Here is a 72,089-nt window from a genome sequence, read left to right as displayed (position 1 = left end):
GTCTGGTAGTGTGTGATTGAAGAAGGTGAAAGGTTAGACTTCAGATGATATCAGATCTGTCTACAGCATAAATATGTCACAGAGGCTGAGATCTGTACTTGATCTGCTTTTTTCCTGATTTGAAAGCAAAAATCCAAAGAAATCAATGGGTTAGAAACAGGCATTTGATAAAAAAGAGTGAGTGGGATGGTTGCACCTGGAGATGGACCCTTTATGATGAGCAAGAGTTATGATCATCTATGGATCTCAGACATAAATGACAGCTGCTCAGCATCTGTCTCTAATGTTCCTATGACTGGTTATATTTTTCATGTATTTATTTATTTATTAACCAGCTAATTAAACTGTCCCTTCTTGACTATTTTCAGTAATGACCTGGCCAGAGGGGCAAGGATAAATATAACACACACACACACACACACACACACACACACACACACACACACACACACACACACACACACAGACAAACACACACGCACACACACGCACACACACACACACACACACACACACACACACACACACACACACACACACACACACACACACACACACAATTTAATGCAGTTAGTCAGTCATCATATACTGGAGGAAAATGGAATACCTGGGAAAATCCATGCAGACACATCAGAACATATTATTTCCACATAGGCAGTGACTGTAGGTTAGGAATGAATCTCAGACTCTGGAACTGTGAGGCATGGATCCTATCAATGAGTCATCATGCTGTCCCTTTTTTATGCATCTGTTTGTCTGTGGATATTGATCAAGACTGTAGAGGTTCTCATATGTCAGACAGGAACCTGATAGACCTACGAAGTTGCAGTTGAGAAATCATACTGATGCCCGAGCTTTGTAAGACCAGATATCTTTCTGAATCTTTAGGTTTGCCTGCTGCTACCCCCACCGCCACCCCCAGATGGTCATTTCATGAAAAGCATTCTCCTACTGGTATGAAAAACTGTCTTTATTAGAGGTGTAACCTTTCCTGATAAAGTATAAAATATGCTTTGGCTTTATGAATCCCTGGTACTCTACCCAGACTTTATTATTGAGAAAATGACAATGAATCATTGAAATGGCAAATTCAAGTCTTGTTGTATGAAAGCTTGTAATGAAACATGGATGAAAATCCAAATGTTTAAATTGTATATTGCTGAAATAAGTATGCTTTACTAACCAGGAAGTTGGCATAATGGTTAAGGTATTTACCTTGCAGACCCAAGGTGCAGGGTTTGATTCTTACATAGGGTAATTGGTTAGATTTAAAATGGCCTCAGGACAGTTAATCTAGTGTGATGGCCTCCCTACTTGAGACCAGTAATCAAGGAGCCTCAATCCTCACTGGTGAGAGATAGTCACTAAATACAGGAATGGATTTATACAGTGTTTTTAAATACAGCTCTCTGCATCAAACACAAGTTCTCCCAAGAGCACACAGGGAACACACTCCAGAGCAGGGACTGGACTCTCTGAAAACAAGAATGGATTTACACAGTATTTTCAAATACAGTTCTCTGCATCAAGCACAGTTTTCTCCAAGAGCACGCAGAGAAGGCACTCCAGACCTTGGACTGGATTTTCTGTCTCTCCAGATCCCAAACAAGACTCACTTTGGAGCACTGTGTCTCAGATCTAAGTAGCTGACACACCCACACCTTGTTATTTGATTTTCACACACACACACTCCTGGGAAAGGTTGGCACAAATTTATACTCTAAGACTCTTACAAGGGTATCTAATTGTGCTGAGTAAAATCAATACTATTATAAATGGTAGAGTGTAACCAAAAAAGTAAGGCTTTTTGGAGTGTCCAAGGCGTCACTAAAATAAGCATAAGCACTCTCAAGATATTAAAATTATTTTCTAAAAGACCAGCCACAAAGAAAGGTATAAAATATTTATTAATAAATAATAAAGTAGAAAACATGAGAGTACTAAATATCTAAGTACAATAAACACCAGAGTTTCAGTCACAGGAGAAATAAAAATAACACAGTTGGGCAGATTCAAACAGATACAGAAAAACAATACTTAACTAATCTCACTGTATTTCCTGACTGTCTAAAGAAGAACTGGTCCCTAGCTAACATAATTAATACAGCAAGACAAGATTAGATGCTGAGATGCTTACTTCCACAAGGCAAGGTGATGAGTTTCTAATTTGCACTGAACTAAACTCAACTGGCGGTGATAACTGTCATAGATTTTTATATCAGGTTCCAAAGAAAATAAAATACAATAAACTGCTGTGAGAATTCCATCCTCTCAGTACTGGTTATGGAATGACATCACATTTGATCACTTTACAATACACACTCAGAGCTTTACTAAGATCTGATGCAGTATCTGAAAGCCATAGAACAATTTCAAAAACCTGCACTCTTCCCTTACAGAACTCCACATTTAAACATAAACATCCAATTAGTTAAAATAACACTGTTGATACATTTTTAACACAAACATTTGTACAAGTCAGCGTGGTACTCAAATGCATAAAATTATTTACAAAACTCCAGCTAATTATGCTGGCATAAGTTACACATGCACTGCCTTATTCTCCCAGGCACAGATGGCAATACCTCACATCGGTGAACCCCTTCTGAAGAACAAAAACAATCCAAAGAACAAGAAAAAATTCCAGAGCTGGAAACACTGGCAGATTTCAACAGTTTATTCATAGAACACAGTGTATAAGTAAGTAACTATTCAAGCATAGTGCAATTAATACCATTCAAACTAAAACCCATGTGACAGCCCCAATCCACATACAGAATCAATTAATTATTCAAATGCAGTAATAAAACCTTAAAGCTCTAAAACAAACATATACACATCATGTTTATCAAATAATGCTCATAAAATATATACTTCATTAAAATCTATTATTTCTGCAGATACATTTGTCTGTTTCTTAATATTGGTTTAAGACTAACAGCTGCATTTATCCCAGGATTTTCATCTGCTTGAAATCTTAAACATCTACTCATATTCATGAAGCTCTAATGTATTCTTTAAGTCACCACCCTTTTGTTCCTATACACAACATCAGCACCCAAAGCAGAATTCATGGTTTACCCCATTCTCATCCATGTGTTTGGCAAGCACATTAGTGTTAACATTTCTAAGTATCTCAGATTTATGTTCCACAATGCGATCCTTCAACTTCCGTGTACATTTCCCAATATAGAACACATTACATTTCTTACATGTAGCCAAGTAAACATTTGAAGTGTTACACATGGCATAATATCCAAATATGTACTTTATCTTAGCTATTGGATGTGTAAATTCATTTTTTTTTCTATATCCTTGCAACACAACTAGTTGTAGCAAGGAAAAGTACATAACTTTAAACTCTATTTAGATGTAACAGTCATCATGTCTTTATAACAAAGATGCTTCTTAAGTCTTACAGTCGAGTGCACCTCCAAGCATTTCTGTAGTTTCCTCCAACTGCATCTCTAGGCATCAGATATTGCTTGTTCATATTTGTGTTAATAAAACATGCTACATACAAGGTATTAGAATATTTTATCTTGAAGCATACATGATGACAAATGCAATTGTATTGATATTTGACATCTGTCAAGGTGAATTTTTTAGAACTATAAGGTGTTAACTTCATTTTTTAAAGGCTCAAGCCACACCCACAGGGAGTTAAAGGTGCACGTTCAAAAGAGCTGTACTGGAGGGAATGAGTTATTAAATTAGAGCATGTCTTCTAAGCAAAGCTAGGTATAACCCCTATAAGTCATTTAATCTCTGGCATCATTTCTAATATACCCTAGGTCTTTGTTATAATTTACTTTACTCCATTAGTCTTCCTATTATACTTAGCTACATATTGTAACTGTCCAAGTCCACTATCTCCAGCAGGATTTTGTATATTAATACTTTTTTCTGTATAATATGGTCTAGCCCTATCCTTCCTTTCATTAATAACCTCAAATTTCAGCTGAACAAGTAGAGCATCCTCATATCCCCGCTACTTAAATTCAACTATCATATGGTCCATCTGTTCAACATACCTTATCTCCTCTGTATTAAGTTGACTGGCTGTCATCATTCAACTTTGGCTATTCCTTTAAAAGTATGAGCAGCATTCATGCTATTTCTATACGTATATTTGTTAGCATGTATCTCTTTTTTATAAATTGAGGCTGTGATATCATTATCATTTATGTCCAATCTGATGTCCAAATAATTAATCCCATTAGGTAAATATGCTGATGCAAACTTTAAAAAAATAGTTGTATTATTCATATAGTCAACAAATTGTAGTAAATGTTGATATCTACCTTTCCATATCATTAATGCATCATCCACGAAACGTTTGTAGAATAGTACTCGATGTGTAAATTCTAACAGACACACACACACACACACACACATATATATATATATATATATATATATATATATACATGTATATATATATATATATATATATATATATATATATATATATATATATTTATATATATATATATATATATATATATATATATATATATATATATATATATATATGTTTATATATATATATATATATATATATATATATATATATATATATATATATATATATATATACATATATATTTCTTTCCAGCAACCTGCAACTATATTAGCATATGTATTGGCTATGGACATACTCAGAGCTACTCCTGCCTTTTGATGGAATACCCAGTCTTCGAACATAAATATTTTATTAGTAAACATGACATCTAACAATTCTCAGATTGTTTAAACTTCTCTAGCATGCACTTCAGTACATTTACAAAGGAACCCATGAATGGTTTATATTCCATATTAATTGGGAATCAACATGAATAACGATTTAACATCTAATGTTACAAGTCAATATTCAATTTCTTTGTTGTTCATATGCCACTCATATAATTGTGATAAATAATCACCAGTGTCCTTAATATAACTCTTCACATTTGGTAAGTATTTACTAAGAACAGATTGCAAATATAAGGAAATGGGTTCAGTTACCCAACCACCCCCTGAGAATATTGGTCTCATGGAAGGATGTTGTTGATTTTTATGTACTTTTGGTAACCCGTATATAACTGGTGTTTTCTGGCATGGGACATTAAAATAATTAAACATGTCAATAGAGATATATTCTGTTAATTGTAACTCATAAATACTCATATTAACTTTTTGACAAATTCCTTAACCAGACTAAAGAGGAAATGATTCCAGCATTAATCACAGCTAAGATGATAACAAAACAGTTCACTTTTCCTTCAGAGGACTTAAAAATCCATCTGGAGTTAAAGAGGCTTGACCTGGGAGCCAAACGTTTGGAGACCAAAGAGAAACTGCAGCTTTTGGAGGCTGCAGAACAGGAGAAGCAGTGTCAGCATAAACTGTCGACTGAGGAGAGACTATTATGTTTGGTGGCTGAAGAAAACAAGAAGCAACATCAGCATGAACTGGAGGCCAAACATTTGGACATTAAAGAAAATGTGAAACTGCAGCATTTGGAGATCCAAGAAAATGAGAGACTGGAGTGATTAGAGGCCGAAGAAAAAGAGAAGCAGTGACTACATGGAGGGAGATGTTGACTCTTCATCATGGTCATGGTGGTAATGGGCAAGGGAATAACTGGACCCCAGAAGCAATAAATGTCAGTAAATTTCTTCCACAATTTGCAGAGGGGGATGAATTTGATAGTTTTATTCATATATCAAAAGAGTATGTAAACAGTTTAATGCTGACCAAGTGCTCTGGGTATGGTTCCTGGCCCCCTTACTCCATAGTAAAGCTGTAACTTTTGTTTCTAAATTGTCTGATACTGATTGTTTAAACTATGATAGATTAAACCAATGTTTATTGAACTGTTATAAGTTCACACCTGAAGCTTACAGAAAAAAAAGTTTTGTAAGCATAGACGCAAGGTAGATGAAAGTGTGTGTGATTATATTGCTGAGTTAAACACTTATTTTCATAGGTGGGTGAGTGGGTGTCAGGTCACCACTTTTGAAAGACTGGCAAACCTTTTGGTGAGGGAACAAGCCCTTAGTACTTTGTCTGAGGACATGAGAATCTGGTTGGCAAACTGATAGTGTAACTCTGCAGATGAGCTGGAGGGAAAAGTGATCTCTACTTAGCAAACAGAGCATCACTGCACAAGAAGGGGATACCCATTGCTGCACATGGATTTAAGGGAATCCATGGTGGGCAGCCTAAATCACCCCAACAGAGTCTACCAGTAGCAGGGGAAGCCATTAGCTCAGGTACATGGCCAGGATCAGGGGTTAGATGTTTTAAATGTAACCAGAGGGGCCATGTAGCATACAAATGTCCACTAAAGAGAGATGGGGAACAAAAGGTGAGGGTGCCAGCAAGTGGAAATAACAGCGTGCCAGTAGCAAGTTGTCTGGAGACAACAGGGCTACCAAACTATCATCAGAGTTTGTATCCTATCTTAGTGGATGGAAGACGGGCCACTGCTAAGAGAGACACAGCCTCGGAGATAACCATTGTGAAGCTTGCAGTGGTTAAAGAGGAGCAGTACTTGCTTGGGCAGTCCACTCCAGTCAGAGCTTTAGGAGGGATTCCATTCCAAATACCTTTGGGCAGAGTCCACCTTGACTGGGAGAGTGGAAAAGGAAGCAAGCAGGTAGCTGTGTTTCAGGATATTCCTGCAGATGTCTTGATAGGAAATGATTGTGATAATGTAGTACCTTGTGTGCATGCAGTTACATGCAGTCGGGCTTGGAGACAGGCATATAGATCTGGTAGGCTTTGAAAGACCCAGACAGACCCCACACCTGAAGCTGGGGCTGGTGATGTGGCTATTTCAGGGAAGGTGCTACCTTGTAGCAATGACCCTGAAAGTGAGCCACAGCTCCTGATAGCTACTGATGTTCTACTAAACAAGATGACTGCAAGGACAGAGATGAGTGGTAGTACTGAGGCTGACAGTGAGACACTGCTGTCAGAAAATACTAGGCTTCCTGTGAAAAGGGAGTTGGGAATGGTCACAGAGGTGGAGTTGAGACAAGCTCAGCTTTTGGACCCTACCTTACAAGGCTTGATGGGGAGGTAGCTAAGGCGGTACCTGATGCTCAGGGAAAAGGGGAACAAAGGGTTACTGTATAAAGAGAGGACCCCTGAGGGAGGACTAGAGGGTGAGGTAATACAGCAGGTGGTAGTGCCCAGACCCTATCATTTTGCACTTCTAGCCATAGCCCATGACATTAATTTTGCAGGTCATATGGGCATAAAGTGTATCAAGATACATATTACTCAGAATTTTTATTGGCCTCGGATTGCAAGAAATGTAACGGTGCTGCAGGACCTGCAAACAGTGCCAAAAGATAGGCAAGACAGGGGCAAGGTCAAAGCTCCTTTCATGCCTTTGCCTGTGATTGAAGAGCCATTTCTGAGGGTAGCTATGGATATTGAGGGGCCTCTGAGTACCCCATGTTCCACAGGGAAAAATTATATTCTGGTGGTAATAAATTATGCTAGTAGATACCCTGAGGTGGTGGCTCTGTCCTGCATCGAGGCAAAGAAGGCGGCAAATGCTTTGTTAGAGATTTTCAGCAGGGTGGGTTTCTCGAGAGAAATAGTGACTGACAGGGTTCCTATCAGAAGTGCGAACGCTTAAAATAGCGAACACTCTTCTATTGAACCTTAAACTGTGAAACCTGAAAATGTCGAAGGCATAGAACAGTGATTATTTTCACAGGGAAAAAATCACTGGGCCATCCTCCAAACTTTGCTGTTTTCTCCACTGTGGTGCGATCTCGGAATTGATATATTTAAGTTGGGGGGAGTGAGGGGCAAACCCCCCACTTTATTTTGCCTGTACACTCTTTTTTTTTTTTTTTTTTGGCTCAGTGAATTTTTTCCCTGGGAAAAAAATTGCTGATCCGTTCCTTCAATGTTTTCAGGTTTCGCAATTGCAAGTTCAATAGAAGAGCGTTCGCTCTTCTAATATAGACCCGACTGACAGAGGTGCCAATTTCATGTCAGACCCGCTGGCTTGTCTGTGAAAGTGTTGTGGGGATAAGCATCTAAAGACCACCCCCTACCATCCCCAGACTAATATTTGTTTGCTGACAAAGACAATGGTGTGGTAGTGCTTGACTCTGATTACTATTTGTTTACTATGAATGAAATGTTGAACAGCACTGATTATAAGAAAATTACTAGACTTGAGTGTAATAATATAATTAAAAAAGTGATAATGCTTTGTTGGAGATGCTCAATGTAGGTTGATAAGATTTTGAACTACTTAACTATCTTACGATAACATCACCAATTACACCTATTATAAATGGTGTTCAAAAACTACATAAATCGTTGAGTTGTCCATCATTGAGAGCGATAATGTTGGCAAGGGGATGGGTTACTGAACCTATCTCTAAGTATCTTGATTTAGAATGAAAGAAATGTTTACAATCAGCTCATACTATTATTATGGATTCTACACATTTTCTTAGAGAATTATATGCACGGACAACAGGTAGAGACATTAGTAATTGTTTTTTTAATTACAATGGACGTAGATTCCCTGTTTGCATACATTCCTAATAATATTGGCATTGATATTGTGAAATGTTTTTTGAATAAATATTCATCGATGACTAAAGCCAAGATTCAAGATTTCTGTCACCTATTAGACATTATTTTAGAAAATAATATATTCCTCTTCCAAACAAAATTGTACTGTCAGACCACAGGTGCTGCCATGGACACACCTGTGGCTAATACATATGCGAGGATTGTGATGTTTATGTGGGAAACAGAATACATTCTGTCCAGTTCTAATAATTCATATTTTGAAGGCATTGTTTTTTTATTGTAGATTTGTAGATGACCTGTTTCTTATTTGGATGGGCACATTAGAAGATTTTAATATGTTTTAATAGTATGAACACCTATACTGATTTTTTAAGTTTTAAAAAAGAAATATCTTTATGTATAATATACTTTTTAGATATTACATTAACTAAGACAGATTTACGTACTTTACAAACTAGGCTATTTAGAAAGCCTGTGAAAAGAAATACATATGTGCATTGGACAAGCATGCACCCTCCTTTTATGTTTACTTGTTATTGTTGTTTTTGTTGTATCTTTCGGCTTTTCCTTTTATGTTTACTAATGTTAAATAATCAAATGAAATGCATTGCTAAATTACATACCACTGATGGAGAAATGTTATGTCAGAATGAGAATATTGCCAATGATTTTCTCCACAGGGGTCATAATGTAAATGAAGTCACTAACACAAAGAACATAATTATCCAAAGGCGGACTTCTGATACCAAGTCGATTTGTTTTCTAATTACATTACAGAAAGCAGTATTAAATGAATGAGAAACAAAATTTTAAAAGGTGCATACTTACTTTTAACCAAAATACCAATGCAGTCAAAAACATTATCAGTAACTATTGGCCAATTATGTCTTCTGAACCTGAGATAAAGAAGTTTATAGGTGACAAACTGGTTTTTGGCTATAAAAAATGTAATAATCTCAAAAATCAATTATATTATAAGGAACAGCCTAGAAATTAACAAAATTAACAAAACAAGGGCCTCTAAATGTAATAGATGTGCCCATTGTGTTGATATTAATATTGAAAAGACTTTCATTCATCCTGTGTCTCGCAAGACTTTCTATGTACATACATTAGGGAATTATGATACAAGGAATGTTATATATTTAGCCACATGTCAATCTTGCAACCATATTATGTTGGGAAAACTAATAGGAGACTTAAGGATCATATAAGTAGCCATCTCTTAGATATCAATAGGAAATTATGTACTAATGCACTTTATAAAAATATTCATGATCATGATTCAACACACTATTTTAAATGTTTTGATTTTATCAAAATTAAATGAATCTATACGTGGGGGGGGGCTTAGTACATCATATTGAGCTGGAAGAATTTAAATGGATTTTGAAGCTCAGAACACGTTTCACCAGGCCTAAATGAAGCTATTTCTTTAAAACCTTGGTTAAAACAGTTACAGCATTAGGTTTGATTTTATCATGTGGTTTTATCATGTGATCTTATCATGTGACTTATTTTATCATATAACATTGATCTTGGATTATTTAAACTGATTTAGTTCTGTTTCTGTTATTTCCTGATGAAGTTTTTTAAGTGAAACTGCTAAGGTTGCGTAATAAACTTTGGAATTTATCTTTGGATTTTTGGACTTTGTTTTAGCTAGCGTGGTTTCACTGAATTTGTTTTCTTTGCCTTTGTCCATTTATTTTTGCTGCATTTATCACCAGATTACTTGTTTTTTTTTTACTCTTTAATTAATAGCCATGGTGGTGCAGTAGTAGCATTGTCACCTCACAGCAAGAGGTTCTCCCGTTCAATTCTTGGCTGGATCACCTTCTGTGTGGAGTCTGCATGTCCTCCCCACAGTCGAGTGGTATTTGAAAGACATGCGTGAATGGGCATGCCTTCGTTGAAGGTTGGGTGTTGGGCTGGCACCTTGGCACCATAAAAATTGACTGCCAATCATTAGCGGACCGGAGTTCCACTATGGCTATCCCTTACCAGGAAAAGCCGAAAGAAAATTACTCTTTAGACTGGTTACCATACACCAGTCCTTTGGCTTCACATACCTTGGCCAACTGGCTCTTTGTCAGCTTACCATAATCCCCTGCTGACATCTTTGCCTGCTTTCTCTGACTAAACTAAAGTAACAAAATGAATAAAACTCCTGTGAAAATGAAATTCTGAATGTTTGCTTTGTGGCTGTTGAGAGTACACACCTTCAGTGACAACTGCTCAAAGGCTATTGAACTTCAATTAATATCCCACTGCTCTGCCATCAATGTGTGATGGCCTCTCTACCCCGAACCTATAATCAAGGAACCTCAATCCTCATCACTGACACTGGTGAGAGATGGTCACTAAAAATGGGAATGGATTTACACAGTATTTTCAAATGCAGCTCTCTGCATCAAGCACAATTTCCCCCAGGGACCACACAGGGAATGCTCCAGAATGCTCCAGACCTAGGACTGGACTCTCTATGTCTCCAGATCCCAAACAAAACTCACTTTGGAGCACTGTGTCCCTGTTCCAAGTAATTGACACACCCACACCTAGGTATTTGATTTGCACATACACACACTCCTGGGAATGGTTGGCACAGATTTATTAGCTGTACCCCTTCTGCCCAGACTATAAGGTAACCACGTTGTCACCAATCAACCACTTTAAGGGTTTTACAAGGGTATCCAATTATACTGAGCAAAATCAATACTATTATAAATGGTAGAGTGTACCCAAAGCAGCAAGGCTATTCAGAGGGCCAAGGTGTCACGAAAATAAGCATAAGCACTCTCAAGATATTAAAACTATTCTCTAAAAGATTAGCCACAATAAAAGGTATAAAAATATTTAATAATAAATAATAAAGTAGAAAACATGAGACTAGTAAATATCTAAGTACAATAAACATCAGAGTTTTTATCATAGGAGAAATAAAAATAACACAGTTGGACAGATTCAAACAGATTCAGAAAAAGAATACTTAACTAATCTCACTGTATTTCCTAACTGTCTAAAGAATAACTGTTTCCTAGCTAACTTAATTAATACAGCAAGGCAAGATTAGATGCTGAGATGCTTACTTTCACAAAGCAAGGTGATGAGCGTTTAACTTATACTGAACTGAAAGCAGCTGACTGTGATAACTGTCATAGATCTTTATATCAGGTTCCAAAACAAAACAAACTGCTTTGAGAGTTGCATCCTCTCAGTGCTGGTTATGGAATGGCTTCAAATGTAATCATCTAACTTTGGTACAATACACACTCAGAACTTTGCTGAGATCTGATGCAGTATCCGAAAGCTGCCATGGAAAATTTTCCAAAACCTCCACTTTTCCCTTCAAAAGCTGCCATCCAATCAGTTATAATAACATTGTTGATACATTTTTAACAGAACCTTCTGTACAAGTCAGTGTGATAGTCAAATGACACAAAATTATTTACAAAACTCCAGCTAACTATGCTGGCATATGTTACACATGCACCACCCTATTCTCCCTGGCACAGATGGCAATACCTGACATTGTCACATCTAGTACTAATCTATCAACCTGTTACAGTTTATGCTTATTCTTAGCATAAGAAAGGGGTATAATATAAACTTCTGAGCATCACAATTGATGACACACTCTCCTTTGATAATCACATTCATAATGTAATCAAGAAAACAAATTTCAAATGTGGTAAACTATATAGGCATAAATATTTTATGAACATACCCACCAAGTTAAAACTGGCCAGCCTTCTTCTCCTCCCCACCTTTTTTATGGTAGCCCTATTTTTACCAATGTACATACAACTCTGAAAAATAAATTACAGTCCTACTACTATAAAATAGCAAAATCTGCCTGTAACATGTCAACTCGAACCCATCATTCTCTTGCCTTAAAAAGTATAAACTGACTCGGATTCTCTCACTATCTACAATACACCCAACTAACACTTACCCACAAACTACTATATAACCACTACTTTTGCCCCTCTTTTCAGACCATTCTACATTCAGACACCCCTGCACATAATCTTAGGTCCTCAAGAAAACAGCTCCTAAGCATATCCAAGCCCAACAAACTCGCTGGACAAAGCCTCTAGTCTTTCATCGTCACTAAAGCTTGAAATTCACTACCATCTTCCATTGCTCATATATACTCCTTAAAAACATTCAAAACTGCACTAAAATCCCATTACCTCAATAATCCAACATGTTCCTATAACAACTCACCTAAACCTCCTTAAATAGGTCACTGTCTCTTTCACTAGTCTCCATCAAATAATGTCCTTTAATGCATACACCTTTGTTTTTGGTCCCTAAATTTTTATTTTACTATACCAATAGAGACTATTATTCTACATGCTACTTTACTCTGCTCTTGCAGCAGCTTTATGGACCGAGAAAAAAAAAGAAAAAAAAAAAGAGAGAAAGAGATGTGAATGTTGTTTATACATGCATGTACAAAACTGCTTATAGTTTCCATACTGTAACTACCTTAAATTTCTATAAATACTTGTTTATATGTATGATGTTTACTTGAACTGGAAACTGATGACTGATGTAAAATTGTAACTGCAAGTGACATTCCTTATACTCTGTAAATAACTGCTCATATGATATGATGTCTTGTAACCTTTCTTTGAGCTTTTCTCCCCAGGCCTCCACTAAAAATGTGTTTCTGACCCAGTGTACTTTCCCGGTTACCAAATGTCAATAAATAAATAAATAATTAATATATAAATGTAGAGTCCATTTTGTTTTCAATAAAGATGCATCTTGAAGAACACACAGTTAGTATCCAGTCCAAGCTGGTTTTGACTTTCTTGCTGAGTTGTGTTCCTAAATGCTTCTTAGCCACTGAGGGCTGTGAAGCAGTTTATCATGGTCCATGTGGTTGACAATCTCCTGGCTAGAAAAAAAATTCAACAATATGGACCCATGGAGGGTGTGATTTGCCAAAGTCTGGCTCCCCTCACTTTTTGAGGCAGAAATGTGTCAGGAAGAGATAACTTCTTGCACTAAATAGTGAAAATAAAAGAAAATTATAAAACATACAGAGAACCGGTGACAATACAAGTGCCTCCCCTGAAGCTTGAGACACACAACCCTGACCACACAAGCTTTTAAGTTGTTCAATTATGTGGGGATGGTCTATCTAGAATTGCCACCTTTCTACTGTGCCATTTCCTGACAAACAAGCCCCGCCCCATGCACAATCAAACCACACCCATTCCCTTTGATAGCCACACCCCTTTACTCTAGCACCTTTCAGCACAAGTCTTTAATATCACATACAGTTACCAATAAGTAGAAAAATGTGCAATGAGTCAAAAGTAAATTAAAAAAAAAACTTTATTTAGCAATACTTCATTCAAAGGTTCACTACATACAACAGTACATCACACACAAGCATGGGAAAACTAATCCCAAGTCTAATATCACAGGTAGTACTAAAATGGAAATACAATTACTTAGATATTAAAAACACCAGTTCATTCAAAGCAGTACATTAAGGGTTCACCACACACAATAGTAAAAGAAAAGCAACTGTTTAAAGTATCTTCACAGTTTTGCTAGAAATCATTGCTTATACTTGAAGCTATATTTGGCATTTGATCTAGCAGCCTCAAGTAATGGCTGGTTATTTCTCACAAATGAATAAAATTGCGAACAACTCATGTTAAAGTTTAGCTTGACCTGCAACTCTGCCTTCACAAGTGACACAAGCATTCTATTTCTTATATCAGTCCACGCATTCCCCATAAGTGAAAAACCCTTTCCACAAAGCTATTGCTGGGGGGATTGAAAGAGCAAACTGCACCAGTCTGTAAAGTGGCTTGCAGTCTGGAGCTTTACTAAAAAAAGTCACCCAGCGATCACTTACAGATGCCTCTGTCATCTGTAACAGTGCTGGCAATGCAGCAGTTAAAGTACAGTAGTCTGAGTAAAGTGCTTCAATGTCCACATCCAATTTGAAGAGGTCTGCAACTGTACGCAGTTCTGGCCAAGTTACAGGATGTTGGAGGCTGAGGACCTGCATAGCTTTAAAGGGACTATCATCATAGTCAAACCACTTCTGTAGGTAACAAAGTGCTTTACTGTAAAAATCACAGAAGGTCCTACAGACCTGCTGTGCGACAGCTGGAGTAAAGTGCTGTAAGGCAGATGAAACTTTAGTACCAAAGAACTGGTCATCTAGCCTTCTCTGCAACTCATCTTTTAGACTTTTCATCATGGTGTACAACTCTGGAGCAGAGAGAGTGTTACTTTCAAGTTTTGCTATAGACTTATGGAATACCTGCAGGATGTAGTGCATGAAATGTATGTAGCACTCTGCCTCTGAGACATCCCCCCTGATGCCATCGACATCGGCCTCCACAAATTTCCAGATAAGGGGGTGACAGTCCTCAGGTCCTTGACTAATAAAATAACTTTTAATAGCAGGCCAACATTCTACCAGCCTTGCCACAGCTGGGAACAAAGATAGCCACCTTGTTACAACATCCTGCATTATTTCCTTAAAGTCCTGGTCTAGGAAAGAATAGAAGCCTTTCAACAGTGCCATTTTTTTAGCAGATGCTGAAAACTCACTATGTACTTTCAAAACCAGAGTCTCCACATCAAACTTTGCAAGGGACTTGCTTGCATGTTTGGCAAAGTTATGTATTACATGGCATAAACAGTTTGCTGCAATGATGTGAGGCACCTCAGATTTCAAACTTTTAAAAACAGACCTGTGCTTTCCATAATTGACTGAGGCATTGTCTGCAGCATAGCTAGCAATGTTTTGTACTTTGAGTCCTTTATGCACAAGGATGTCCTTTATTCTAGTAAAGATACATTCAGAACTTTCGTTATGATCCTCGTAGAAATCAAGGAGTTTCTGTTGTGTGCCATGGGTGTGAGTAAAGTGCTGAATAACTAAAGGGAACATTTTTCTGTTCCCTTTATTGGATGCATCTGATCCCACTGAGAAATAGGAATTGCCAAGTTCCTGCAGAAGGAGCTCCTCAGAATGAGGTGCAAGTACATTCATGACAATACTCTCAGATTTTGTCTTCCCACAGGTGAATTTCAAAGCCAAAGTAGAATCAGGGAAGACTGTCGGTGCCAGCTTACCTCCACAATCTATGGATACATATGAGCGACCATGTTTCACTCCATGATAGACTGCTGTCACTTCAGCTGCAGTGACTTTGGAAGCTTCACTGGTTACACTACGTGGCTGAATAAACTTGGTCATTACGAGGTTCTGTCTCTGGAACTGAAGGCTTTGCTGATGTTTGTCTGACTTCTGATGGCTTTTCAATGCCTTTTCCCCATCCCATTTTACAGTGCAAATTGTTCCACAGGATGTGCACTTTGCCATGGCATCTGCATTTGGAACAGGTCGCACCCATGAGTAGCTTTGCTCCCACACCTTATTATAACTGCAGAAAAACCTCTTAGGAGACACGCTTTCAGCCTCTTCTTGATGATCCATTGACCTTTTCCTGAACATGATTTGTGCAGGATCCTTGCTCAACACTACAATAAACCAAAACAGCTATTAATAGAAAATCAAAACACTTGTGACCAACACCAGTGCCTGGTGGGGCCTGTGTCAGTCAGTAGCCACTAGCCAGAGTTCACATTCACATGTGAATCTCCAGACTTTCACACCCTAGTAATACCAAGTTGGTATAGGGAAAAAAAATGAGACTCCTCATGAAAAATTACAGTGAAGGTAAAGCAATGAAAGGCAGAAGCAACTCCTGTCTGAGGGACTTTCTGCAGCTGTTACACATGAACCTGGTGTGACAGCAGAATATGCACAGAAGGCATTCAACTGTGTGTAAAACACATGGGTCAGACACTACAGCAATGCACCAAATTAAGACCCTCTACTTTTATGTAGAACCCAGTGCAAAAGTTATCCATCTGAGTCTGAACACAGCAAGAAAATTCAGGCATACTGTGCACTGACAAGATAAAGATGAAATACATGGCAGATCAGCAATCATACCCTCTGGCAACAACTGTAATAACTTGCATAAAGACAAACAGGACATAGTGTGGGCCGACACAATGATAAACATGAAATATGTAACTCAGCAATCATAATACCCTCTGGCTGCAACAGTAATAACTTGCATAACGATAAGAGACCGTATGGGCAGACATGATAAAGACGAATTCCGTAGCCCCACAGTATTCCAGATGCAACACCCCATATTAAGTGCAATTTCTCTTAAAAGCACAGAGACCAGTCAACTTGGGGCTGGTTTCTCCCCTTTTCCACTCCAGATCCCCACCACCACCTCCCACTGGCACAGTTAGAGTTGAGCATAGTGGCCAAGTGAAGACCTCCAGCACCCTATTTATCAAACAGTGCTTTGGGCCCCTGCTCAAGCAGTTGAGACACACTTGAGGTCTGATATATATACACACGGGAAAGGCTGGCACAAGTTTACTAACTATGCCCCCCTTTTCCCCAGACTACAACTTAATCATTGCCAGATACTCCTTATAAGCAACTTTAAGGCCCTAACAAAGTGTGTTCAGTCTTACTGTGCAATAGTAATAAACATTGCTAGTTTGACCAATGCCAAGGTAGAGTGGCCCAGTGTCACTAAATAAATATTTAAGTAGTCTCAAAACTTAAATATCTACACAACAAAACGTTAGAAAATATCCAGTGTATATTCACTGTAACAAGCTCAAAACCACATGAAATATTTCACATTGACAGTCCCAAAGAAAAGCAACTACATTAAGCCTTGCTATATACCCAAGACACCTAGAAAGAAAAACAGGTCAAGGTAAACATCACGGTGATGATAGACTAGAAAAGACAGTTCTACAGTCCAAGCATCCTATACAAATCATGTAGTTATATATTCACTGTAATATCAAACGAACTAAGCCTTGGTATAGACGGTATACCCTAGAAAACACAGATAAAGGTAAACAGTGCTGATGACAAGCTAGACAAAAAGCTACATTTAAGCCTCACTATAATACGAAGACTGTACACCCTAGAAAGACACCCTAGGAAGAAAAAACACAGGTCAAGGTAAACATCACGGTGATGACAGACTAGAAAAGATAGTTCTACAGTCCAGGCATCCTATACAAATCATGTAGTCATTATATATTCACTGTAACATCAAACGAACTAAGCCTTGGTATAGATGGTATACCCTAGAAAACACAGATAAAGGTAAACAGTGCTGATGACAAGCTAGACAAAAAGCTACATTTAAGCCTCACTATAATACGAAGACTGTACACCCTAGAAAGACACCCTAGGAAGAAACACAGGTCAAGGTAAACATCACGGTGATGACAGACTAGAAAAGACAGATCTACAGTCCAAGCATCTTATACAAATCATGTAGTCATTATATATTCACTGTAACCAAGTCCAAAACCAGATGAAATATTTAAAACATTGCAGTAAAAACAGCCTTGGTATACCCTAGAAAATGCAGATCAAGGTAAACATAGCAGTGATGACTAGAGAAATGATAGTTCTACAATCATAGCTCTACAATCATAGCAAGAACCCTATATAACTCCGTCAGTATACATTCACTATCAAAGTGCACCCACATGAAAAATAATAAATCAAAGTGCACCCACATGAAAAATAATAAATCAAAGTGCACCCACATGAAAAATAATAAATCAAAGTGCACCCACATGAAAAATAGTTACACTAACCGCAGTTAAAAACAGCCAAACAAACCCTTCCTATATATATCTGCAGACAGTATCCTAGAAACTACAGATAAAGAATAAGGTAGATGTGGTGATTACAAACTAGAAATTGTTCTAGTTAATAATCACATGTTGAACATCTAGATACAGTTACACACATCTTGTCACCATCAATGAATGAGATAGTGCCAGCACAGCTAGTGAATTAATATAAATGTAATATTTAAAAAATTCACTAGTAGCTGTGCTGGCAGTATTTCATTCCCCTTGTCACACTAATCTTTGAAAATCTACCTTAATTCCAAATAATTCATCCATTAAAAAAATTCCACTTACCTCCAGAAAAAGCAGCAGCAGGGCTCCTTAAACAAGCTCTCAGCCAGAACAGAACAGGCAGCTAACAAAGGGCCAGCAAGCAGCAGGCAGGGGAACACAACACCACCCAGTCAGCCAGTCCACAGCACTTCTCCAGGGCAAGACTCCAGCAAGCAAGGCAAGCAGCAGGGCTAGGGCAATCCTTCCAGGCTCCAGGCAGCAGCAGCAAATGAAACCAGCACACCACACCAGGCAATCCACAACGTCCCGAACAACTAGTAAACAGCCGAACCAGCAAGAAATTTCAGACCTGAAGTACCGACCTTTTAGAGTAGAGACAGTAAAAGGTAAAAGTATAGCTGGAGCACCGCTTTTTATCCCCTAATTTTCGCGGGCTTTGTGGGGATTTGACTTGCAAATCTAAGTGTTGATTGGCTGCTTGCTGCATGAGCCTCTTCTGCAGCAAGCAGCCAATCAACCGAGAGTCCAAGACGGCAATGTCATTTTTTTTTTGTTGTGGTACAGACACGCTGACGTCGTACAACTCGTTATTATTATTTCCGGACTCCCAGAGCGAGAACCGGAGTGCCCTATTGATTTCCGGGCACTCCAGAAAAAAAACGGAGGGGTGGCAACGCTAGGTCTATCCAAAATAGGGTCCAGTACAATATTAATGTCCACATCAGTGTCAACAGATGAGGTGCCTCTTTCAAAGAGGTAAATCATGCCATTTTTCTGGGTTTCCACAGATGCCAATAGTCATCTCTGTATAATTATTCATCTTGATGCACTGCAGGTGTTTATGTAGCCCTCCTGTTACTGATACCATGGATATTGTGGCTGAACAAGTAGTTGCATGCACCCTGACATTAGTTTTGTACCACTCAGTCAGCTAGCCTCATTCTGTAAAGTAAGGTCAGGTCTCCAACTAACCGTTTTGTGTGTATCAAGTACCTTGGTCGTTTAACAATGTGCCCAAACCCTGACTTTTCAGGTTTCCATATCAAGGTTGGAGGTTTGAAAGTAATATAGAGAGGGAGCTATAAAAGATTCCTTTAAGAACACAGAAAAAAATGTATGACATACTGCTGTGTTACACACAACATTTCTCGTCACACTTTCATAACTTTTTTAACAGCAACCTTTTGACAGTCTGCATCAATCACTTTTTTTTTTTCATTTCAGTTTTGGCCTTTATATAGACTCTTAGATTATAATGGTTACATCACAAAAAATGTATAAATGACATAAAGATATTTCCAACTGTGAAAAGGTAGGCTCTGATGATCTTAAGTTCTTCAAGGTTTTTGACACTTTCATTGTCACTCCTTCAAGACACATTACTAGTACTTCACTATCCACAGGTGTTTTTCTTGACCCTTTAAACATTGCTAATATTTTTCTTATAGATTAACATGCTCTCAGCCTCAACACATTCTCCTTTAGACTGAACACACTCCTGTCTCCTCTTGGAAAAATTCTAGAGAAAATTGCAACTTCTTAGATATTGTCAGATACTGAAGACTATGGCCTACTAGTGCATTATTAGCATGGGTTTAGACAAGGATGCAGTATTACTACAGCTCTTTTCCTCTGTTTGATGCTTTTTGTCAGGAAATGGACAATGGAAACCTTACTGAGCCTTATTCTTTGACATCTTTAAAGCTTTTGACCTTGTTAAACATTTCCTTCTTATTAAAGAACTCTCTGTGGCCTGAATTCCATCTCAGTAAAATGATTTTCAGATTATCTGTTTAATAGAGTCTTCAAAATGTCTTTCTTCTACAGTCATTTTTCTCTCAATCCAGTTTCATTGGAGCTCTATGAGGCTCAGTCCTTAGACCATTGCTGTTTTCCATTTACATCAAGTCCCTTATAATCTCCCTAATCAACCTTTATGTTGATTATGCTGTAATCTGGAATTAGGGTAATTGTTCTGCAGCAATTTGTGACTTGTAATTTATTAAAATCTACCCTATTCCAATTCTATAATGCCTGAGTAAAAATAAAAATGAAACCCCATAAAACAAGTGCAGTTTTTTGCCATCCATGTGTAGCATTTCTTATACAAAACCAAATGGAATTTTGTTAGCTCATATGGTGACACATTAAAAGTGGTTCAGTGCTTAAAATACCTGGGGATTTGGGCTGATCTACCACTTAACTTCTCTATGTACACATCTATAAGGGGTGAATATAATAACAGCTTTGCTTTGTACATGCAATGGCATAAATAACTTTCTAATTAAACAAGGTATGCTCAAAACTGGAAAAAAAGCTACATAATCTCTGAGTGACACAGAACTGTATTATCCACATTATTGTTGATACAGGAAAGTAACCATGTCAGTAACGCAAACAGACAAAAAATAGTGCGGTTAATGTCTGGTATGCAGTATTGTCTTTTATCTTGGCAAATCAATATTCATGAATTTTGTGAAATGTATATAAACTGGTTTCCTTAAGAATTCTTTAAACAATATAACTTGGAATGCGGTTAACATTTTTATCTATATTTGTCTTCAAATCTTTCTAAGTATGTAATTAGTTTAAACAGGCAGATTGGCTTTCAGTTAATTTAATAATTATTATCATTACAGCTAATATAAAATTAGATAACAATGACAAATACATCAGTAATAGTTTATTTAAAAAAAAGTCTTCAGAGGGGTATGGCACTCACAAAAATCATAGTTTTAAAAAGTTGTCTGCCACAATCTTAAATCATGCATAATTATAATGTAGTGCATGCAGCATGGTGATTTTGTTCTGATATCCAGAAAAAGACAAACCAGTTAAGCTTTTCTATAATGTGAGACTCAAACTTCACATTAAGTACCTTGCTTCACTTGTTAAGATTTGATATCATACTGTGTATTTAAATCGGGCAGTAGTGACCAGCAACCGACAGTAGCAGAATTAAAAACAGATTTGTTTCTGCCTGCTATCTGTGCTGGTAATGAATCCTTGACTTTCGGTAATATAAGGGAGTATGTTGTTGCCTTCCAGACAGTGTTCAGTAAGTGCTTTATGTCTTTCAAAGTTGGCAAAATACTTAGCACTTTTTTTTCTGCAACTAGTCATACATGGAGCAGATAAAGCTCCATACACTATAAAGAATTATTATTATTATTACTATTATTATTATGTGTTCTTGATTTTGATGCCGAGACTCACCTCTCAAGCTTTGCTGTCAAGGTGTATTTCTTGGCATCCATGTGTCGAACACATAGTAAGCCAGTTATGATCAGCAACCCAATCATAATACTCTATATTAATGACTTAACTCATGACTTCCAGGTTATTTCTGTATTCAACAGGTAAGCTTATGCAAAGGGTCGATATCAGAACATCAGAGTATTAAAACTTTGAATGTTCTGATATCGAACACTATTCAGCAAATGCTAAGAATAGCGAAGCTGCAGAACAGCAAATTTTTTCCGCGGGAAATAATACGGCTGGCCGTTTCTATAGCTTCGCTATTCTTAGTCCTGTGGTGGAAAGTTACGGGTTGGGTTCAGGTAAGTGTGTGATTGTTTGTACGTTAGGGTTAGGGGTGAGTTAAGTGACTTAGAGTTAGGGCGTGGGTTAGGCGTGTCTGCGATAGTGACAGACTTTAGGGTTAAGGGTGGTTTAAGTGAGTTAGGGTTAGGGCGTGGGTTAGGTGAGTGTGCGATATTGACGGACCTTAGGGTTAGGGTTTGGGTTAAGGTAAGTGGGTAGATAGTAGTGTATGTTTAGTTTAGTGTACCGTTAGATGTAAGAATTTAAGTGTATGTGCGTGGTTGTTGTTTGTTTGATGTGTTTGTGTTGTGTGTATGCATTTCAGAGCAGCGAATTTATTCCATGGGAAAAAATTCGCTGTTCTGAATGTTCGATATTTTCATGTTTAGATGTTTTGGGGCCGATGAAATAGCGTTCGCTATTTTCATCTTTTGATAATGTGATATAAACGCTATGCAAATGCTTTCCTTAAATTGCAACATTTGTCGAACAGCTACACTCTCTATTAAAATTCAGGAAGACTTATACCATACTTATCAAGTATAGCTTATTACAAGGAACGTTCCTCATCTTGAATCTTAAAAAGTCTGTGTTCCTCAATGTTCCACATTGAAAAGGGTTTGTCACAAATTTATTGTTAAGAACATTTTAGTTAATATCCATGGTAAATAATTCTTTATTCAAGGAAGTTTTTGGTGCCAAAGAAAGAAAATGCTTGGAGACCAGTTCTGGATCTTCCTTTCCTAAACCTGTTTGTGATGCTGCCCAAATTCAAAATGATGTCACTTTACAACCTGTTACCTCTTCTTCCTCTTTCAGGTTTCCTGGTAATGCCAGCTATAAAAGATGATTATCATCACATTTCTATTCATCCATTTTTCAGATGTTTCTTCAGGTTTTGTGTGTCTGTTATCAGTTCTCTGCCTCACTCTTTGGACTATCCACTGCACCAAGAATGCTCACAAAATGCCTAGCTCCAGTTATAGCTCATTGCAGACTACAGGGTATCCACATTTTCCATATTTAGGTCACTTGCTTATCTTTGCAGAGTCTCTTTTAAAGTGTCAGGAATATCTCTCTTGGTTGAGAGATCTCTTACATAAGCTGGGATTCTAAGAAAATGCTCAAAAGGTTTTCCTGACTCCTCACAGGATTGTGTTTCTGTGATATCAACTAGACACGACATTTCAAACTTTTTTCTATGGGAAAAATAATCTATATCTAAATCTTTTTATTGGGTACTTCACTCAGTTTTGGGTCACTGTGAGGGAGTACCTTAGGATTTTGGGACTCATTGCTTATACGATTCTCACAATACCCATGGGAAAACTCCACATGAGAAAGATACAGTGGTATTTGATGTCTCTTTGGTCCCAGCACCAACAACCCTTGTCTTTTCAGATCCTACTGCTTGCATTTGTTAGAAGAGAAATCACTTGTTAGAGACAACAAATATCCCTAAATTCAGATGTCACCTTCTCTCTTCCTGTTCCAAAGCAGCCAGTCACCATAAATGCATCAGACTTTTCTTGGAAAGCAGTTTCAAGAGGGATATAAGTGCAAGGTATTTGGGATACTAAGGACAGACACAAGCACATAAATATAAGAGAGATACTTGCCCTTATCAAGGTGGGTCTACTTCACAATATCGAAACCCCATATAAGTGAATCATTTCATTGAGATAACAATATCGAAACTTCAGTTAAGCAAAACCTTAAACCAGCAAAAACCAATTAACCTTAAACCAGTTCACCGGGAAACTATCCACTTGGCCACCAGGACAACAAACACACAACAAAGCGATTAAAGCCCACCAAAGTGGGAGCTTCGCCCTCACACCTTCCATGTGGGGGGCTGTGCCACTCACACCCCTCAACTATATATATATATATATATATATATATATATATATATATATATATATATATATACCAACTCAAATATCACACTATAGTGGGGAAAAGGGCAAATACCTCCACTCTGGTCATGTGGTTAGTTTTCCAATGAATGTTTTCACTGGTTTAAGTTTTCACTTAGCTGAAGTTTCGATATTGTCATCTTAATGAAACATGATTCGCTTCTATGGAGTTTCGATATTCTCAGGTAGACCCATCCAGGCACTCAACTCTCTGAATAATCTCTTGTCCCTAGGACCTCTTCAAGTTGTTACAGACAATACCATAGTCATGTGATACATTAACAAGCAAGGGGAAAACAGGTCATAACTCCTCTGCAGACTGTCCATGTTAGCTTGGCATATAGCTTTACAACACAGTCTCAGTCTACAGGCATCCTACATTCCACCAGAGGAAACTGTGTGGCAGACAAGCTGAGCAGGACAAGGGCAGACTCTCAAGATGGAAACTAGTTCAAGGGATCTTTCAAAATTTGATCCTTCCATGGTGAGTTCCTCAAGTAGACCTCTTTACATCATCAATGAACAATCAGCTGGCAAGATTCTGCTCTAGGACTCCATGCAAGAAGGCCTGGAAGACAGATTCCTTCATGTTTCTTTGGACAGGAATGTTCCTGCATACTTTTCCACCTTTCCCAATAATATCCAGGGTACTTCAGGAATCCCCCTAGATCATTGTGGTGAATCCCTTCTATTCCAGGCAACCATGATTTTCCCTTCTTTTATAAGTGGCCATGGGTAATTGCCACAGACTTCATCACAAACTGAATCCACTCACACAAGATCAGGGTTTTTGACAAACTCTGACACCAATCAACTTCAATTGACTGCCTGGATGATAGGGTCTTAATTCCTTTTAGGTACCTGTTTAGTGGGGATGTGCATCAAGTACTAATAGAGGCAGGAAAGCCTGGCACTAGAAAATTATATATTAGAACATTTTAAAGGTTCTCTTATTGGTGCCAACAACATAACCAGCAACCATTCAGGACTAGTTGTTCTCTGGTTTTACAATGTTTGCGTGAGCTACTATCCTATGGCCTTCCTTACTCCTCTATCAAATTCATATATGGCCATTTCAGCATGTCTGCACATGGATCCTCCTTGTTCAATGCATTCTCATGTAAAAATGCTTTCAGTAGGGGGTTTGCATAACAGACCTCCAAGAAAACTTGAGGACCCCTTTAGGATCTTAACTTTGTGTTAGAGAAGCTAACACCTGAAACATTTAAACCAGCTAACCTGGCTGGCATGAGGTTCTTAATATATTGAAAACAGTTTTACTGATTGCTCTGACCTCTGCAAGAGGGGTATCTGAGTTGCAAGTTGTTGTGGTCAGTCAGCCTTATCTCATTTTTCACAGGGACAGGGTTTCTTGGAGAACTAATCGTACTTATGCCTAAAGCTGTATCCAAGTTTACTTTAAGCCAGACTATCCATTTCCCTGTTTTCTTTCCTGAACACAAAAATGAGGTTGAAAGGATACTTTATACTTTGGATGTCCACAGACAACTCAGGTTGTATCTTGAGAGCACTAAATCTTTTAGCTCTGTGGATCTATTGTTCGTTTCTTGTGAATGTAAGAAGAAGGGACAATCTGTGTAAAAACAGACTATTTTCAAATGGTTGTCTAAGGCTATTACCTTTGGTTATACTGACCACAACATAACTATTCCAGACAGGGTCAAGGCCAACTCTACAGGTCATTGACTTTGTCTATGTTTTTTTTGGAAAGGGTTGAATTCTAGAAGTATTCTGGAAGCTGCAACTTGGTCCTGTGTTCATATATTTACAAAGCAGTGTAAGCATGATTCCGTCTCTGGGTCTAGATCATGCTTTGCTAGAACTATTCTTCAAGTGCTCCTGGAGTCTTCTCCTTCCACCTCCCAAATGTTGTATGCTAGGGTACTCTACCCATATAGCTAAGGGTACTGCAGCAGTGAACAATATGATGAACATAGTACAGTTGTGCAAGCAAACTTAACATAATAGTAGATGTTCAAATGATCACTGCTGCAGTACTCACTCTATTACTCTACCCCCTTGTTTTTTGGTGTGTTGTTTATGCCACAGTGTGGTTATTTATTTTTTGTTCTTCCTATCATTATTTTTTTAGGGATCAGCCTCCCTCTCTCTGTTGGCAGGAAAACTCGGAAAAGCTTTGTGCTCAAACTTGTCTTTTAGTCAGCTCAGCTCAAGCTGCTTGACAGTTTGGGCATGTGGAAGGTGCTCTGAAGCTTTGAAATCTAGCTGGTTGTTATATTCTTGGCAGGATATAACCCATATAGCTAAGGCTACTGCAGTAGTGATCATTCAAACATTTATTGTTATGTTAAGTTTGGTAACCATTTGAAATGTCAAGAACCACTACAGTGAGTCCTGAAGTATGGAGACTGAATGGCCAAAAGAATGGCCTTACATACACTAAGTCTGAGATGTCATTTGTCAGAATATTTCCTATTCTCTAAGTTATGGCAATCTTGGAGTTCATAGGTTCATAGGTTCATAGGTAGGTACTAGACTATCGGCCCTAGGGCCCATACAAGCCTAGCTAAAAAATGTACCCTGGCTTTCCCACCCAAGAAAATTATTTTCCTATGCCCCTGTCAAGCAGAGCCACAGGAGTGATCCCCGGGGTGAATTTCCCATTTCCCATCCAATCATCAAGATTTTTCTTGAAGAGTGCTAATGAGGAGCTCTGTTTGACATAGATAGGTAGTCTGTTCCAGAGTATGGGAAGTCTCTGGGACAGGAATCTATCCCTCCAGCATGTTCTGTTTATTGTGGTGACAAGGTTAAGGTCCCTAAAGCGTGTAGCTCGGAGGGATTGGGATTTCTTTAAGTGGAGCATGTCCAACAGCTCTGGGTTTGACATAGCTTTATATGTTAGGCAGAGATCACCCCTGAGTAGGCGATATGTGATGGAATAAAGCTGTAGTTTTTTGAGACGGTCTGCATAGGGCATCTGTTTGAGGCCAGTAATCCTCTTTGTGAGGTATTTCTGTGGTCTTTCCAGTTGTTGTAGATGTCTTGTGAGGTACATACCAAAAGGGGCGTTGTACTCTATAATGGGTCTAATGAGTGATGAGTAGAGGGGAACAATTACCTCTTTTTTTTCTGGATGAGAATTCTTTTGTGATGAGATGAGCCACGTAGAAGGATTTCCTGACCACTGTGGCAATGTGATTATCAAAGGAGAGACTACTGTCCACCTGTGTCCCAAGGTCTCTTATCACATTTTCAGCATTAAGTAGACTACCAGCTATGTGGTAGTTTATGGGTACAGAGTTTTTACCAAAGGGGATGACAATACACTTTTTGGCATTGAGCTTCAGGCCATGGCTTTGACACCAGGTATCTGTCTCAGTGAGGCCCTTTTGTAGCTTGTCCACATCCTTAGGAGTTTCGATTATGGCTCCTAGTTTGCAGTCATCTGCAAACTTTGTTAGCCAAAGACCTTCTGTGTTGGCCTGCACTTCAGAGAAGTAGATACCAAACAGGAGAGGACCCAGGCAGCAGCGGCCTTAGGTCAACTGGTGCCCTAGGCAAAAGGGCTCCAAGGCGCCCCCCACCACACTACCTGGTGCCCCCATCCTGGTCTAACTACATCAATTAAATGCTAGAAAAGTGCCCCTGCTAGACTGGCGCCCTAGGCGGCCGCCTAGTTGGCCTATGCCTAAGGCCGGCTATGGACCCAGGACTGAACCCTGTGGTACTCCACTTGTCACTGGTCTGATGTCGGATTTGGAATCCGCTACTTTCACAGTGTGGGTTCTGTCCATGAGACAATTGGCAACCCATCTTGTGACATAGGGATTTATACCTAGTTTAGTGAGTTTATCTATAATTCCAGAGTGGGGGATGGTGTCGAAAGCCTTGGCGAGATCAAGATAAGCTGTGTGAACCATTTTACCTCATCTATGGCTTTGGTGACTGCTTCAAAGAAGTCAATCAGGTTTAGGAGATATGATCTGCCTTTTACAAATCTAAACTGAGTAGGGTCCAGAGTTTGGAGAGTACCAATGTCTTTGTTTATGAGTTCCACGATGATACGTTCCATGGCCTTGCAGACCAGGCTCATCAGGCTAATGGGGCGGTAGTTCCCAGGGTCCGTTGTGGCTCCCCCTTTGTGGAGTGGGATAACTGTCATGGTGCACCATTCAGTGGGTACAAAGCCTGAGGTGAGGCTATGAATGAACATGGTACTTAGGTAGGGTGCCAGTTCATTCTGTAGTTCGTGTAGAATGCAACCTGGGATATTGTCAGGTCCCATGGATGCTGTGTTCTTGGCTTTGGAGAGTGTGTTTTTTACCTGTGCAGCCGTGATTATAGTAACTTTGCATTCTTCCGGTATAGAGATGGGCCCTCTAGGGGGTGAGAGGGGGGTACAGTTAGCACTGAACCTATCTGCTAGAATGTTGGAAATATCAGTTGGTTCTGTATATTTAGTGCCATTATGCTGTAACTCAGAGTAGATTTGAGTGTTCCCATTTAGATTCTTGACATAGCTATAGAATGCTTTGTGGTTGTCTTTAGAGTCAGTGGCAATTTTGTTTTCGTAACTAGCTTTGGAGGATTTTATGAGGGATCTCAGCTTCTTACTGAGGCTGACCAGGAAGTTCCTCCAGTCATGGGATTTTACTCTTTTTTGCAACAGTTTCTTTCTTCTGTTGTAGAGTTTGCTTATGGCAGAGGACCACCAGATTGGCTTCATTTTTTTGTAGGATAACATCTTGGTTCTATTAGGGATAGCATGATCCATGCACTCGTGCAAGTGCTTATAAAGTGCATTTGTGTAGGATTCGGCAGCCATACCTCTATTGTCTGTCTGCATGGGTGTCATGAAGTTTGCCACTTCTGTCTTAAGAAGTGTGAAGTTGGCTTTTGAGAAGTTTTTTATGATGGTTTCCCTAATTGGGGCTGGGGGTGGGATGTGGATGTCTAGGCTGATTAGCTTGTGGTCGGATCTGACCAACGAGGAATTGACCTCTGGTGTGGAACACCGGTTTCCCATGTTGGTAATGACCAGGTCTAGGATATTGCTGCCCCTGGTGGGGGTGTGAATAAGTTGATCCAAGGCATTGGAATTTATGAATTCTATAAAACGTTGAGCAAAAGAGTTGGTACATGAGTAGTTTTTCCAGTTAATGGTGGGATAGTTGAAATCGCCCATTATTAGGGTGTTGGGTTGTACCCTAATAATTTCCAGTGTATCAAGAAATGAGGAGTGTGAATTCTGGGGCATGGTGGGGGGTCTGTAGCAAGCTACAATTTGGATTGCGGTCTTGCCCAGAGTTAGTTGCACTTGGATAATCTCAAATGCATTATGCTGTGCAACTAGCCTGGAGGTGTGGATATCCTTAATGAATATGGACACGCCTCCACCTTTAGTGCTTCTTTCTGGGTTAGGTGGCCGAAAGGTGTGGTATGAATTGAAGCCTGGTAATGCAGGGGTGCTCTCTGGAGCTTTGAACCAGGTCTCTGTCACTGCACAGATGTCAATGTTCTCCATTTTAAGGATTGCCTTGAGTGAGTGCATTTTGAGGTTTAGACTTCTAGCATTGAGTAGCATTACCCTCAGATTTTGCTTGCTTGTACCTGTTACGGTGGTGAATTTGTCATTTGAACCTTGCCTAAAAAAGGCACTATAGGGGTGGCAAGAGCCTTAGCCAGTATCCGGAATCCTAAGGGCGACAGGTGCAGGCCATCTCTGGCAAAGCATCATGGACTGTCGATCATGTCATCCCAGGCAGACAAATACTGGATCCCCTTAGAATGACACCAGAAGCTTAGCCAATTGTTGAAGTCAATCATTTTGTCCTTGTACTGTGGTATCATTCTGGGTGATGGCAGGATGCTACTCAGGGTTAGGGTCATACCTGCCTGGGATACAAGATCAGAGAGCTCCTCCATGTCTCTTTTCATGTAGTCCAGGGAGGTACGTCTCAGATCATTCACACCAACATGGATAAAGACAGTGTCATATTTGTACTCATTGTGGAGTGACCCGAGTGCATGCGTTATGTGGCAGATCCTGGCACCTGACAGGCAGCTGACAGTAACTTTCTCCTTGTTTAGTCTAGTGAGTGGAACATCAGTGTGCCTGACTATAGAGTCATCTATGACTAGAGTGTTGGGTACGTTGTTATGCCTTATGGGCTGTGGTTGAGTGGCACACTGAGTTTGTGGGCTATGTGTCATTTGGGTTGTGTTGGGGGTGGAGTTTGCTTGCGTTTATGCTTTGGATGTCTCTGATGCTTGGGCAGGTTTTTATTGAGAGCCTCTGCGAATGTAGGTGTGTGTTTTGTGTTTCTATGTGTGTGTTTTGGTGGTGTAGGTTTTGAGGGACTATGTGATGAGTGTGGTGTGGTGCAAGTGCATCTCTCACAGGTTGTAGTGTTGGGTGGTAGGAGGAGAGGGTTGTCTGTCTACATGAGGCAATTGCTGCATTGCCCAAAGGGCAACCAGATTCATCAGGTAGACAGGAGAAATCACTGGGAGCTGACCCTTAGACATAGGTTCATAGGTTCATAGGTTCATACTAGGCTATCTGCCCGAGGGCATTTACAAGCCTAGCCCATCGTTTTGTGGCTTACGCCACCCCTTTAGTATGGGGAACTATACCCATTATTTTGCTGTGCCTCTGTCGAGCAGTGACACTGAGGTAATCCCTGGGGTATATCTGCGATCTCCCATCCATTGGTCAAGATTTATCTTGAACAAGGCCAGCGAGGTGCTCTGCCTCACATGTACCGGGATTTTGTTCCACAGCATAGGGAGTCTTTGGGTGATGAATCTATCCCTCCAGCACGTCCTATTAATAGCCGTGTCGAGGTTTAAGTCTCCCGCCCTTGTGGCTCTGATGGATCTGGATTTTTTCAGGTGAAGCATATACATCAAATCTGGGATTGACATGGCCTTGTATGTTAGGCAAAGGTCACCTCTGAGCAAGCGGTGCGACTGAATAGAGCTGGAGTTCTTTCAGTCGGGCAGCATAGGATAGATTTTTGAGACCCTTTATCCTTTTGGTGAGGAACTTTTGTGGCCTCTCCAGCTGCTGCAAGTGTCGGGTCAGATACATTCCGAATGGGGCATTGTACTCAATCATTGGTCTGATGAGTGATGAGTAAAGGGAGACTATAACCTCCCTTGATCTAGATGAGAATCCCTTCATGATAAGGTGGGCAATGTAGAAGGTCTTCCTAACTACTTTAGCTACATGGGTGTCGAATAACAGACTACTATCAACCTGGGTCCCCAGGTCCCTGATAACTTCTTCTGTGCTCAGTGGATTGCCACCTATTCGGTAACTAGGGGTAACCTTGTTTTTCCCGAAAGGTATGACTATGCATTTTTTGGCATTTAACTTTAGGCCGTGGCTCTGGCACCAGTTATCCGTTTCTGTGAGACCCTTCTGAAGGATATCTGTGTCAGATGTGTTTTCTACTATGGCGCCCAGTTTGCAGTCATCTGCAAACTTTGTCAGCCATAACCCTCCTGTGTTTGCTTGTACTTCGGAAAAGTAGATGCCAAACAAGAGTGGGCCCAGGACTGAGCCCTGTGGGACACCACTTGTGACAGGCTTTGAGTCTGACATGGCGCCAGCAACTCTGACCCTGTGGGTTCTGTCACTCAGCCAGTTTGCAACCCATCTTGTGATGTATGGGTTAACATTTAAGCTGATGAGTTTTTCAATGATACCCGAGTGGGGTATTGTATCGAAGGCCTTAGCCAGATCGAGGTAGGCTGTATGGACTGCCTTTCCCTCATCAATGGCTTTGGTGACTGTTTCGAAAAAGTCAACCAAGTTTAAAAGGCATGATCTGCCTTTGACAAAGCCAAACTGGGTTGGATCCAAAGTCTGCAAATTCCCTATGTCTTTATTTATGAGGTCCATTATGATCCTCTCCATGGCTTTGCAGATAAGGCTTGTCAAGCTAATGGGCGGTAATTTCCAGGATCGGTGGAGGCACCGCCTTTGTGAAGTGGGACCACAGTTGCAGTGCGCCACTCCTGGAGTGCGTATCCAGAGGTAAGACTTTGATTAAACAGCTGTCCTAGCTGTGGGTTTAATTCCTCATTGAGTTCGTGGAGCACACAGCCGGGGACACCATCAGGTCCCATGGATGCTGTGTTTTCTGCTTTGGAGAGAGCAGTTCTCACTTGGGCGCTGGAGATGTTTGGGGGCTGCAATCGTTTGGTATAGATATCTCTCCTTTTGGGGGAGGGAGAAGTTTGCACTGAACCTGTCAGCCAGTATGTTGGCAATGTCTGTAGGATCAGTAATCTTCACATCATTTTGAACTAGTTCTGAGCATATCTGGGAGTTTCCTCCTAGGTTTCTAACATAGCTAAAGAAGGCCTTATGATTGTTTTTGAGTCTTTAGCTATTTTTCTCTCGAAATTTGCTTTGGATGATTTTATGAGAGCTCTTAGTTTTTTACTTATAGTGATCAAGGGTGTCTTACCTTTTAAGGATTTTGCTCTATCTTGTAGTAGCTTCCTCCTTTTGTTGTAGAGTTTGTTTATGGCTGGGGTCCACCAGACTGGGTGCTTGCCTTTGGTACAAAGAGTCTTTGTTTTGCTTGGGATTGCCTTATCCATGCAGTCCTGCAGGTGCTGGTAGAAGGCATTTGTAAGTGATTCAGCGGCTTGAGTACTGTTTTCCGCCGGCTCGGGGGCCTTAAAGGAGACCACACTAGTCTTTAGAAGTGTGAAGTCGGCTTTTGGGAAGTTCTTTACTGTGGTCTTTTTTATTTCAGGTGGGGGTGGGATGAGGACCTCCAGCGAGATTAGTTTGTGATCTGATCTCACCAGTGAGGGGTATACTTCTGGTGTTGAACATTGTGCTCCCATGTTCGTGATGATGAGATCAAGTATGTTATCTCCTCTTGTGGGAATGGTGACTAGTTGTTCCATGGCATTTGAGTTTATGAATTCCAGGAACTTTTGGGCTAGGGTGTTTGGGCTTGAGTAGTGTTCCCAGTCTATATTTGGGTAGCTGAAGTCACCTAGTATGATGGTGTTTGGTGATACATTTATCCCCTCTAGTGTTTTCAGGAAGGCCATGTGAGGTTCCTGAGTTTGTGAGGGTGGCCTGTAACATGCTACAATTTGCAGAGCAGTCTTGCCTACGGTTAATTGCACCTGGATGGTCTCCGATGCATCATGCGTTGCCACCAGTCTTGAGGTGTGGGTGTCCTTGATGAATATGGATACCCCCCCTCCTTTCTTGGTATTTTCCTGATTTTGGGGCGGAGCATGATATGAGGTAAAACCTGATAGCGCTGGGGTGCTCTCAGGAGCCTTGAACCAGGTTTCTGTCACAGCACAGACATCGATGTTCTCCATACTGAGAAGGGCCTCGAGTGCGTGCATTTTGAGATTTAGACTTCTGGCATTGAGCAGCATTACCCTTAGTTTTTTCCTTTTTGTGTTCTAGGGTGGTAGGTTTAGAATTTGAGCCTTGCCTAAAAAGGCACTATGGGGTGGCAAGAGCCTTTGCCAATATCCGGAATCCCAGGGTGACAGGTGCAAGCCGTCCCTTGGAAGCAGCGTGGCTTGTCCAGCATGTCATCCCAGGCAGACAGATACTGGATCCCCTTTGAATGACACCAGTGTTTAAGCCAATTGTTAAAGCTGATCATCTTATCTCTGTATTGTGGCATCATTCTTGGTGAAGGTAGGATACTGCTCAAGGTCAGGGTCATACCTGCCTGGGCTACATAATCAGAGAGCTCCTCAATGTCTCTTTTCATGTAGTCCAAGGAGGTACGTCTCAGGTCGTTTACACCAGCGTGGACAATGACGGAGTCATATTTGTACCTGCTGTTGAGAGACCTGAGTGCTTGTGTTATGTGGCGGATTCTAGCGCCTGACAGACAGCTTACTGTGACCTTTTCCTTACTCAGTCTGGTGAGCGGGACATCAGTGTGTCTGACTATGGAGTCACCAATGACTAGTGTGTCTGGCATTGTGTTTGGCCTTAAGGGCTGTGACTGTTTGACACTCTGACTGTGAGGTCTATGTGTTGCAGGTGTTGTGTTCTGAGGTGGTGGTTGTTTGGGTGTCTGCTTTGGTGGCCTCTTCTGTTTTGGTAGATTTTTGATCAGAGCCTCCGAGTATGTCTTTGTGTGTTTATGTGTATGATTTGAGGTTGTAATGGTACTATGTGAGACTGGGTCTATAGTGTGTGTGGTAACCTTCTCCTCCTGACTGGTCTTGCCAGTCCTATGTTGAGAGAGCTCAGCCTCCAGTTTGGCCGTATAGTTGCATCTCTCGCATGTATTTGTGTTTTGTGGGAGGAGGAGAGGGTTGTCTGTGTACATGAGGCAATTGTAACATTGCCTCAATATTCCCAGGTTCACCAGCTGAGCAGGAGAGGACACTAGCAACTGATCCCTCGACATGCTAGAAGGATAGACAAAAACTTTAAAAAGATTCCGGGGATGTGGGTGACCGAGAAATGGGGTTTGCCTTTTTGGGGTGCTATCTATAAGAGTGCCGTATCAAGGTAATAAGTACTGTAGGAGCAAGTGCTAGGTTTAACAGATAGAGAATAGTCTACTTAGAGTCAAGTAGAGATGATCCTTTTAGTTATAGGATACGCTGATTAGATCAGTAGTATAGGTCGAGGAAGGTAGTTTCAAGGGAAAATTTGAAGAGTGGACTTTAGGTAGCCCGAATAGTTTAAACCTGCTTAACCGGCGCTGCCCTAGTGTGCAACAGTGGCAACTCCGCGCTAAATCGCGCTAATGCGCGCTTTATAGCAGGGGGCTGGAAAAGACAGGAAATTACCCAAAATGGCCAATAAACTACAAGTTACTGCCTTAAACCACTCCTCTGAGGACAAACAGGCAGTTCAGTACTCCCTACTCCCACTAGTGAGTAAAGAAACTACCCCTTGACCAAACAAGGAAAATGGAGAAAACAGGAACCAAGACAAAGCCCAGGGATCAGCAAAATCTGGTCTCTGGAACACTAGTTAGGAAAGTATGGAAAGCAAGGATATTTTTTTTTTGTTTTTTTCAAGTTTTTTTTACAGAAAAGCAGAAAACACAATAAATGCTATGATTTTCGATTAAATGCTATCAAAAGCTAGTACACTTGAGTGTATTAGCCTGTAGTTTAACTTTTAGGCAAAACTTAAACTAGCAAGTGCAGTAAACAGTTTTAGCTTATAAACACAGAAAAACAGTGCAAACTTTGATAAATTAAGCAGAAACAGTAGTCGAAAGGCACAAAAAGTCGAAAAAAGCCAAGAAAATACTTAAAATCTGGAAAGGTAGTCTTTTCTGGTCTCTGCTGCTAGAGGAACACTGCTGGCCACCACGAGGAGCTGTGCTGAGTTCTCAATAGCTGGAAAAGCCCGCCAAAACGTGCTTTATAGCAGGGGGCTGGAAAAGACAGGAAATGACCCAAAATGGCCAATAAACTACAAGTTACTGCCTTAAACCACTCCTCTGAGGACAAACAGGCAGTTCAGTACTCCCTACTCCCACTAGTGAGTAAAGAAACTACCCCTTGACCAAACAAGGAAAATGGAGAAAACAGGAACCAAGACAAAGCCCAGGGATCAGCAAAATCTGGTCTCTGGAACACTAGTTAGGAAAGTATGGAAAGCAAGGATATTTTTTTTGTTTTTTTCAAGTTTTTTTTTTACAGAAAAGCAGAAAACACAATAAATGCTATGATTTTCGATTAAATGCTATCAAAAGCTAGTACACTTGAGTGTATTAGCCTGTAGTTTAACTTTTAGGCAAAACTTAAACTAGCAAGTGCAGTAAACAGTTTTAGCTTATAAACACAGAAAAACAGTGCAAACTTTGATAAATTAAGCAGAAACAGTAGTCGAAAGGCACAAAAAGTCGAAAAAAGCCAAGAAAATACTTAAAATCTGGAAAGGTAGTCTTTTCTGGTCTCTGCTGCTAGAGGAACACTGCTGGCCACCACGAGGAGCTGTGCTGAGTTCTCAATAGCTGGAAAAGCCCGCCAAAACGTGCTTTATAGCAGGGGGCTGGAAAAGACAGGAAATGACCCAAAATGGCCAATAAACTACAAGTTACTGCCTTAAACCACTCCTCTGAGGACAAACAGGCAGTTCAGTACTCCCTACTCCCACTAGTGAGTAAAGAAACTACCCCTTGACCAAACAAGGAAAATGGAGAAAACAGGAACCAAGACAAAGACATGCCTGGATAAGTGCTTATTTATTAAGTACTAAATTATTAATTACTAAAAACTGCTTTCCACTAGACAAGTGAGGAAAGTTGAGTGCTGTAGTAATTTGCAGCTTATGTAGTGCTTACAATGAGTTCTGAACAACAAGTGCTGAGTTCAAAGAATCAGATTTGAGTGCTGAAACTAGAAAACTGGCTAGTTATAAGAAAAAAAAACTAAGCTAGAAGGCTTTCCTCCCCACACAGAAGGGCTTGGGTGCTCAGAAGCCTACAAACAGTCTCTACCACTTAACAGGAAAGGCAGGAAACAAGCTTAATTTTTTTTTTCTGTTTCCCAGAAAAGTTGGTATATGTAACCACATGAGAGGTACAGGAGTATGAGTTGGTATACGTAACCACATGAGAGGTACAGGAGGAGGCTTGTCCACCTCCCCACCTTGCCCACCAAAAGAAGTTTAAAGGAGAGGAGTGATTTTTGAGATTTGCTTTTCTCCTGTGTTTTTAGTCTTTTTTTACACCTTGTTAGCATTCAGTATTTAAAGTGCTAACATTTAAACAGGGAGTCATTAACTTTACTTACACAACTGCATTTTATACACTCTCTTTCTGGGCATATAAGGCTTCCCTTACATTCATCACCTTATAGTTGCAAGATACTGAATTGAGTGCTCCCTGCCCCCTCAAAATTATGGCACCTGAGGGGGCAAGGTGGATTCTGAAAACTGGATTAATGAGAATGTGATGATATGGGATGTTTACTTTTACTACTCAATTTAGCTTGGTAGGTCACCCCCATTGTATCTAAACTTATTTTGCATTTAATATCAGGTTATACTTTTATCGCAAACTCATAGCTTTTGGCCAACATTTACACATTTTTCCCCAAGCTCTACCAAGCTATTTGCAGACAGCGCAGCATGCAGAAGGAAGACTTCAGTGCACCAGCTGCAGATGCGATTTCAGAAGACATGCTGAAAGAAGTTCTAGTACTTAGCTATTCAGTGTAGGATAATTATGGATTTTGCTAATGCCTGTTGGATTCTAAAATACATTGTGTGCACCCAACACAACTTAAATGTGACAAACTGGAATGCTGACCCTGTTTCCAAAATCCTCAGTGTGTGCTATGTGGCATCACAAGGAAAAGGAGATACTATTACCAAATTTGGTGGAATCTGTAATAATACAGACAAAAAAAAATTTTTTTAAATGCAACCTGCAGTAAATGAACTGAAACAGGCTGCAGTACTACAACTCATGAATGAGGATGTGGCTGTGCACCCTGGAAGACAACCAGCTAGAGCCAGAGCAAGGCTGCAACTAAACTGTCAGATTAACAAGTAATTGATGGGTACCGCCTAGACAGACAACTGGTACAGGCTGTGTGCAACATGTGTACTCCACACATGTCTGTGCTGATACTGTGAGATAACTCCATCCCTCTTGAAACCAACGTGTGGCACAGCCTTGGTGTACTTACATCTTGGACATTCCAAAGTTACATGGAGGATGCTGTCAGAGACAGCTGCGAGTTGTATCCTGGCAAAATTCCTAGCAGCAATGTACAGCAAGGTGGATGACTACATAAACTTTTCATCAACCCTCATGGAGCAGGAAATTGCAATGAACCAGTTCAATAACCTTGTAAACTTCCTGCATTACTTGGTGCAATACATAGCACCCACATATCTATCATGACCTCAGTCCATCCAGAAGCAGACAGATGCACAAACAGAAAGGGATGGCCATCCCTGAACTGCCAGTTCATGTGTGCAGCAGATAGCAGCATAAGACTCATCATGCCAACACACCCTGGAAGTGTCCATGATGCTACCACATGGAGGGAAAGTAGTCTGAGGTCCACATCCCAGCAGGGTGAAATACCTGAGGGAGTACTACTGGGTAAGTACAGGAACACAGCTAAGATGTAAGCCAAGGAGATCCCGCCCACCAATATCCATATTGACAACATGTGAGTTTACTACCCACAACAGGTGGGTGTAGTTATCCACTTGAGCCATGGCTAATGACCTCATACAGAGAATCATCAAACACTGCAGAGGAGGCCTACAATAGAGCACAAACAACAACAAGAAATGCCATTGAATATGTATTTGGTGTAATAAAAGCTAGGTTCAGAAGTCTGGACACATTCAGAGGTGCACTGCAATACACACATGAGAAGGCAGCACAGATGATAACTGCGTGCACAGTATTATATAACATGCTAACAAGAGTAGAGCTGCAGCTGTGGGTAGACTAACCTAAGAACCCCAACTGTCTGAAGATGACATGTCACAGGTATCAGAGGAAGAGCAGGAGGACATAGGGGGCAGAAGACACAGGCATGGGCAATGGAGTGTGTGACCACAAGTGCAAGGCCAGGCAACATGGCAGCATCTAATACACAACTATGAGTCATGACAAGCCACATAGTACAGAATACATAGATTAAACACTGATGTTCAGGTGCTGCCATATTGCAGCATCACAGACTGCATCTAAAGGCAATTACCCAGTAGGTGTACACAGTGAGTATCAGACATAACAACATAATCATAACATATAACATTATGAAGATATACAAATCTATGACAACAGGGATCATTGACTCAGGGCACAACTGACAGAGGTTTGCATACAGACTCATACTGGCATATCAGTGTATGCCAGACACTAAGGGCCACATTTCTGTGCAACACATTCCTATGTGTCCACTGTAAAAAGATGCAAACAGGTAAACAAATCAGAACATATTGCATAACTATTGGTAATATCGCAAGGGAACTATATCAAAGTAAAGTATGATTAAAATAATGTGATAAATGGAACCAGCCATGTTTAGTAAAACTGTTGGATTCTCATGACATCAGACTTGTCAACAAACACAGACTAATGATATTCTCAGTGTTCTGAACAGCAATCATCATCACTATGGGGTGAGACTGATATTACTGGATGGAGCAGATCAACCGTCAGTGTTGCTCTAATGTAATCTAGGGCACCCATGCTGACAGCTCACAATGCAGTCTGGTTTGCCTCTGCCACGTAAACAATTGGCTGAGGGTGCTCCACAGAGGAGACTGATGAGGTGATGCCAGCATGTAGAGGTTTTGGAGCATTTCTGTGACTTGACTGCCTGGTCATGACTGCAAGACCCACATCAGATGGGCCAGCAGCAGAAGTGTGTACACGCTGGAGCATAGACATTGATGCCCGATGGGCAATGTTTGTTCTGCTGAGAGTGGGCCTGCCTCTCCCATGTGGCAATTGGCTAAACACAGCCAAGGAATGCAGAACCCTGCTTGTATGATGGCACAACTGTAGTACTGCCATGGCCAGGGATTCTATGGAACCTGCCTCAGATAACATACTTTCATTGTGTGCAGCCAGTGCTGCCATGTCCTCACCATTTGTGTGCTCCTGTCCTTCATGCAGCACACCCAGTTGGTATGAACATGATCTGTGGCAGGGGCAGATGCACAGATGTCAGATCTATAACATCGCTGGGGACATTCATTTGCCTGTAGGAGTAGGCAGACCCCCTCTGACATATGCCCATGCACATCAGCTGCTTGTCTATATCTATTGAGATGAGCAGTATCAATGTGCTGCAGAGAAGTGTCATCATCAGCACCAGTCTACACATGGGGTCTATTGTCCACGGACCTCATCCTGCCTCCAATCCAATTTCTCCTCATTGTCAGAATGGCTGGATAAGTTATCCTCCATAATTGAGGCTACAGGTGTATCCACATAACTTTCACCATCTGGGATGGACTGTATCACCATGTCAGTGTCCTGTGTGCCAGTGGCCATGTTACCATACAGAGACACATCAGATCCCAAATCAGGATCAGTGGATGGGATAATGAAGTATAAAGGCAGTTGATGTGCTAAAGGAAGAGACAGATAAGACAGATCAGGACAATGTGCTTGCTTTACATATTGTATATCATAAAAAACATATGATACATATAGCTCACTGCAATGTTACATATAATAATAACTTACCATTATATCTTTTCTATGTATGGCAGAATCTACATACAGGGAGTTGACAATTACGGTACATATCCAACATACATAACATATGTGAGGAATGCAACCATAACACACATCTGACAAGTCCTCTTGGGAAAACAGCACAACAGGAGAGGTGTGAATTGCAACTGTTGTAGGGGACAAAAAGTTAGCATTTTTAATTAAATCATTGCTAGCATGGACCATTCCAAGAGGGTTAAAACATACAGTAGGTTTTACATAGACATACCACTTGTTTGTGCACTTTATGATGATGCTGTCTTTCCTATGAATGGGTAGAAGGACACACCCCAGGATTTAATAAAATCCGTGTAGGCACCATGTAGAGCCTACATGGACTGTTACTGTGTCCGTATACATGTTTCTCCTTCAGCAGTGCGCCATGCATATTAATGATGGTGTGTTACCAAGGGAGAGCCAAGGAACACGGTTATTGAATCAGTGTAGGGAGAGGTGCAGTGTTAACCATGGCTGCAGATGAGTATCAGACTCCCTGCAATGTCCTTTGTTTTATTCCTTTGTTTTTTTTTATTTTATTTTATTTTTTTAAAAAAGCATGTTTGCGTGACATAGTGCAGATAGCAGCAATGCCAAGCTGCACTCATATATAAGATAGCAGACACCTGCTAGACATCTAAAAATAGAAACTGGATGTAATTATTTATTTAAAGGTGTGTCTAAATGTGTCTAAGCATGTTTGCATGGCACTGTGTGGTGCTCAGCAGTGCTTATAGGTAGCTCAGTGGTATATGTGAAGGTGTAATGAATTTCGTAATATCCTTGTAGCTAAATGGGTAGGGTTACAACTTCATGTGTAGTAGGTCCAGGGTTTGAATACATGGAAGGGAAAAATAGGTATTTAGTTTTGATATACATATTATTCATTTGTTAAATAACAGATGACCTCACTGCCCTCTACCAAGCTTTGCTCAGCTATGCTGAGACCTGCTAAGCACTGAATAAACATGGTAACATCTGCCAATGTTTGTGCCCTGCTCGGCTCTGCTTGACAGGTTTGCACACTAATAAGCTTTGCTAAGACTATGGTTCATCAAGTTTTCACACTTCTCAGCAAAGCTGAGCTGGTTTGTGCAGTGCTAAGTGATGTGGTGCTATTATGAATGTTACCCAATGACATGTAAGGGTGGGAAAACAGCCTATATTAAGCCCAATAGATGGGAATACAGCAGAAACTATTGTAGTTCTTTCTCTGAAGGTTGCTATGGCTGGTGTTGGTGAAGGTGCAGGCTTTTGGGAGCAGCATTTGGGGCATTCTGGAGTCCAGGGTGATGGTTGGACTCTTAGTTAAAAACCATGTTGACTGGCTGCTGCATGGAGGATTCTAGGGCTCACAGTGTAAGGTGAAGGCCTGGGACCAGGTGGCCAGAGAACTCATCAGTGTTACGGGTATCCCCCGCACAGGTGAGCAGTGTTGTCATCACAAATATGACCTGAAACAATGAAAGAGGGGAATCTTGGACTCCTGGGACCAAGAATCTTGGGCAGGGAATGCCTCACAAGTATGTAAGTAATTTTACCTCTGTTGTAACAATATGTAATCTGAATGTCTGGTATGCATAATTGTGTGCTTCTCTCCCAACAGCTGCAGCTGAGAGGGCACACACTGTTGAGTTGCACTTCGGGTGCTTGGCCAAGTTGCGCCATGAGTGAAGTGAGTATGGATGTATTATACTAACTGTAGTGAAATAAGGAAGAAAGAGTAAAGTATTAGCTCCATTACGGTATATACAATAAAGTTTGTAGTGCTATAAATATGGAATTAGAGTTGTATTGCAAGAAATGAATAATACAAACTGTAGGGCAATAAAAACATGAAGCAATACCAGTAACTGCATTAAAGTATATGCAATAAAGTTTGTAGTGCAATAAACGGAATTAGAGCTGTTTTGCAAAAAAAATGAATAATGCTGACTGTAGTGCAATAATAACATGAAGCAATACCAGTAGCTGCATTAAAGTATATACAATAAAGTCTGTATTGCAATAAATGTGGAATTAGAGCTGTATTGCAATAAATGAATAATGCCAACTGTTGTGCAATAAAACATGAAACAATGCCAATAACACCAAGAAAATGGTGTATATCAGAATTGTCTTGTTGTAACCATTGCAGTAGAGCTGTATGCATTCAGGTTGTAAGGTAAGGTGTTGGAGTCAAGTATAACACTGTCATAGCTGTAGAATGCAAATTCAATTGATGCAAATTGCATTGGTTAACTCATATAGTACTGTTCAAGGCTGTCTCTAAGTCAATATTGTTCACATAATGCTCTGTCATCCACAGACATCAGGTAATTAAGGTATATGGGTGAGGTAGCCCACTCCATGAGATGATATTGTTTGTTGACTTCACAGATATTTCAAACCACTAACAACAAATTGTGTATACCAGCATTGTTTATACTAATATATAGCTTACCTACTATCTGTGTTATACTTGTATTTTATGCATGTGTGTTCTACTGTCACTGCAGTCTAGCATAACACTGTAATAGTACAATCAGGTCATATTTTGGTTCCAGGTGAGCTCTAGGCAAATATCAGTCAGTCAATAATCAGCAGTGACTCAGAAGCTCAGTTTGTGAAATGCTCTGCATATAGTACATTTTGCCACACACAGACCAGGATTCAAATCCAGTGTTATGTAGCACTAAATATTACAGTAGCAGTCATGTAATGTTTACAAATTCTGTCTCCACAGGAACTACAGGTAAATGGATGTGGTAGCCCATATTATGAGTAGATAATTGTGTGTTTAGATGTCACAGACTGTTAAAATCATTAGCAAGAATGTGTTCATCAGCAATGTTCAGTCAGAAATAAAATGTGTAATCCCAGTATGGCTGTATGCCTGGAGTGCCTGTTAAAAGTTGCTGCAGTCAATTAATAGATCCTATGCAGATGTCCCCTGCAGTCACTGCTATTTGGCTCTATTCCCATGCCTGCCAAACAAGGCATGACAGGTGTTTAGTGTCTGTAGTGTACACATACATGTCTCCCAAGTGTCATGATTTCATGTTATGTAATTAATAGTGGATAATCTGTCTGTCACAGAATTACCATGGAAATGATTACCTAGATGCAAAGTATCACCAAATCAGCCCACAGAACACCTTGGTTGTTCTATAGGTCCAGTTGATGTGCAAGTGTTCAGTGCAGTTGTGTACCCACAGCTGTTACTGCCTGGCCCATAGTGTCCCATACAAATAGCTTGAGAGGTATGTACATGCTACATCAGCTATAGAAGACTTATAGTCACTGTACACATAAACAAAATACAGACCCGTAGAGTAGATAGTAGTACTGTTGTCAAAGAAATAGCTGGAAATGTTACTAATGGACTATTTCTCTCTCTCTCTCTCTCTCTCTCTCTCTCCCCACCCCTAAGCTTCATTTATTTCTTGTTGTTATTCATTGGTTATGGTTTACTATTAACATATGTTATTACAATAACTGTAATTTGGGACATGTGTTTCATTATTATTTTGTTTAATAATGGTTGCATATTAACATATCTTGTTACATTACCTATTTTGTTGGGTTTATGCTGTAACTGTTACTAGCATGCTGTTAATATACTGACTGTTCTGTTATTTATTATTGTTTTTCACATAATATGCATTGATATGTACTTGGGTTATTTCCAATGTTCTGCCATGCTGTTATTACTAACAATGATTTGTGCACAACTAACCTATACTTATTGCAATACCTCCATTACTACAGCATGTCAGGGTAGGATGGTTCTGCGTGATGCGCCTACCTTGTCTCAACCGGTTGTGGCACCGGGTACTAGCACGTCTCGGACCAAGATGGGTGGTGCCTCCTCTGCTGCCCCTGCACCAAGTGCAGCATTGAGTGGGACCAACACAGCAGATGGGGCCCGACCTCCCTCTGAGAGCGGTGGTGGTGAGGGCATTGTCACCCAGGCTGAGCTGATGGTCATGGTGTACAGAATTGTTCATTGGAGCTATGAATGCCACCTGCATCAGATTGAGGGCATGCTAGCCAACCTGGTGAGGCAGCCTCACCCTGGAATCCAGCCTCTAGCACAGCCACCCTTGCAGTAGTAAAGGAGCAGTGTTGACAGTACCATGGGTGGAGACATGAGTCGTGCTGCTGCAGTCTGGAGGCATGTGTGACTTGGATTCCCCAGCAACTCCCCATCCAAGGTGTTCAATCACCTCATGTGCCACACACTGCCCCTGTCTGCTGTCTTGTCTGTCTGCAAATGCATCCTGTCCTACCCAACTTACTTCCCCACAAGTGCCTAAGTCTCTTTCCCAACATTCCACTCTCACCTTAATAAAAAAAATGAGCACCTGTCCCCCAAAAAAAAAAAAACATATCACCCCTTAAATTGCTCTCCATTTCGCATACATGTCCACTGGATACAAGTAATTTGGTCCAATTGACTTGACAATGTAGTTATGTTGTCCTCACCCCTCTCTCTGGGGTTTGAGAGTTCAAATTCATCTACAAAATCTGTCAAAGTGCACAGTTGTTGCTGTACAAGAAATGGATAGCTAAGGTTGTTTCCTACACCATTCCTGCACATCCCTACATGCCTTTCACTATGTTTTTCTCCCTGCTTACCCCTATTTCACTAATTTCCTATCTCCCCTTTTTACTTTTCTTTATATTTTTTGGCGGAGAGCTGCATGGCACACCTCGTTGTCCAGCTTTGCTTAGCTCAGTTAAATAAAGCTCTATTGAGTATATGTGTTTATAACATTGTAAGTCACATGTACAAAATAAACACCTCTTCCATGTTTCAACCCCAAGCCCATCATACCTGCAGCACATTGCATTAACCCACCACACCAAGCAGGTCCTAATTAAAACAGGTGTTTTCATCAAAACATAGTCATTACCACTTACAGTCATTAGGAGTGTCTCAGCAGAGCTGCACGCTGCACTGTGCAAACTGGAATTAAAAATTAATGGGAAAAATGGGAGTGCACCTTGGCCTCTGGTGCAATAGTACACCACTAGGCAGCTAAAGACATAACAATGGATGTATGTAAGGCTGTATTAGCAGGTAAATGTGCCCTTGTATCAGCAACATGTTGAAAGACACCTGGCAAGGCATTCATGGCAAAATACATACTCAGCTGGGTCTCTGGTGCAGAAATATATCCATATAAAGCCATACATATACTGATGGATGTAGAAAATGTATGTCACAGCCTGTATGTGTGCACATATATCTTGCAAATACACCTGTTATAGCAGTGACTCAGTATCTCAGTCTGTTAATGCCTTGCATGCAGTACATTTTGCCACACACAGTCCTGGGTTCAAATCCAGTCTTGTGCTGCAGTTCAATTACATTATTGTGAAGACAGCAATTAATGACTGTGTCATACAGTCTTTATCCACACAGGTTACTGCTAATTAAAAAACTACTATCCAATTTTTCAAGTCAAAGGCCTGCAGGTGGGGACACACTGCACATACCCATATAGCATAAGTATATGTTGCATACTACTCTGTTATTGCCACTGTTGCATAACAGATGTACCTTAATCACATGCTTTGACTGGACTGTAAAGGGTACCCTTACCCTGGCTCTGCCGTAGTGAAAGGGCTGCCACAGCTGCCACAGTTACATGTACAGCTTATTGTCCTCTTAAGTGTTCACACTCCCCCTATCTGTTCAAGGCTGCAGCTGCAGCCTGTAGCACACACACCTATATGTAAAGGTAGCTACTACAGACCTACCATACATCCCACCCCCCAGCACAAGGAATCCAGACACAGCCATACTTAATGGGGGACAAAGTTCCAGAGATTGGGACATGTTTTACAGCTTGCCCCTACATTGATAGTAAGTTGCTACAATAACATCTATTGCATTAGCATGCATATTCAGAGGGGTATGAAGTTTGACACTCACATAAGTGTGTTCCATTACTGACCTCAACCCATAATGCTTGCCAGTGAATTGCCAGATGACCACAATGGCATGGGACACTGACCACACATATGAGGTGAAACTGTGGACATACTGCATAAATCTGTACAGTTGACAGTTGTGGTACCTACCTTCTGTGATGCTGTAGTCTGCACACCTCAGTAATGTCAAAGGGGCCCAGGTTTACATGAAGGCTTTATATATTGCACTGTAGTGTCATGTCATGTCATTGGCTAATGATAGTGCAATTCAGCTGTTTTCACTGCAATTACCATAACAGAACAACATATTGTGTAGAGCTAATTACCTGCTAATGAGCAGTAGCTAAAAAAGGCAAGTAGCTGGTTATGGGGAACAAGTCTGTATGAGACTTACCTTGCACAGAGAGCGTATTTTCAAAAGATTACCGGAAGCAAAGTTCAACAAAGAAGTACTGTTCTCATCAGAGTATCTAACTGTTTTCTCCATATAACAGGATGTAGATGGGAGGATAGATGTTTGGGGAATAGAGATCACAGCAGTAACCCTGTCTTAGATCTATGGTAATGACATGTCATTGATACTCAGCTGTCCTACGCCTACAGGCATGCCTCTCAAATGTCCCTAATTTCCACTCACATCTTAGCTCTTTCCCTCTTATTCCTACCTACAACAGTTGGCTATTGTAGGGAAGCTAGTGAATGACATGTAAAACATAGTGACAAGAGGCAGGGGTGTATACTCCTGTAACGTCAGATGATTTACACTAATTTACATCCTCTCAGTCTGTCAGTGTCTCACATAAATACTTCTAACATTTTAAAAGTGTCCCTGATTGCCCCTGACATACTATGGCTAAGTCCATGATCCTCTTTACATTGTTCCTTGTTTGGTTGGCAGCTATGTGTAACATAGCTGTCAACCTGTTACAGCAAGATATCTGAACAAAGCCATAATTAATGGAGGGACAAAGGCCAAAAATTATGGACACTGTAACTATTGCTCGTACAAAGTAAGAAAGTGAATAGAATAACAGATATTACAGTAGCATAACTGTGTTCTGAAGGGTATGATGTCTTAAACTCAGATGTTTGTCTTTATTTTCTGACATCAACCATCAATAATTGGTCAACCTTTTTTTAGAAATCCACAATGTTTTGTGGAAGTGACCAAAACTATGAGGCAAACATCATGACGTTCCACAAACATCTGTATAGTTTAGAGGTATGATGCCTACAGGGTAGATATACTGCAGCAGGTTTGCATTGGATTCTGTCCTTGTGGCACACTGGTGCTGCTGGACTGTCCCCATATTGTGGTTGTAATGGCACACTGATATTTGTCTGGCAGTGGCCGTATGACATAGTAGTGGGAGTTTGCCCATAGGGGACACACCATGGTAGACTGCAGTGCTAGATGTAGGAACATACAGCAGAATCTCTCACAGAACACAGGGACATACCCCAGTATTGCCACCATCTTGGTTGTATCCACACATGTAGTGTGTTGCCATACTGTGGGGTATGAAATGTGAGGGAGCAGTGAATAGTGCAGGCCATTATGGGTGTGCTGGATCTGTACATAGTGGACATCCACGTATCTGGTCCTACAATGTGTTCCCCTTTTGTTGTCTTTCAGGAACCCTGTACCACAGAAGACATAATAGTGGATGGACTGAGACAGCACCATCAGATCTTGTGTCCAGAGGGAGGCATAATCAGGAACAGTAGACAGCATTTTGAGCAGACCTTGTGCAGTATGTCAATCAGATTGGCCAACAGGAAAGGACCTATGAGCAGGTCTGACACCGGGTGACAGACATGCTGAATGCTGCATGACTAAGGGCAGCTGATGTTGCCAGGGATCGTGCTGCCACTGATGGATGGCCTGTGATGGAACAACAATTCTCAGCCACAGAATAATTCCTGGAAAACCTAGGAACACATGACAGCTCCCAGGCATCCATCACACCATACATCATGGAGGTGGGTGCCAAAGTGCCCACAGCAGAGGAGCGTCCAGGTAAGCATACTGTGTAATACTGTAGCAGGTATTTCAGCAGGCTGTAAATACCTGTACAAGGGTGTCAGGTATATCTGCACTGGGGGGGGGGGTAGTTGGGGTTTATGCTCAGTCGTGCACACATACTCAGAATGTCAATAATACAGCCAGTATCACAGTAGCTACTGTACATGTGGATATATGCACATATTACCTTGTAGTGCTGCAACATTTGGTGGTGCTGACAATAACTCTACCTCACCTTTTCATAGGTCCATCAGGTGTGGCCCAAGTCTGTGGTCCTGTACCTGGTAAGTGTGATACTGTTTTTTATGGATCATATATACCCTATGAAAGTTAAGGACTGCCATATTGCCCTATTTAGAAATATGGTACTTAGCCAGATTACAATATTTGTATGTTCCATTCTGGAACAGTTAACCACGGTTCATAGACTGGGTAATCACATGTGTGTATTTGAACAACCATCGACACATTTGCACTTATAGCTATGAGTGGCTATACAGCCTGGTATGAGGCAATTACTCCCAGATGCCTGTTAAAACACAAAAGGGAGAAGGTACATACGTGAGGCAGTGACACTAGTGCAGGCATATCATTCTCAAGATAGGTGTACTGGGTTTTATGTGTAGTTCTGTCATGTATAGTGTCATATTGCATACCTTACAGGCAGATTGTACTTGCAAGTTTAATTGAATGTGGCTGAAGTGCATGTCATAAAGGCTTGACTTGTCTGTGTATGTTGTTGTGAGGTTGTCTATTGTGAATGGGAGAGGAGATGAAAAGATGTGAGACTAGTAATGCAGTTTGGATCCTCATTTGTATCAGTCTGTGTGGTTTACCATACATAAAAGTACAGGTAGTAATGTATTACTTTTGTCTTGATTTTCACAACTGACCAGGGGGATTGGACTCTGTCACCCTCACAACCTGATGTCAGTGTATCATCGGACTCTGACGATGATGGAGTCCATAGTGAGGCACAAGTGAGGTTGTCAGGGGATGAATCTCTCCCAGAGGTTGATATCCCTCTTCTGCCCCCATTGTCACTGCACACAGTCAGTATACTCACACATATCCAGTCCCTAGAGGCCACAGATATTGGACAGTCAGAGCATAGTGACATTGAACAGGGTGGTGTGGCAACTATGGTGTCAGTTAGTGTAGATACTGTCCATAGCCAGAGAGCTTGTGAGGTCCCACACAAGTGTATTAACAGGGGTGCTTGTAGGAGGACTGCTGTCCTTACACCACCTGTTGCAGGTGTCACATCACGGGTCACTTGGCACATGTTTTGGGCCATCACGGAGGCACAAGCATATGCTGAATGCAACACCAGATGGATGCTTAGGGTTATGGATGCAGCAAAGTCTGACATCCATGACTGCCTCCCATGCATTGGGGTCACCCTGGATCAATTCACTGATGCAGTGGACAGATGGTGGACTGAGACACTGTGTGTCTTGGACCACACATTGTCTGTGCTGGAACATTTGGTTGGAGTTGGGCATCAGACACTTAAACGTAGGTCAGCAACACCATCTGCAGACTGTCCATGTGGCCATGCACAGTTATGCTCCAGTAGTGGGAGTACCTCTAGTGCTACAGAGGGAAGTGTGCTGTCCACACCATGACATGGAAGACCATGGTCATGTGGTTCTGGATGGTCCTGTGGGGGACACAGTCCCAGCAGACAACAGTCACCATCATGTACTAGCACCACTTCAGACCTTGGGTATGGTGGTGCCAGTGTTACTCCTGGCAGAGCCAGTTCCGTGTTTGTGGCTGGAGACAGTGAACTGTCCACTCTACCATGTATGGTCCACAGCTGTCCAACATACACACTTCTGGCGCGACTGTGTACATGTACAAACTTGAACACCATGGTCACATGCAGGTCACTAATAGACACACACACAGCACCTCTCCATGGCCCATCTAACTCACACACCTTCCTGACTCACATGCATGCTGTCAACTGTTTGCCACAGCCTAGGCCTCTGGCAACCCCCCCACCACACCCTGTGAATGTAGTGATACCTGTGCCACATCTCAACCATCCCTGCCATCGATGCAAGGAAATGCTACTATGTGTCTGATGCACAGGATGTCTATATTACTTGACATGCACTTGTGTAGTGCAGTATTCTTTTGTCATGCCACTTGTTGTGGGTCACAACAGGTACTGTATGCTGGCATGTGTCATGACTACACATCACACTTTGTGTATCTCTGTTGCATGATGGCAGACTGGAGTTAGTGTTGCAGAATGACAGGTGTGTCACGGACCTGTGTATGTTTCTATTCCAGAAGTCTGAGGGAATAAACTATGGACACATGGCGGCAATAAAGTGGCACAGAATGGCATGGCAGCACAACAGACATATGACATCAGCAAGGCATGGCAGTATACTTACGTAGCTCCCAAGGTGCATATGTGTAGAACAGTCTATCAGGGACAATGGGGGCAGTCAGCATAATCATGCATTCATACTTTGTGACAAAGGTCTTCTTACCTTGCTACATGTCACCTGGGGTTTCTGAACTTACAAATCTAAAAGGTGTGATGATGGAGTTGTCACATCTAGAAATATCCTGTGTCTGGGTCAGACAGGTAGTGGACATCAGTTATGATTATGTAGAGGAGGATAATTTAGGGGCAGCAGCTAGTCACAAGAACATAAAATGCATAACTATTATATTGAGATCACCCATATGGGCATGTCTGTAGTGCTGCAAGGGGATATATTTATACACACCGAGTTGTCTGGCTGAGGCCAGATTAGAACCCCTACCAATCTACTATTACACACTAAAGATCACAGTACTTATCACATGCTCCACAGAGTTTATCTGATGTTGAATTGTCTGCCAGCACTCTTAAGCTGGATGACATCAGTAGACCTTGTAGAAAAGGGCAATGTAGAGGCCAGCAGCTAGGTACAAGGCCATACATTGCAAAACCATTGTATGGAGATGGCCCATATGGGCATGTCCATAGTGCTTCAAGGGGAAATATTTACACAAACACAGAGCTGGCTGATGTGAGATTAGAACACCTACCTATCTACTATTACACACTATAGCTCACAATACTTAATGCATACACCACAGAGTTTAACTGACATTAGTTTGTCTGCCAGTACTCTTAAGGTGGATGACATCAGCAGGCTTTGCAGAGGAGGGTAATGTAGAGGCTAGCATTGTATGGAGATGGCCCATATGGGCATGCCTGTAGTGCTGTAAGGGGATATATTTGCGTGCGCGCGTGCACACACACACACACACACAAACACACACACACACACACACACACACACACACACACACACACACACACACACACACACACACACACACAGAGTTAGCTGATGTGCAATTAGAACCCCTACCTATTTACTATTACACACTATAGCTCTCACTACTTATTGCATGTGCCATGGGTTTTATCTGATATTAGACTGTCAGCACTCTTAAGGTGGATGACATCAGCAGGCATTGTAGAGGAGGGCAATATAGAGGCCAGCAGCTAGGCAAAGGGCCATAAAATGCATAACCATTGTATGGAGATGGCTCATATGGGCATGTACATAGTGCTGCAAGGGAAAAAATTTAGCACGCACACAGAGTTGGATGATGTTTGATTAGAACCCTTACCTATCTACTACTACACATTATAGCTCACAGTACTTATCACGTGTGCCATGGAGTTTACCTGATATTAGACGGTCTGCCAATGTTCTTAAGGTGGATGACATCAGCAGGCCTTGTAGAGGAGGGCAATGTAGAGGCCAGCAGCTAGGTAGAGGGCCATAAAATGCATAACCATTGTACAGATATGGCCCATATGTACTGCTGTAAGGAGATATATTTATACATGTGCGCAGACGCACATGCACACACACACACACACACACACACACACACACACACACACACACACACACACACACATGCACACACACTGATATGAAATTAGAACCCCTACCTGTCTACTATTTCACACCATAGCTCGCAGTACTTATCACATGCACCACAGGTTATGCCTGTTATATAGGGGATTGCAGGCACAGTACTTGTGGAGTACGCAAGGTAACCTTGTGTTAGACAGCATGTGTGGCTTGCAGAGTGATATTCCTTAGTATTGTTATTGTGTCTAGTGTCCTAGGAGTGGGATACCTGTTACTATCCCTACTATGATTGTACTGTTGCCAGTATGGCCAAATGTGGCCGGTTGTACTTAGATACCCAACCCTGTAGCCAGGGATTAATATGGCCTGTCCTAGGCATTCATTGATACCATTATACATTACAACACCTGCTCACCTGTGTCTATCTACAAATGACATTCTGTAGGCACAGGGGTCTGTGGGTGAATGGATTATGTACTGTTGCAGCCTTGGTCTGGATCCTTTGGGCAACTGTTGTGATGTGTAAGTGCGCACAACCCCAGCATTATGAGAGTATGTGGGTACATTCTATATCCCCACACATATATATATATATATATATATATATATATATATATATATATGTGTGTGTGTGTGTGTATGTGTATAACAAGGATGTCTCTGATGTTGCTGTGTGTGTACATTATGTACATGTGTTAGATAAATGTATGTGGAGAGTCTATGTATCATTGTAATTTATATAGCTATATATATATTTATATATATATATATATATATATATATATATATATATATATATATATATATATATATATATATATATATATATATATATATATATATATCAGTATTCTATGTATATGTGATACATATTGATAGATACACTAATCATGTGTGAGGAAGATAGGGACAAACAGATATTATACATAGCTGTCTGTATGTACAGATGTATTTCCACATAGGTCTTTGTGAGGAAGAGGCAACAGAACTGCGCTTAAGTTAGCTAAGTGTAGGAGCATGCCCAGTGGAACTGTCAGTACTTACAAGGTGACTCTAGGCCAGAGCTACCTGTACTCTGGTCCAGGATTTTGTGTGCTGCAGACATTGGCTGCTGTACCTGTTTCCACAGTACAGCACTTCCCTAAAATTGTCCAAGGCATTCCCCAGCTGTGTGCTACACTTAATATGTGACTGGGGTACATAATGTAACACCACACACAGGGTGACAGTCTGCATGCCTCTCACTGTACATGTTCTTGCAGAATATCCAGCATTTCGTCCCATATGATCTGTTCCTCATACATTTGTGGTGTTCCAGTATAATATTGTATAATGCAGTCACTGAATTGTACTAACTACTGACATATTTAAGTGACGGCCTTTACATCCTGCAGCTATTCTGTTCTGTTGCAACCTGCTAACTTTCTAGTTACCTTCTAGGTTCATCAGAGCATGTCTAATGTCTGTCTGTAGTTTTGTCCCTTTGTCCCTCCATTCACTCTGACAGTCTGTGGCAATACCACCATATGACTACCTCACATGCAAAAGATGTGGATGCTACCAGATTCAAACCATCAACACCATCACCCATGCTAACATCCCTAGTCCAGTGAGCCACACAGAGGGGTGTCATTCCTCACACAAACAGCAGCATACAGACATACATTGTCACCCCTGCATTACGTGAGACATACAACCTGTAGCCAGGTTCTATGTCACAGTCCTGGAATTGGCTGGTCTGCTTAATTATCATTGCAGACGTACTGTTGCAGCAGTTGTATGGGAACACTGATGTGCTGGGGGTGGGGGAAGAACAGCACATGATCTGCTGGCATAGACAGTAGTGCAAATATCATGTGATCTCACTGTTTAACATCTCCCTTGATGGCTGTAGTGAATATTCCAACCATGAGGCCTAGTGAATATAATTATGGAACACATATTATTGGACTGGGTATCTGTTGTCCAATGTGGATGTTACATCTCTACAAATAGCCCACTATATTGCCTTGCATACATGCATCTGGTCCATACATCATCATCACCATCTTCTTTTGGCTGTTCCCGTTAGGATCTTCTTTTTCCATTTCTTCCTGTCCTCTGATCATGCTCTTTCTCACCAACCACCTGCATGTCCTCTCTTACCACAGCCATAAACCTTATCTGAGGCCTTCCTCTTTTCCTCTTACCTGGCAGCTCCATCCTTAGCATCCTTTTCCCAATATACCCAGCATCCTTCCTCAGCACATGTCCAAACCAATGCAATCTCGCCTCTTTTGCTTTGTCTCCAATCTGTCCAACCTGAGCTGACCCTCTAATATACTGATTCCTAATCCTGTCCATCCTAGTCACACCCAGTGCAAATCTTAACATATTTAACTCTGCCACATCCAGCTCTGACTCCTGCCTTTTCATCAGTGCCACCGTCTCCAACCCATATAACATAGCTGGTCTCACTAGCCTCTTGTAGACCTTCCCTTTCACTCTTCCAGGTACATGTCTGTCACAAATCACTCCTGACACTCTTCTCCACCCATTCCACCCTGCCTGTACTCTCTTCTTCACCTCTCTTCCACACTCACCATTAATCTAAACTGTTGATCCCAAGTACTTAAACACATCCACCTTTACTAACTCTACTCCCTGCATCCTCACCATTCCTCTACCCTCCTTCACATTTACACACATATATTCTGTTTTAGCCCTGCTGACCTTCATTCCTCTCCTCTCTAAAGCATATCTCCACCTATCCAGGGTCTCCTCAACCTGGTCCCTACTTTCACTACATATCACAATGTCATCTGCAAACATCATAGTCCATGGGGCCTCCTGTCTGATCTCATCTGTCAACCTGTCCATCACCACTGCAAATAAGAAAGGGCTCAGAGCTGATCCTTGATGTAATCCCACCTCCACCTTAAACGTGTCTGTCACTCCCACCGCAGTGCTCACCAATGTCATACTACCCGCATACATATCCTGTACCACTTTTACATACTTCTTTGCCACTCCCGACTTCCTCATACAGTACCACAACTCCTCTCTAGGCACCCTGTCATATGCTTTCTCTATGTCCACAAAGACACAATGCAACTCCTTCTGACCTACTCTGTATTTCTCCAACAACACTCTCAGAGCAAATATTGCATCTGTAGTGCTCTTTCCTGGCATGAAACCATATTGCTGATCACTAATCATCACCTCCCTTCTTAACCTAGCTTCCACTACTCTTTCCCATAACTTAAAGCTGTGACTGATCATTTTTATCCCTCTGTAGTTACTGCACATGACTCTTATTCTTAAAGATAGGTACCAAAACACTTTTTCTCCACTCCCCAGGCATCCTCTGACTTTCCAAAATTTCATTAAACAATCTGGTTAAAAATTCCACTGCCATTTCACCTAAGCACCTCTATGCTTCCACTGGTATATCATCTGGGCCAACAGCCTTTCCATTCTACATCCTCTTCATAGCTGTCCTTACTTCCTCTTTGCATACCTATCCATCACTTCCTCATCTCCCCTGTTCACTTCACCAACATGCCCACTGAGGTCCACTCCAATCACTAGTCTCTCACCCTTGGGTACACTCACCACAACTTCATCCAACTCACTCCAAAATTTTTCTTTCTCATCCATCGCACACCCAACCTGTGGAGCATATGCACTAACAACATTCATCATTACACCATCAATTTCAAGCTTCATAAACATCACTCTATCAGACACTCTCTTCACCTCCAAAACACTCTTGGCATACTGCTCCTTTAGGATAAACCCTACCCCGTTTCTCCTGCCATCCACACCATGATAGAACAATTTGAAACTGCCTCCTATACACCTGGCCTTACTTCCTTTCCATCTGGTCTCTTGCATGCACAATATATCAACCTTCCTTCTCTCCATCATATCAGATAGCTCTCTCCCTATACCAGTCATACTGCCAACATTCAAAGTTCCTACCCTCACTACTACACTCCTAATCTTTCTCCTCTCTTCTTGCCTTCGAGCATGCCTTCCAACTCCTCTTCTCCTTCAGCCAACAGTAGCCCAATTTCCGCCAGCACCCTGTTGGCTAACAGTACTGGTGGCAGTCGTTGTTAACCCGGGCCTCGACCGATTCGGTATGGAAATATGAAATGTTCTCCACATAAGTAATTTGGCAGAAGTTTTATGCCAGATGCCCTTCCTGACGCAACCCTCCCCATTTATCCGGGCTTGGGACTGGCACAAAGAAATGCACTGGCTTGTGCATCCCCAGTGGCTGGGTTCAGCAGGTCCATACATATGATAGCATATTATAGTACTCCTTACAAGTGGTGTGTAGGTGACTGACTTACCTTGTGAATGCAGCAGTTGACAGAACTGTAGTTCAGGGCTGACTCTGTCTGATGCACATAGTACACAGCCAATACATGGTTAGGTACAGGTTGTGTGGGTTGGTTGGCATAATTTATTTATTTATTTATTTAACGTTTGTTGACCGGGAAAGTCCGACTAGGCTCCACAGATCCTGTTTTCAGCGGAGGCCCGGGGAGAAATGCTCCAGAATTACTATATTTATGTGAGTCAGAGTAAGGTGTCAGTCCCTAGGGCCATAGGTTGTCAGTCCATGTGCTATGCGTTGTCTCTTGCCCAAGGCCAGGGCATACTGGGCATGCCTATGTCTGTCTACAGGGACATCCTCAGGGGATTCCTCCTCTAAGTACCCCTGTGTGTCTGGCTGTGGGGACCTAGGCATTGGTGGGGGGCTGAGTATCCCTTCCTTTTACTTATCCTGTGCAGCTATTAATGCAGGATCATATTGTATAGCATGGCACATGCTGTGAACATGTTGTTGGAGAGTATTGCAGGGCTCCACCAGATATATCAAGGCACCAGAACCATGACTTCAGCAGCCCAAACACACACTCTATGATGTTACTAGTTTGTGCATGTGCCTCATTATGGCATTCTTTCATGGGTGTGTATGCAAATCTGATGGGTGTCATCATCCACAATTCCAGTGCGTAGCCAGCATCCCCTAGTAAATGGCCATGTGGGATGTTCCCCCCTATCAAACATCTGGTACAGCTGTGATGTGTGCCAGATATGGGAGTTGTGATAACTGGCAGGGCTGCCAACACACACATTCATGATAATGCGCTGGGCATTGCACATGAACTAGCAGTTGATGGAGTGATACCCCTTGCGGTTGACATAGATTCTACCCTCCTGACTGGGTGGTAACTTGATGTGTACATGAGTGCAATCTATGGCACCCAGTACCTCAGGGTAGTGTGCTACATGGTAGAAGTGTTGCATACTGCTTTCCCTTTCCTCAGGGGTGTGGGGAAAATAAATGTGCTCACTGGCATGTGGTAGAATAACATCCAGAAACTGGTGGTGTAGCTTGGATGCTGATGCCTGTGAGACCCCCATCATGTTCCCAGTTGGTCTTTGGGGCGGCAGAGCTCAGTGAGTTCCTGTAGCATGTCCCTGTCCACCCTGTAGCACTCTATAATCTCCAGCTCATGTAGTTTCTGGAAGGTTACCCTGGGCCTGAACACTCTTATCCTTCTCAGTCTAGGCCTATTGTCAGCTGCAGCAGCAGTAGGATTGACCTCAGCATCTAGCACATACAGATGTAGCAGATCTGCAGCAGCCCCTAGCATTCAGTCTGTTAAAATTCCCAAGTATGTATTCCACTGGTGCAGAGTATGGGGATGAAATCAGATTGTAGGGTGTATGCAACCTTTATAGTGCTCTGCTGTAGGTGCAGACTGTGTGATTGGCTACCTGTGATGCATTCCACTTGCCAAGTGCATCATTACTGACTGTTAATGGCCCTAGTTTAATTGAAACAGGGGTAATCAATAATTAATATGTCATTAGTTTTCTCAGCCAATTTTTTTTTTTGGACAGCCTTCCTCTCTCAGCACTGCAGCGCACTCCACAAACATACACCCTGAACATAAACAAAGCTTAGCAGCCAGTGCACACACACCCGTTGCTGAGCACAGTGGCGTGCCGCACAAATAGGAGCAGCTGAGCTCCAATGAACTTACAAGTCCTCAGACACACCCAATTGTTGATATCAGCTGCCTCTTTTCTGGACAGTAGCACAGTTCTGTGCCTACACACATTGGATCTGAGGACATAGATACCCATTTGTGCTATTCAGTAACCCCACCTCATTTGCATAGAGATCTATGCACACAATCTGGAAACTACACAGTTCCTGGCCCTGCCTTGTTGGCAACAGCACTATTCAACCATTGTAGATACTCCACACAGGGTCCTATAATACATTACTGTCACATACTACTAAATTTGTTTTTTACAATCTTTCTTATTTTTTTTTTATAACAGCATGTTTGCGCACTGAGCTGCACCGAGCAAACATACACAGATCATTAAAAAAAATATTATTTTAAAGTATTTCCCATATGGTTTTGGACACAGGGTGGATAATTTTGCACATATCTATATCTGCTATCCAATTTCTGTCCATCAAACTTCACTTTTGCAGTCCCTGTTCCCTGTTTAAATTCCTGTACACGGAATATTTCCATGTACACTATGTACACCAACATGGGGTCTGCAGGACTGCCTATTTGCTTGCTGGATTACTCTACTGCCCTCATTTGCATGCAATTAACCTACTTATGAGGTGATTTGCATGCCATGGAAACTTCTGTGTTGGTGCGTGCATGTGCGCTGCCCAGCTCTGTTTACTGGATTGCAAACCTGCTTACTTTCAAGTAAGCAGTGTGCCACAATGCCTACATGGACAAAACGTCTGTTTAGGCTTTATTAATGTCCCCACACAGTATAATGGAGGGCAAAAACAGGAATAACAACAATGACATGTATGAAAGATAGGTGATACCATACCACTGAAAGACTCCCAATGTTGTGAGTTGGTGTGTTGTCATGCAAATCTTGCATTGTTGAAGTAAAGAAAAAAAAAAACAACATAGTCATGTATGCAGGCAATGGAATAGTGACATGATGACATATATGACACAGTAACAGGGGCTGCAGACATTCATGTGATGCATGGTGCACCTATTTGCTAGATGTCCCCATGTAGAAAAACAGTGACATCAATGTCATGTACCACAGGTTTGCTACACATTGGTGCAATCTGTGAACCTGTTGTAGTAACATACCTGGTCTGTCTGTAGTTGTATATGCATGGCTTGTGTACCTTCTAGATGTACCTGTAGTGTACAATGTTAGGGAAATATCAATATGACAGAAAACAACAGTGCCATGACATGAGGCTGAGGAAATAACAAGTAGTGTTCGCACTAACACTACATGGAGTCACTTACCTGCCATTTCCTGGTCTTGTGCAGAACTAGATGGACCTGTGAACATTAATGCAGTGTTCTAGCTGCACTGCAATTGTATGACTACATGTCATTACACTTATGTTGGTCATCATCACCCTGTGTGAATCTCTGTGCATGATTCAATTCCGCTGCAGAAAAAAACAAAAATGGCAATATATGACTATGCATGCAACAGCAATAGGCACTGAATTACTCTACAATTATCCAAGTTATGCAAAGTAACGCATACATGTGAGACCTGGAACATCTGCTTCTATCCCTCCCCTGGATATGCATTGCTCCCCACGATCCATATGCAAGAATGAAAGAACTATTGTGATTTCAGTCAATGGGGAGGGGGTCAATGGTGGGCCACCACCAGTGGCATTTCTCAATCTGTCATACCATCATAACCTGTTGGATACATGGTGGATCATGTCAGAGCAGCATCTGTGACAGATTTCATGGGATCTATTGTGACTTCCCTCTGCATTAATCATGTTGGTGAGGTTGGCCCAGACTTTATTCCTTCATACTGCATTCCTTGCCAGTCCAAGGAGTCTCTGTCCATGCTGTCACAGACCATCTACTATAATCTTATTTTCCTGTGAGTAGAAATTGTTGCCCCTAGATCTGTTTGCCATCTGAAAGACAGTGATATGCACATGTTCATATTTATGTATGGCCCACTTATGGAGATGACTATGTGGACAGCTTATGCCACTGTAAACACAATGCATTCCTGTGCAATGCAAAATTCTATGAAATAGTCACTGGAACATGTAAAAATATAGAACAATGTCGACAATCATAACACTTGTAAACTTGGGATATCTGTGAAGGCTGTCTGTGGAAGTTGAACCCATTACAGTAGACACCTGTGGAATAGAAGTCCAAACACATCATGCTACAAGACCCACAGTTTATATGCATTTCACATTAGCATACTACAGAAGCATATGTGTACAAAAAAATGTATGATGAATAGAGCTGTAATGCAATTGCAGCCTAAAAAGTACTCAAAAACATGATATGTTATAGATGAAGACCTCAGATCGACACAGTTATTACTGAGCAGTGAATGTCATCTGCATCAGCACAGAACATCTCTAAATTATCAATTGAACAACTTATTGAAAGGTTCGGAAAACCTCAGGCCACAGATAGTATGGATCCTGCTCGTATTGACCTAGCAGTTCTAAGACTTATTTTAAGAACCATCAAACAGTAAATATCCATAACAGCTAAAGGAATGCAGGATACATAGCAACACATGGATGCTGTCTACATACACCACAGAGAGTATGGAATCACCCTCAAGATATACTGATAATCCATAAATCCATCTGTATGTACTGTTCATGTTAACATCATTTAGAGAGTCAATGACAGCATCCACCTTACAGTTGTCTGCAAACTTGGTCAGCCACAGGCTTTGCCTGGACCTCTGAGAAGTAGATTCCAAACAGTAGGAGTCCAAGGAGAGATCCCTGGGGAACTCCACTAGTGACAGATCTGCTTTTGGAGGTGGAGGCACCTATTTTGACCTTGATGGTCCTGTTGGTGAGCCAGTTGGCCACCCATCTGATGAGATAGGGATTTACACCAAATTGTGTTAGCTTTTCGATGATGCCCGAGTGGAGGATTGTGTCAAAGGCCTTGACCAAGTCAAGGTAAGCTGTATGTACTGACTTTCCCTCTTCCAGGGCCTTGGTTACAGTCTCAAAGAAGTCAACCAGGTTCAACAGGCAAGATCTGCCCTTGACGAATCCGAACTGGGTGGGGTCAAGTGCTAGGAGATTGCCTATGTCCTTGTTTATGAGCTCCATAATAATACGCTCCATGGCTTTACAGATCAGACTCATCAAGCTAATGGGGTGATAGTTTCCAGGGTCAGTAGTGGACCACCTTTGTGCAAGAGGTGAAATAGGGTGCTCTATGGCGAAGCCATTTTTTGCTGGAGATGGTGCAGAATACAGCTTGGGATATTATCAGGTCCCATGGAAGCTGTGTTTTTTGCCTTGAATAGGGCCTTTAACACTTGATCTATGGAGATATGAGCTGCATGACAAGTATCGGGGGTGTTGAAAGTGCCTTTGGGGGGTGGGGGGTGAAGTTTGCCCTGAACCTATCTGCTAGCAGGTTGGCTAATTCAACAAGATCAATGTAAGTGATAATGTTAAGTACTAATTCAGAAGAAACCTCGACTTTGCCATGGAGGTTCCTGATGTAACTGAAGAAGGCTTTGTGGTTTCCCCTTTGTTTTGGAGCCTAGCTTTGATTCACAATTGGCTTTGGAGGTTTTCCCTTTTGAACAAATTTGCTTGTTGAGGCTAAGGAGGGAGTTTTTCCAATTTGGAATTTGTTCCTTTTTACCCTTGGACAACAGTTTCTTCCTTTTTAACCACAAAATGAAGTCCAAACCACAAAAAAAGATCCAAGAAAGCTCACTCCGGATATAAAAACACAACCACTTTTATTTTCCACTAGTATCACAATGTAGGTAAGTGCTTTTGTCCCAAATTCAATTTTAACAGGATCTTCGTCAGACAAACCCAGAAATCACATTCACATCTATAAATACACCTAAAACATAACATCACTTCCTGTAGCATATTTAAAGTGATAAATCTTCAAGAAAGCATTTTATAAAATTACATTCATAAGACCAGCAGAATCCTGAATATGTTTGTAAAAAACTTCAGTCTTTCAATTTCAACAACAGTTCAAATAATTTTAAAATGTCTTGATAAACAAATATATATCTTAAAAAATAAAAAGACATATAGAAAGACATTTTTACCTAAAATATAAAATATAACTCACCTTTCCATAAAGACTTGATCAGACTGTTTGACCGTTTTGGTCTAGAGTACATGGAAATGGTTGTTAAACACAATGAGGCCCAGGCATTAAGTTAAGCTACTGGACAATAAAATTATACAAGATCCTTTGTTTCCTACAAATAGATTTTAATACACATGTATTTTTTGATCCATAGAAGAACAGATGGACATTATTAAAAACAAAACAAATAAAAAAAGATTCTTAGGGATGAGAAAGATAATAACATCAATAATGCATATCCTTCTCCTCCCCCTTCCCAAGAATGGACTTATAACACTAGACAAGTTCATGATCACGAACTGGAATACAGTATTGATTGTCAAGACCCACTGGACAGCAACTTGGATGATTCTTTTTAGGGGAGGGAGACTTTCCTACTCTAAGGAGAACAGAGCAGATCAGGAACCACCGCAACCAGGGGGGGTTCCAATTATGGGAGACAACAGACTTTCAACCATCGAGGAGACCAACAGATCAAACAGGGGTCACTACAGGGGCTCATGGAGAGGGAATCGAGGGAGAAATTAAATTCAGTGACTATAAACTCTGATGACTTCAATAACACATGTGTCAGTATGGACAATGGTGTGTTATTACCATCCCTTGTTATTCACTTAAATGAAGAAAAGGACATTAAAGTATATAATTTTACCAATTTTGACATCAGTGTACATTTATGTAACTTCTTAGTGAAAGGCTTTACTTTTACACCAAATAAATCTGTCAGTTTGGTAAATACACTTTTGAACCTAAAACAATGCACTAGGAAACTGAATTTAAAGTTGTTATTTCAAGGACTCAAAACTGTTATTCACCCCGTTAAAATTTCTAGTACCTATAACCCCCCCCCATTGTACTCATTGTAGACGCTTTTGAATGGGGGTGTGAATTAGACATTAGAACACATTGTGAGAGAATTAAAAAACAACCAATAAAGAAGAATTTATGCCCTGATGAACTTGTAGAACTTGAATTCCTGACTTCCAACACTAACATAAGGGTGATGAAACCAGATAAAGGGAGAGGGGTGGTCCTTATTTGGAAAAATGATTATATTAGAAAACTGGAGGATATTCTGGAGACCCCTACATATGCCCATAGTTCAATAAATGAACTACATGGGGCTTACAGACAAATCAGGGGATATTTACAAGATCTTTTTATAGACAGAATGTTGACCGTTGAAGAATTCCAGTTTCTTTCTATTGATCATCCTATTACTCCCACCATCTTTGGAATACCAAAGATACATAAGAACATACACCAACTCCCTTTATGCCTCTTTGTAGATGTCAGAGAGTCCATCACCCAACCACTAACAAAGTTCTTAGATGTTGAGGTTAAGGATTTATTAAAAACTGAACCTTTATTGTGTAAGGATTCTTGGGATTTTTTGAAAAAAATAAATACTGTCACCTTTAACAATTCCTTCACTTTTATAACTGTGGATGTAAAGGATCTTTACACTGTTATTCCCCATGTGACAGGAATCCAATGGTATTGCAACTATCTGGGAGACAAAAATATACCACAGGATAGAATTAACATGTTAGAACAGTTACTCAAGATGGTATTAAAGAAAACTTTATTGTGTTTGAAAAACAACTGTACGTCCAGAAAGAAGGAGTAGCGATGGGGAAAGCATGCGGAGGCATGTATGCCAACATTGTCATGCTGGAATGGGAGAAAACATTTCTTATTATATCCCAGTTTTTCCCATTCTGCCATCTGTATACCCACTTTTTGGACGACATTTTTATTTTATGGGACGGACCAAAAGAATTGATAGGTCCTTTCCTTGACTACATCAATAATTCAACATCTTTTTTGAAATTCACACACACTTTAGGTGAGACTAAAACTGCTTACTTGGACATTTTACTTAGAAAAGATTTTCAAAACAACAGATTTTTATCTGAAATATACCATAAAGCAACCTATTCTAGTAATTTTCTGCACTTTACAAGTTGTCACCCCCTATATCCAAAAAAGAGGGGTTTTAAAAGGACAATTAAACCACTAACTATAAATCCACTAGAAACACACCACTAACTATAAATCCACTAGAAACAAAAAAAATATCTCCTGAAGTCCTCAATACTTTACTCTGTAACTGTGACTGGGCCCCCTTAAAAACCCTCCCACTTGACCAGACTGTAGAATATTTCAACAAAACATTTCTACAACACCTAGGCACTGTAACTCCATTGCACAAAATCAAGGATATAACCTCTACAAACCCCTGCCTCAGTAAAGAAACCAAACAAATCCTCAAGTCCAGAGACACTGCCTGGCTTTACTATAAAAAAAACAAAGAAACACAAAGCCTAACTAATTACCAAGAACCACGCAACCGTGCAAAAAATGCATTAGACTTGACAAAAAAATCCTACTACATGACATTACAAACTAAATACCAACACAACCCTCCAAAATTTTGGAAAAATGTAAACCAGCTACTAAAATCCACCCAAAAGGCTACCCCTAAACCAACCACCCCTGACACTAAAGTTCCCATCAAAACACAATTCAACTCCCACTTTGTGAACTCAATTCTGTTCTTAGTATCACAGGACCGTTCCAACCTCACTATCCTCCCCAGCACAAATAGCACTAATACAAGCTTTACCCTCAAAACAGTTCCCACCACTTCATTTTAAAAGCATGCTTTCCAAACTAAAAACCTCATCAACAGCAGCTGACCTACTCCCCAGCTATTTCTTGAAACTCACAGCAGATGCTATTGCTATCCCAATCTCCACTCTCATAAACAGATCAATTGTTGAAAACTATGTGCCCAAACTCTGGAAAATATCCTGTGTTACACCAATACATAAAGGCAGGACCTCCACTGAACTTAATAACTACAGACCCATTGCTTTACTCTCCCCCCTGGCCAAAATCCTAGAAAAATGCATCCATACCCAGGTGCTAAAATATCTCCTAGACAACAACATCCTGTCACCTACTCAACATGGTTTCATTCCTGCCCATAGTACAACTACAGCCCTCCTCTGCTTCACAGACACAGAAAACCATCTCAAAAATGAAGGCCTGCAGGTGTCAACTCTTTCGATATGTCCAAAGCATTTGACACAGTCTCACATCAAATCCTTCTAAACAAACTAAACCAATATCACCTATCAAATTCCACTCTTACCTGGTTCCAAAACTACTTAGCTGACAAGTACCAAGCTGTGAAAAGGGAAAGTTCTCTCTCTCCTCAGCTGCCCATAACCATAGGAGTTCCACAGGGTTCTATCTTAGGACCACTACTATTCACAGTCTTCACAAATAACTTCCATACCTCCACACAGCATGCATCTATCATTCAGTATGCAGATGATACTATCTTAATCTGTGCTGCAAAAACATTCCCACCCTCCTGCAAACAACTCAACTAGTATTCTCTGATGTTGAAAACTATCTTACCAAAGCCCAACTTATCCTCAATCCAAAGAAAACTCAGTTTATGATTATAACCAGTTCTAACAAAAACACTGATAACAGTCAATTCACTATCTATTCCACAAATGCTACTCCAATTGCTCCAGTGGCACTGGCTATGCTATTGGGAATAACCATAGACTCCCACCTAAAATTTGATAGTTATCTCAACTTAACTATTAAAAAAGTACATGCCAAACTGGGATCACTCTACCGTATCAAACCATTTCTTACCAACAACACAATATCAGCCATTGCTTGCACCCAACGTCTATCTACCCTACTCTATGCATCTCCTATTCTGACTAATCTCAACAAAACTGAACTAAGCAAAATGGAAGCATGCTATAACAGAAGTGCCCACTTTGCTTCAAATTGCTGATATAGAACTCATCACTGTACTGCTTTGAGAGAGCTCCACTGGCTTGAACTGCCCAACCTCCTAATGTACAATCAGCTCTGCCTCTGCCAGTCTATCTATTACCTCCCCAATAAGTGTCCTGCCCTCAAAAACCTAGTACAAGATCACTAAGCCAAAAGGCCTCTTAGATCATCTCGCAAACTACTACTAGGTCACCAACAGCTACAATAGCTTTGGAGACACACTATATAGTCGTTCAGTGGCTAAACAATGGAACTGTCTCCCCACTAGCATACAAAACACATCATCCAAAGCCTCCTTTAAAAAACTCATTAGGCAACATCTCAAGCAAAGTTGGCAGTGCCATGACTGCTCCACAGGCTAGTGAAAGCGGATAAGGTACACATACTAAACCTACAGTACTTGATAATAGTTTTCACTCCTACTCACAAACACTGGCTAACGTACAATGTATGTACTGTACCTATGTACTATGCATGTATTCTACCTATGTTCCAAATTTCAACTGTACACAACAAATCTATTAATTACCTTCATTTCTAAATTAATACTTTCTTGTTTGTTTTCTCCACTGTAACTGCTGATGTGCTGCATACCACTGTAAAAACGTCTATTGTAATTTGTGTGTATACTGATCATGTCTAAATATCTAAATGTATCTGTAATTTTTCTATGTGGAGCGTTTCTGCCCGGGTCTCTGCTGAAAAAGAGCCTTTTTGGCTCAGTCAGACACCCCCGGTTAACAAATGTAAAATAAATAAATAAAATAAAAATTTGTAAGAGCTGCTCGAATGGTCACTTTACACAATTCTTTTCTCAATGAATGCAACAAATTGAGTGGTATGTTTATCAGTAGGGGGTACCCCCACTCAGTGATAGTAAACATAATGAAAGAGGTAATTTCTAAAAGGGAGAGTGGTTATTTTTTCCCTCTTTTAAATACAGGTGAAAATGTTGGGGACAATATCCCCATAACACTCATAGTGGTGAATTTTCAGAAAATTTAGGCTCCACTTATGGAACATTAACCAAACAAGCTAATAGGTATAGAAAAAGTTTTATCACAACTTTTTCTATTGATGCCTATGAGATAAAAAACATCTTGGAGAAAAACTGGGCACTTCTGACAGGTGAAACAGATGCCAGAGTGATTTTGAGGGATAGACCTACTGGTGTATTTCGAAAATGGACCAACATCAAAACCTTACTTGAACATCAAAGGCAACCCCACAAAAATGGCCATATGTATAAATGCGGGTCTTGTACGTTTTGCCCTTATATACTAGAAGTGAAAGAAGTAATTATAAAAGGGATGAGAATTCAAATCAGAATAGATTGAGCTGTTATACAGAGAGAGTTGTTTATGGTGCCTTATGTGAATTATGTCCTTGTTTTTACACCGGTAAAACCGAGCGTAAACTCAAGAATAGGATAGGGGAACATCTCAGAAATATCAGGGACAATTTTGACACCAACGCTCTTGCTAAACATATTAGACAACATCCTGGGCACAAATTTAAGTTTATTATTTTTGACACTATTTCTCCTCCCTGCAGGGGAGGTGCATGGCAATATTTATGAGAGAAAGCTGAATTGTGTTGGCAAATATGTCTAGATTCTACCCATTGGCCTGGATTAAATGAATGTTTATCCATTACCAGTCTTCTAAAATTAAGCACACTAAGTAGATAAATGGTAGAGCTTTAGCCCCTTAAATCAAAGGTTCTGGGTCCAAGCCTTGGCTTAGTTGCTATATTTTAGGTAAAACGTCTTTTTATTTTTTAAGATATATATTTGTTTATCAAGACATTTTAAAATGATTTGAACTGTTGTTGAAATTGAAAGACAACTTTTTACAAACAGATTCAGGATTCTGCTGGTCTTATGAATGTAATTTTATAAAATGCTTTCTTGAAGATTTATCACTTTAAATATGTTACAGGAAGTAATGTTATGTTTTAGGTATATTTATAGATGTGACTGTGATATCTGCGTTTGTTTGATGAAGTTCCTGTTAAAATTGAATTTGGCACGAAAGCACTTACCTATATTGTGATACAAGTGGAAAATAAAAGTGGTTTGTGTTTTATACCCAAAGTGAACTTTCTTGGAAGTTTCTTCCTTTTGTTGTAAAGCCTTTTGATAGAGCATGTTCACCAAATAGGTTTGTGTTTCCTTGAGGAGCAAGTTTTAGTTCTGTTGGGTATGGCTAAATCCATGCAGTTGTACAGGTGCTTGTATACTGCACTGGCATACTGTTCAGTATAGTTGTCTGCATCCTCTGAGGTGGGTGGTGGTGTGAAGCTACAGATACCCTTCCTTAGGAGGTTGTATTCAACTTTTGAGAAGTTTGTTAGCTTGATTATGGCTGTGGGGGTTGGGTGGGATAGAAACTTTGAACAAGAAAGTCCAATGATCTGATCTCACCAGGGAAGAACATGCTATGGGAGTAGTGCAATGGTCACCCATGTTGGCGATAACCAAGCCCAAAATGTTATCTACCTTTGTGAGGGATGAGACGAGCTGGTCTAGTGTGTTAGAAGTGACAAAGTCAATGAATCATTGAGTGAGTGCATTAATGCAGGAATAGTTCACCCAGTCTATGGTGGGGTAGTTGAAGTCACCAAGGATCAAGGTGTTAGGAGGTACCTTGAATGAGGCAAGTAGATCCAAGCAAGAGGAGTGGATGCCCTGAGTCATGGATATGGGTCTACAGCTGGCTGTAACTTGGATGGGTGTCTTGCCAAATGTCAGCTGCACCTGGAGTAGTTCCAGTGCGTAATGATGCCAACCCAGTCTGGAGGTGTGCCTGTCCTTAATGAAGATAGAGACTCCACCACCCTTAGTCTTCCTGACCTCATTTAGGGGTTGGAATGTGTGGAATGAGGTCTAGCCTGGTAAGGCAGGGGTGCTCTCTACAGCCCTGAACCAAGTTTCTGTGACTGCACAGACATCGCCATCTTCCAGTACAAGGAGATCATCCAGTGAGTGCATTTTCATGTTAAGGTCCCTAGCGTTAAGCAGCTTGACCTTCAGTTTGCTTTTTGACAGATCTTTTATGTTGGAAAATTTGTCTTTGGGACATTGCCTAAAAAAGGCACAATGGGGGAGGTGAGAGCCTTGGCCAGGATCCGGCATTCCAGTTTTAGGTTAATACTAGGCAATCAGTCTGTAGACTATTACAAGCCTAGCAAAGAACCAGAGGATAGAATCAAACCCTGTACCTTGCTCGGTGTAATGGGAAGGTTCTCCGCACAACTATCCAATATGTATCAATAAACAGTACCATGTGTAGCATGTGCCCATTACCTTCCAATTATCTGATAACATGACATAAGAAACACTTTTAAATATTGATTTTAATACAGTTACAAATTAGACCATTGCTACCTGCAAACTGAGTGGGACCTCAGTGAGCAATTTTCAGATCTGAGTACTTTTTCCATTGGTTTATCGACATTATCAAGATGGCTACTTCCCGGAGGCTTTGATGTGTCCAGGTCCCCAATTGGCTCAAGGAGAAGGCCACCCATATGTTGACCATCTATGCTGGAGTGGAGCATCGCATGAGAGCCAGGCCACGGAACTTCATGATTATGGACATTTGGAATTGGATTGAGGAATATTGTTGATGTACAGGGATCTACCAGACTGGAGTGCAGATCTAACACCACTACAATAACCTGCATTGGAGGGACACAGAGGAGCTTCTTTAGAGGGTCACCCAGGTGAGTTGACAGCCAGTAGATGCTTACACTAAATGGCACAATACTATGTATACCTGAGCATTCCTATGTAAATCAGAGATATAGCTGTGCCCAAAATATGTTGGATACATGCCTTTTAAAACCATCAATTAGTTGTTCTGACAATTAGCTCATCTGGGTAATTAAGGAGACATGCTGACTGTTCTCCATATAAGTATGACTTCTATTCCCACAGGGTTTATTTGTTAGTAATGTTTAGAATGTACATATTGCACATTGTAGATGTGCATCTGTTTTCCAGCATATAATGACATCATTTCACACATCGACTCTAGTTGTGTTTCATGATGCCTATAGAGCCTAGGTCGCTCTTGACTACACATTTTGTAGTTATCTGCAATACTACAAAAGTATTGCCTAGTCTACCTGCATATGTGTGAATAGTAACTTACAGCTTTTTTTACTCCATTCCCCTTAATAAAGAGAACATTCTTTTTAGTGTCCTGTTTGTTTAAGCCAAGAAGGATGCCTGTCCATCTACCTGTACATATCTTTTCATTTGTAATGTGTGTCAGTAGCTGTTATTTCTGTAGATTATGATGGCCAATAGCGTTTATGTATTAGATGTTTCTGTATTCATCCATTATCCACAGGAATATGGATGCAAACACATAGTAACTATTTGTTAAGAAGAAATATGTGCTGCCTGGTAGCTCAGCCTGTAAAGAAACAGACCAGCATGCATATATGATGGTATACCATTGAGTCAACTCCTCACAGAGGAAACATCATTATATTCTTTTCTTTCTATTTTTCACACATCGTCAAAAATTCTGCTATACATAACTTATCTATTGATATTAATGGTTATTTTATGCCTGCTTACAAATAGATGTTTAGTTGTTAAAGTTCTATGAATATATTCATAATCTGTAATGCTCTGTAAACAGCAAAATTTTAAGTACAGTGTTATGTGTGTAGCTTTGAACAGACTGTTATATTTCTTCAAAAAAATTGTGGAATATGCCATGATTTTCAAAAGTGCTATCAAGTGCAATGTTGTCATTTATTGTTAACTTCACTTCAACAAACACCTCATCCTTAACTTTGGAGGGAGTCAGATGGTCAGACATACAGCTGAAATGCAGAACAGGGAAATACAGTTATGCATGCTTTTTATAGGGTCATAGTTTCATAGGTTGGTACTAGGCTATTGGCCCTAGGGTCTATACAAACCTAGCCATAACAATTCCCTGGCTATTTCTTTCCACAATATTTATTTCCCTGTAGCATGTGCAATTTGACAAGGAATATCTTTACATGAAGTTCGCCTACCCACATACATTGCTGTGTCCCTGATGTACAGCACCTTGCATTTCTCAGTTAGCAGAAGCTATGTGATACATGATACTGTCCCACTGTCTATGGATGAAAGATTTCACTTGCTGCTACTGGCTGTAGTCAATGTGCTGACATGATTTCATTCTTGCAAATTACTTACATAAATTCCCAGCATGTTGTCCTTTTTCAAAATCCCAAGTTGTGGTCCATAACAGTGACCCATCACTACACATTCATAACCCCAAGTCTTTTCACTGCACTCACAGCACATGCTCACATGCTCTCAAGCAAGGTGGATTAGCTAGGCAGGGAGGTGTCAAGCTCTGAGTGCAGACATAGCTTACTGCTGCAGGTTTGAATCTGAGCCTCTCCACTTTGTTCAAAGATATAAAGGACTGTGTATGCAACATTGTAAACCCTGTATGATGATTCTCTGATGTTGTTCAAAAGAAAAGTTTTAGAACCTGATCTGAGCAATGTTTATCCATGCAATTTGAGGACTGCATAATTCATAGTTGCTATTTTCTTTTTGCAGGTGACAAGGACAGGCCAGTAATCATGCCCTGTGCATCGAGTCGATGCACGGGCTGGAGAAGCAGTGGGAGGAGAGAGGTATGTTGCTTACATTGTCTGTTTTATTAAATAAAATCTATCTGATCCTTGCTATTGGGCTGTATTTTTTACATTACCATGTATATTGCTTTTAATACTGGAATACCCATCATGCATCTGTAAGGTAAGTACAATAATCACACTGTACCTATGCTTACACATCTGATTTAAATATAAATATGTTTAAATATCAATTGGCAACAAGCCATGTTTTCTGAAGATAGTTTTTGAAATGTAGGCCACAACTTAAATGACAGGTTTGTGTAACTGTCAAACAGATTGTTTGAGGTGAATGTCTCACATGTAAGTTTATAGTGCTTTGCCTGCTGTTTGTGCTATATGTATTGGCATACTTGTGTGTGTGCTGT

The sequence above is a fragment of the Protopterus annectens genome, chromosome 2.part0 (genome assembly GCF_019279795.1).
Source record: "Protopterus annectens isolate FY-2018-M chromosome 2.part0, PAN1.0, whole genome shotgun sequence".
In the NCBI taxonomy this organism is placed as follows: Eukaryota; Metazoa; Chordata; order Ceratodontiformes; family Protopteridae; genus Protopterus; species Protopterus annectens.
Note: the sequence above shows the minus strand (reverse complement) of the source record.